The sequence below is a fragment of the Gymnoscopelus braueri genome (assembly GCF_963280865.1).
Source record: "Gymnoscopelus braueri genome assembly, contig: SCAFFOLD_301, whole genome shotgun sequence".
Lineage (NCBI taxonomy): Eukaryota > Metazoa > Chordata > Actinopteri > Myctophiformes > Myctophidae > Gymnoscopelus > Gymnoscopelus braueri.
Genome location: NW_027660762.1, coordinates 1 through 72,089, shown reverse-complemented (window position 1 = coordinate 72,089; position 72,089 = coordinate 1). Strand labels below are relative to the sequence as shown.

Genomic DNA, 72,089 nt, shown 5'->3' with positions numbered 1-72,089 from the left:
CTACTATTACTCAGATGAACAGTACAACCAGTCCATCAAGGCTGATGGAAAATTATCAATAATCCATTTCAATAGCAGAAGCATGTATGCTCACTTAAAAACATTTTTTTAATAAATACTTTTACGCATCCATTCAACATAATTAACATATCTGAGACTTGGATCAACGTTGACAACGGAGTGGATTTCGAGCTGGCTGGATATGAATTTAACTATATAAACAAAAATAATAAGGGTGGCGGAGGAGTAGCTTTGTGGGTGGTATGTGGATAGTAATTTGAACTACAAGGTGGTAGAAACAATTACAACTGTGATTGATAACTTAGCAGAATGTAACAATTGAAATCTGTATGGAAAATTGTAAAAATTTATTAATTAGTATATATAGATCACCAGATACTAGTATAGAGGTTTTTAAGGACTGGATAGAAGAGATGTATACATTAAATAATCAAAAAGTACTTTTTATCTGTGGGGGCACCAAAATTGATCTTTTGAAATCAAACAGTCATAGAATGACTGAGGAATTTATTAATACCATGTATAGTATGAGTTTACATCCAAACATTACCAGACCCAGCAGAATTACATCCCATAGTGCTATTAATAGATAATATATTCACTAATGATATAGATAATAAAACAATGAGCGGATTATTAATTAATGATATCAGTGATCACTGATCACCTACCTGTTTTTACTGTCTATGACTGTAATTGCAAGAGAAATCTGATAGACTGCAAACTACAATTCAGAAGAGTAAGGACAGAGGAAGTCATTAATATACTTAAGCATGATTTATTAACACAGGATTGGGAGTCTTTATATACAGAAAATGATATTGATTGTGCATATGATAAATTCTTAAAGGAGCATTTCACCCCTGGAAGAACTTACAGTCACTCAATGTTAATAATATATATATTAATTATCTATTATAATATAGTAGATAACAGTAGCAAAATTTCAAATTTGCACCCTATGGCCAGAAAAATATAGAAGTCTTGACTTTGACTGGATGACTGGGGTTTGGCTGCATTACTACAATGACCACAATGCTTTGGGGCACTGCCCTTCCTTGTGAGGAGGAGGCTGCGTGGGGGCGTGGTCTACATTGTAACTTTCCCCTCCCAGTTCTCACTACAACAACATCAACAAACACATACAGCACATTGGGCAGTGTTGCCATGTCTGCTTATTATAAGCGGCTGGTTTCTAAAATGTAGTTGATATTTGGGCTCGTTTCCAAATGTTTTGATTATTGTTTAAACCAGTGGTTCTCAAACATGTTCATGTACTTTTCCACGGACCCTCATCTGTGCACTGCGCGCCAACATATTTGCCAGGGAGACCCTACCAAAAATGTGTTGTTAAAATGTTTAAAAAATATTCCACATTTTGCACTTTTTTTCCCTCAAGATTTTTTGGAAAATAGCAGATCTACAAGCTCACACTGCGTCACATCGTTACGCGTTGTGAGCTTGTAGATCGGCAATTTTCAAATAGCCCATGTCTAGGTTTAAAGTGCTCTTGGCACAGGTATTTTCTTTTGGGCTTGTTTTCACATACCTGGTTGCTTATTTCTCTCACAAGATCTGGCAACACTGAATGCTGAACAATGATGAATGTTACGTTCCAACTTTTCCGACTTTTTTGTCTACCTTTGGATCACAAAACACGACATCGAAGCCATGTTCTTTCTTGGACCACGTGAAATCTGCCTCTGTTGAACCAGTACAGTTGACCAGTAGGCCTACCCATTGCAAGTTTGCTATATCTACCAGTATGTCAGTCCCATCATCACCGTGTCTTTGTTGCGCCAGTCTTGGCTGCTGTTGTATTGTGTTCTGTATTGATTTGATCATCTTATAGTAAACTAAATATATCATGTATAAATTAGCATAGTAACACTAAACGTGTGTGTCTGTGTGTGCGCGCGCGCGCGTGCATCAATTTTTTTTCTACATTCCATCCCACCATGTAGACAGTCCGGTGCTGGTGACGTGACGTCCATCTTCTACTTGGGAGTCGGGACATCCATGGAGATGACAATATAATAATAAAACAAAACGTTTCATACTCATGTCATGTGTGTGTGACTCCTTATTTCTGAGAGCATAATGTTTCACTGTCATTTCCAGTTATATTCTTTGGACTAAACTTAGAGAAAACATGAAAACATGGAAAACATGACGTGCATTACTTTAGAATAGATGACATTCTAATGTTCAAATACTCTTGTCATATAGCCGAAGTCATGTAATTATGTACCATTCTGCCAAATGAAAGACCATCTCCTATCATGAAACAGTTCAAAAGAACCCTTATAGAATTGGGGTTCACATTTTGTCATTATGAATGCTTATACAATGTAGAATGTACCGTGATCAATGAGTAGAGCAAGCAGGGTGTAAATGTAATCGTTTTATTTAGAAAAAGAATATGGTTGTATCTCAAAAGGTGAGTCCCAGGGGTCTTCATCAGCCGAACGTTACTCCATTTCCGCAGGCAGGCGAAACAACATTCTGTCCTGTTGAAAAGAACACATTAGATTACACTTGTAGATTAAATAGATATCATCCCACGTGAAGCCTAATCTATACTAATGTTGCATGCAAGCCGCAAATAGCAGACCTACCAGCTCACAAAGTGTCGAGTCTGACGCGTTGTGAGCTTGTAGATCTGCTATTTTCGGGACCCGGCGACGTAGCCCTGAAACATGACTGTCATGGGGGAACTTCAACCTGGTGTTTGCACTTTCTACATGTACAATCCGTACATCTACATAAACGTTCGGATTTCAAATAAAAAGTGCTTATCCCATGACCACGGATGTTACAATTTGAATCGGGTGGGTATAAGTACCAGTATCTTCCGTATTGTTTAATAAAAAAGCATTTTAATCCGATCAGTGGCCATTTATTATGCGACCCTTATGCGATCGGTTGGGAGGTTTATGAGAAAATGGCCACCGATCAGATTAAAATGCTTTTATTTAAACAATACGGAAGATACGGGTACTTGCACCCAGCCGATTCAAATTGTAACATCCGTGGCCATGGCATAAGCACTTTATATTTGAAATCTGACAAGAGACAAAGCATAAATTTGGCTTGTCACACAAGTGGTTTAGCTTTGCATTTGGCTAGCTATGGAACGACAATGTAAACAACACTGCTCTGCGTGCATGCGTCTATCAGAAGTCAACTACACATTGTATACTACTACCCTAACTTTATTAATCTCTAACATTAAAGCAATCAAGTACAATTACACTTGGATTATTATGTCAAGTTGGCATAACGTTTACAGCAATCATTACTTACTCTATAAAGTAATTAATCCAAGCTGTGTCCAGCATGATTTCAGCATACAGCCTGTTGAATTCCTCTGCGGTGGAGCTGCTCTTCTGTGTTTTATGGTTCAAATAAATATCTGTTGTGTTAGTATTCCTCCCACGGAGTGTTTACCGACGCGAGCAGGGAGAAAGAAGGCTGATCCCACTCTTTGGGAGACACCCCTTGGGGTGTGTGTGGGGTTGGTCTCACTGAGACACCATGTTGTGCGGACATAAGGTGAGAACCCGCGGAAAACGTCATTTGACGCTATGAGTAGCAAAATCGGCGAAGTGTCCCTTTAAGGATATTAAAAATATTATTTGATAAACATTGTCCACTAAAACGATATAGTAGAAAACATAATTATACGGACCAACCGTGGATCACTAAAGGATGCATGCAAAAAGAAAAATATTTTGTATAGAGAATTTATTAAATGAACAACTAAAGATGAAACAGAGGACTAGTGCCTCTGCAGTTGCTGGAGTAGAGCTGGTACACTATAGAACGTGATTCCGGTAAAAGATTCACAGGAGAGGAGCTTGGTTCAGTGTCTTTACTTCTGATATTACGTGTGGTCTACAAAACACAAAATACAAATCGATTTTAGCATATATAGTATAACAGTCAAACAATCAAATTATTCTTACATAAAACATCACGGTTCAAATCAATCAACAGTATACTGCACAGCTATCAAACAAACAATTCACAGAATGTACAGTCATGGTATTGGTAGTATATTCAAAACATACACAATATAAAACAGCACATGACAATAACATAAAGAAAAGCACCATATTCTAACAAACAATAAGAGACTTACTTTTACTGTCATGAAGACACACACAGTCAGAGAAAATAACACTGCTCCTCAGGTCAAACAAAGCAGAACTGACTCAGAGAAGCACACAAGCTGAACCTAATCGCTCATTAAGTCTGCATCAAACTGACTGAGTAAAGGACACCAGCTGAAACTAGTCACTAATTAGGTACATCAAAGCATTGCTGGGTCAACGAGGACTTCTATGTAAACGAGGACTGCTGTGTCAACGAGGGCTTTCCTACACAGCCGCCCCCAAATGTCTACTTTAAACATTTGAACATAAACAGGAAAGTCTTTCAGGGGTCCTCCTGGTCAGGAAGACTCGGTAGCTGCACCAGGCGAGAAACAGGGCGCAGGTAAATCTTGTCCTTCACCTGTACAGATGCGGTGCGGACGCGTCCGTCAGCTCCAGGGTATGTCTGAGTGACTCTCCCGACCGGCCAGAGGGCCCGAGGGAGTTGCGGGTCCACAATGAGGACTACCTGACCGACGGACAGCTCTTTGCCGTCCTTCCTCCACTTCTGCCTCTCTTGTAGTCCTGGCAAATAGTAGCGGATGAAGGTGGACCAGAAATGGTCAGCCAACACTTGACTGTGTCTCCAGCAACGCTTCCCAAGGAGGTCACTGGAGTTGTAGACAGCTTGTGGCAGGGACGAATCCCGGCGTCCCATGATGAGGATGTTCGGAGTGATGGGATCTGGATCCGCAACATCCGAGGAGAGGTAGCCCAATGGCTTGGCATTCATGATACCCTCCACTTCAATGAGGACTGTCCGGAGGATGGTCTCGGATACCGTCTGGTCCTTAAGGATGACCTTGAGGGCATTCTTCACTGACTTTACCTCTCTCTCCCACGTTCCGCCAAAGTGAGGTGCACTCGGAGGGTTGAAACAGAACGTGATTTTCTGCATGGCCAGCTGTTCCTTCAGTCTGGGCGCCATCTCAGCAAACGATTCCTGCAGTTCTCTGTCCGCTCCGACAAAATTGGTGCCATTATCGGAAAGAAGCTCGAACGAGGTGCCTCGATGTGAGATGAATCGTCTCAGGGACATCAGGAAAGCATCAGAGTCCATGCTTTCCAGGAGGTCAAGGTGTATGCAACGAGTAGTCATGCATTTGTACACAACCCCCCATCTCTTCTCGTTACGGCGTCCTATCTTCACTTGGAATGGCCCGAAGCAGTCCACTCCAGTGGAATAGAACGTATACTTCTAACATTACTGTGACTCTTACATGACTTTAACTCTAACATTACTGTAACTCTAACATTACTCTAACTCTTACATGACTCTCTCTTACATGACTTTAACTCTAACATTAATGTAACTCTACCAACAAAACTCTAACATATCTCCAACATTATCGTAACTCTGACATTACTGTAGCTCTGACATTACTATAACTCGGCCAATATTGTAACTCTAGCATAACTTCAACTCTGACAAAAACTCTAACAGACTGTGACTCTAACATAACTTTAACTCTAACATTACTGTAACTCTGCCATAACTTTAACTCTGACATTACTGTAACTCTACCATTACTGAACTCTAACAAAACTCTAACATATCTCTAACATTATCGTAACTCTGACATTACTGTAACTCTGACATTACTGTAACTTGGACATTATTTTAACTCTAGCATAACTTCAACTCTACCATTACTTCAACTCTAACATTACTAAACTCTTACAAAACTCTAACATAACTTTAACTCTAATATTACTGTAACTCTGCCAATATTTTAACTCTAACACTACTGTAACTCTAACACTACTCTAACTCTTACATGACTCTAACTCTTACATGACTTTAACTTTAACATTACTGTAATTCTGACATTACTGTAACTCTACCATTACTGAACTCTAACAAAAACTCTAACATTACTGTGACTCTAACATAACTTTAACTCTAACATTACTGTAACTCTGCTGATATTGTAACTCTAACATTACTGACCTCTAACATAACTTTAAAGGGATACTTCACTTTCACATAAAATAAACATAAAAAATAAATATAAAAAAAAAATGAAAGAAGTTATGGCAAAATAAAGGCCCCCTCACACATTAGTAGGACACTCTAATGCGTGAGGGGGCCGTGATTTTTCCATTACTTTTTTCATTTATTTTTTATATATTTTTTAAATTTTTATTTTATGTGAAAGTGAAGTATCCCTTTAACTCTAACATTACTGTAAGTCTGCCGATATTTTAACTCTAACATTAATGACATCTAGCATGACTTGGCCATTATTTTACCTCTAACATAACTTTACCTCTAACATTACTTCAACTCTAACATTACTGAACTCTAACAAAACTCTATCATTACTCTAACTCTTACATGACTTTAACTCTTACATTACTGTAACTCTGACAATATTGTAACTCTAACATTACTGTAACTCTAACATTACTCTAACTCTTATATGACTCTAACTCTTACATGACTTTAACTCTAACATTACTTTAACTCTGACATTACTTTAACTCTACCATTACTGAACTCTGACAAAAACTCTAACAATACTGTAACTCTAACATACTGTACCTCTAACATAACTTTAACTCTAACATTACTGTAACTCTGTCATAACTTTAACTCTAACATCACTGTAACTCTGCCGATATTGTAACTCTTACAATACTGAACTCTGACAAAAACTCTAACAATAGTGTAACTCTAACATACTGTGACTCTAACATAACTTTAACTCTAACATTACTGTAAATCTGCCATAACTTTAACTCTAACATTGCTGTAACTCTGCCGATATTGTAACTCTAACATTACTGACCCCAAGCATAACTTCAATTCTACCATAACTTAACTCTGTAATAACTTTAACTCTAACATTACTGTAACTCTATAGCTCTAACATTACTCTAACTCTGCCATTATTGTAACTCTAACACTACTGTAACTCTGACATTACTTTAACTCTGACATTACTGTAACTCTACCATTACTGAACTCTAACAAAACTCTAACATTACTGTGACTCTAACATAACTTTAACTCTAACATTACTGTAACTCGGCCAATATTGTAACTCTTACATTACTGAACTCTGACAAAAACTCTAACAATACTGTAACTCTAACATATTGTGCCTCTAACATAACTTTAACTCTAACATTACTGTAACTCTGTCATAACTTTAACTCTAACATATTGTGCCTCTAACATAACTTTAACTCTAACATTACTGTAACTCTGTCATAACTTTAACTCTAACATCACTGTAACTCTGCCGATATTGTAACTCTTACAATACTGAACTCTGACAAAAACTCTATCAATACTGTAACTCTAACATACTGTGACTCTAACATAACTTTAACTCTAACATTACCGTAACTCTGGCAATAATGTAACTCTAACATTACTGACCTCTAGCATAACTTCAATTCTAACATAACTTTAACTCTAACATTACTGTAACTCTGACATTATTGTAACTCTAACACTACTGTAACTCTAACATTACTCTAACTCTTGCATGACTTTAACTCTAACATTACTGTAACTCTGACACTACTATAACTCTAACGTTACTTCAACTCTAGCATTACTTTAGCTCTGACATTACTGTAACTCTAACATACTGAACTCTAACATAACTCTAACATTAGTGTAACTCTGACACTCCTGTAACTCTAACATTACTCTAACTCTTACATGACTCTAACTCTTACATGATTTTAACTCTAACATAACTTTAACTCTAACATTACTCTAACTCTTACATGACTCTAACTCTTACATGATTTTAACTCTAACATAACTTTAACTCTAACATTACTGTAACTCTGCCGATATTTTAACTCTAACATTACTGACCTCTAATATAACTTGGCCATTATTTTAACTCTAACATAACTAACTCTAACATTACATCAACTCTAACATTACTGAACTCTAAGAAAACTATAACATTACTCTAACTCTTACATGCCTTTAACTCTAACATTACTGTAACTCTGACACTACTGTAACTCTGACATTACTCTAACTCTCACATGACTTTAACTCTGACATTACTTTAGCTCTGACATTACTGTAACTCTACCATTACTGAACTCTAACAACACTCTAACATTACTGTGACTCTAACATAACTTTAACTCTAACATTACTGTAACTCGGTCAATATTGTAACTCTTACATTACTGAACTCTGACAAAAACTCTAAAAATACTGTAACTCTAACATAACTTTAACTCTAACATCACTGTAACTGTGCCATAACTTTAACTCTAACATTACTGTAACTCTGCCGATATTGTAACTCTAACATTACTGACCTCTAGCATAACTGCAATTCTAATATAACTTTAACTCTAACATTACTGTAACTCTGCCATTATTGTAACTCTAACACTACTTTAACTCTAACATTACTCTAACTCTTACATGACTTTAACTCTAACATTACTGTAACTCTGACACTACTGTAACTCTAACATTACTGTATCTCTGACATTACTGTAACTCTAACATCACTGAACTCTAACATAACTCTAACATTAGTGTAACTCTGACACTACTTTAACTCTAACATTACTCTAACTCTTACAAGACTCTAACTCTTACATGATTTTAACTCTAAAATTACTTTAACTCTGACATTACTGTAACTCTACCATTACTGAACTCTAACAACACTCTAACATTACTTTGACTCTAACATAACTTTAACTCTAACATTACTGTAACTCTGCCGATATTTTAACTCTAACATTACTGACCTCTAGCATAACTGGGCCATTATTTTAACTCTAACATAACTTTAACTCTAACGTTACTTCAACTCTAACATTACTGAACTCTAAGAAAACTCTAACATTACTCTAACTCTTACATGACTTTAACTCTAACATTACTGTAACTCTGCCGATATTGTAACTCTAACATTACTGACCTCTAGCATAACTGCAATTCTAATATAACTTTAACTCTAACATTACTGTAACTCTGCCATTATTGTAACTCTAACACTACTGTAACTCTAACATTACTCTAACTCTTACATGACTTTAACTCTAACATTACTGTAACTCTGACACTACTGTAACTCTAACATTACTGTATCTCTGACATTACTGTAACTCTAACATCACTGAACTCTAACATAACTCTAACATTAGTGTAACTCTGACACTACTTTAACTCTAACATTACTCTAACTCTTACAAGACTCTAACTCTTACATGATTTTAACTCTAAAATTACTTTAACTCTGACATTACTGTAACTCTACCATTACTGAACTCTAACAACACTCTAACATTACTTTGACTCTAACATAACTTTAACTCTAACATTACTGTAACTCTGCCGATATTTTAACTCTAACATTACTGACCTCTAGCATAACTGGGCCATTATTTTAACTCTAACATAACTTTAACTCTAACATAACTTTAACTCTAACATTACTTCAACTCTAACATTACTGAACTCTAAGAAAACTCTAACATTACTCTAACTCTTACATGACTTTAACTCTAACATTACTGTAACTCTGACACTACTGTAACTCTGACATTACTGTAACTCTTACATGACTCTAACTCTTACATGATTTTAACTCTAACATTACTGTAACTCTGACATTACTGTAACTCTGACATTACTATAACTCTGACAGTACTCTAACTCTAACATAAGTCTGACATGACTGCAACTTTGACAGTACTGTAACTCTAACATAACTTCAACTCTAACATTACTGTCACTCTAACATTGCTGTATCTGTAACATGCTTTATCTAACTACTTTAACTACTTTTGTATACATACCTACACATGATCAGGGAGTAACGATACACTCAATGAAAAAAAACTTTTCAAAAACACCAGACATATTATAAGACACAAATTATGACAAGATAAAACCCATCAAAACATTGTGATACACATCACTTGCAGGAAGCTGTCCCCCCTGAGAAGGGGGCGAGACTACACTACTGTAACCTTGTACTAGCATTGTAAAGGAGAGACAGAGAGACAGAGAGAGAGAGAGAGAGAGAGAGAGAGAGAGAGAGAGAGAGAGAGAGAGAGAGAGAGAGAGAGAGAGCATGAGAGATGAAAAGAATAGGGCCTATAGGAGGTGTCCTGACTCATTACACTTTATGACACCTCATTGCACTTTATGACACCTACTCTTCACAGATAAGTAGATCCAAACAGACAGACAGACATGCAGCCATGTGTACACAGGTGGGTAGCCTCCGTGAGACAACTTCTAGCAAATAGGTGTGAAAAACCACTGCAGGGAAATAGAACAATGAGGGGGTACGATAGGTGTGATGTACTATACTGAGGAGGGATGGGGCTAGTGGGAATCCCCCCTCTCATAGTTTTATTACAGTCCCTTGTCTCATCTGAGCTTGTAGATCTATTTTCGTATCATTTTTGAAAGTGTGTCTGTAACACATTTTCATTAGAACCCTTATAACATAGGTTTCAAAGGTTGTCAGAGCTTGTTAGAGGAAGAAAATGTGAGACTGTAATATTACATCACAGATTTTTAAGAGTAACACTGTAAGAGTAACATTAAAACACAATAAAATTAAAGTCACTGGTTCATGGTTAGTTATTTACTGATCCAGTTTAATAAAAACAGCAACATTTTAAACTTAGACCAACTTAAAACACTGTGTTTGGCATATAATACATATTTTAAACTACACATGTGGATTTATAAAACATGTGCAGTCATATTTTATTATTAATGAGAGATAGCTAGATTATTGTATGTATGCGTGCAGTACCAATTATGACCATTGACCCCCCTTTTCCTATTCACCATCCCCTGTGTTCTACGAGGGAGGGGGGTAGTGGGAGACCCCCCTCTAACTATGCTTTAATTATGACACCTATGTTCAGACACTGCTGTGGGCCCAATAAACAAGCTCTAACACCTATGTGCGAAAAAGCCCTTGTGTGAGGAGCAACGGACACTGTATCCCTATGGTTTCCTCCCATTGGCTAGGAAAGTAATCCCCCAGCATGCAATTGTGAACTTTAGCTATGTATGCCGTTTTTTTAAAAACCATGGGTTATAATGCTAGTGACTAGTGTCTAACCCCTTCCTCTCACCCCTTTTAGAGTGAAACCTGAGTCCATGCTTGGACCCCCATGGGGGTGAGCCAAACTCCATCTGTGAAAACTGTGAATTTTCACACCCCAACGCTACGGCCGCTGTCCTAATGTCAATATAGTTCTTAAAAACATATCATATTTAATTAGTGTTAATTCATTTGTAGAAAAACACATGAAAAAGAGATATATAGAGAAAGATCTATAAGGGTCCATTTGGTTACCAATTCTTCATTATCTAACTGGGGGTCACCTGGACCCCCCTCTCAAGGACCATTGATGGTCCCCGGACCCCTGATTAATATGCAGATACAGGGGCTGAGAAATAGACAGTGACAGGTGACAGCTGACAGCTGACAGATGACAGCTGACAGGTGACAGTGACTGAGAAATACACAGAGAGAGAGAGAGATGGAATTAGAATGACAAAATGTTTATAATGAAATTAAGAGTGAATTAATGGCTTAATTAAATAATGAATCTGAAATTATTAATTATGGATTATGAATTATGGAATGCCAAACATGTCAGGAATTTCAGAAATTCCAGGAATGTGCACAACAGCGCCACCATTCCCCCCTAGTGGTAGGTTTTGGTACTGGAAAAGTGACCTGTGACGTCACAAATCCAAAATGGCGGATGCTAATACTATTAGCATGTTAGCATTAGCATTAGCATCTTAGCTTAGCATTTAGCAACAAAGGTGCCTCTTACTACTACTCGTACACAGTGGAGAAACGTCAAAGGAGACGGAGCTGCCCTGGAGCTGATCGACGGTCTGCTGGACTGTTTGTAGATTGAGAGTCTCTGGCTCTCTGGCAAGGTTCATGCTCTGCACAGCACAGCTTGAGGGAGGATGATACTCCGTTCTGAGCCGCCATCCAGCACGGCATACGTCTCGAAGCTTTGGTCCCATTTTCTCAGGATTACCTTGACGACCTTCAGCATCACCTGGTGTGGGCGGTTGGGCCGGTCAAGGTAGATTCTGACGGGTGGTGTAGTCACCATGTGGATGTTAGTTTGGGCTTTCTGGACGTAGTCGTGCAAGATGGTGAGGTGCTGCTCTTTACATGTTTTTCAGGGGCGCTTCAGGGTACATGCTTCAGCTGCGTGGTTCCGGGCCACACTTCCAGCACCGTTTTCCATCTCGGATCCACTTCACAACCTGGTTGGTGGACAACTCCTTGAAGTCATCACAGCTATTCAAGAAGTGCTCTTTATTGTCACAATAAGGACAATACGGTTTGGACTTGAAGGTGGACTTAGAGTGAGCAGACTCTGAAGTACTAGGACGAGCAGACTCTGAAGGGCTGGCAACATCTCCTGCGTTAAGGAGTATGGTCGTGGTCTTCTCCTTATGAGGGACACGTTGCTCCTTCTTGACTGAATGAGGGGCATCGCACTGACAGAGAGCTGCAGCTCGGCTTGATAGACGCTTGGCTTGTGACTTCATCTGAAGCCAGGCTGCCAGGTCGGACAGAGTGTAGGTCTGGTCATACCCTGTCCTTAGGATACCCCGACTCAGGCAATATTCAATGAATCCATCTCTGTAAGATGGGGGCATCTTGGTCAGGAGCCGGTCGACGTGTGATCCGAGCATGCCCACCAGAGCCTGGATGGATAGTGCGAAGGAGTCGAAGGCTTCAGAATCGCCAAATTTAATGGCAGGTGTATTGAGGATAGCACCTAGCTCTGATTGGACGAGCTGCCGGGGTTGACCGTATTTGTCTTGCAGGGCTTGCAATGCGGCAGTATACGGTTGAAAGTCGTACATGTAAGCTTTGGCCAGGTGGAGAGCACTGGGAAGCTTCAAGTGTCCAAGGAGCAGTTGGTACTTATACTGTTCGCTCAGGTGCTCGTGACCGCTTGTCAGGTTATTTATAGTTTAGTTTATAGTTTAGTTTAGTTTATTAGCACATTGTTATAACAAATATAGAAACAATACATATTGAAAGACAAGTTGCTGTGCAAGGAAAGGAAGAAGCCGGATGGCTTATTTGGAATCCTTTCCTTCATGGGAGAGTTCATTAAAACAACAGGATTAAAAGTTCAATAAGAACAATACCAAAAAAAAATACAAGTTTCCAAGGGGAGCAGTAGTGCAAATAAAGAAATAAAAACACAAAAACTGCTCAATAGAAGAAAAAGACAAACAAAACAAAAAAAGAATAAACCATTTTGTAAAGATGACTAAATCAATGGACTATAGTAAGGAAGAAATTAGATATTGTTTTAAATGTTTCTTAAATATTGGGAAGGATAGTGCTCGCTAGATGCTTCACTCAAGTCGAGTGAAGCATCTAGCGAGCTCCACAACTGAGGGCCTCTAAATGTGATGAAATGTTTATGTTTCGAAGTACGACAAAAAGGTAAATTAAAATCATCACTTTGCCTTGTGGGGTAAGAGTGAACATCAGAAGTAACATGAAAAAAATTATGAAAAGAATAAGGAAGGTCTTGTTTACATTTTTTAAATTTGAACATAAATAAGCAGGTTTGAAAAACATGAACCTTATCTATAGGCAATAAAGAATATTTAATAAAGAGAGGTGCAGATGGCTCGTGTCTATTTGAGTGAGGTCAGGAGCCAAAGCCATCTTGAGGAGAGCGAAGTCGCTTTCACGGTCACGCTCAAAGACTGGCAGTACTGATTGGGGAATGCCATAAGGCGGGACGAATGGCATCATTGAACCTGGATGCTGATATTGCCCTGATTCAACCTTCGGCTGGTTAGGAGCCATGTAATGTGCAGCGGAACCCATGGGTCGTGAGATTGAGCTGCAGTAGAGGTGGCCACACCATAGGCAGGAATCTGTACTGATGGTACGGTGGTGTGATACTGCTGAGTCTGAGCGATGTGCGCTACCGCTGAGGCCTGGTGTGACCTCGGAGGAAGCCTACTGTGAGCTGACTGTTTGAATACGTTGTTACAGGGGGTGCAGCAGAGAAAGACATCGGCTGTGATGGCAGGTGCATTGCTGTAATGCCCACAGTGGATTGAGCAGGCAGCAGCTGAGTGTGGGAAGGCGCAACCGGAGCATGGAACGCTGATACGGGGGGTGAACGGGAGAGAGGTATCGCCTGTGCTGGGGGATGCATCACTGCAGTTCCTATGGGGAATTGAGGAGGCAGCTGCTGGGTGAAAGCAGGCACGACCAATGCAGTCAAAGCGGGTAGTGCTGATACAGGGAGTGCAGCAGAGAGGGGCATCGACTGGGCTGATGGCTGCCTCACTGTAGTGCCCATGGTGGAGTGAGCCTGCATAGGCTGGCTGCTCTGCAGGGTGACTGGACGCTGCAATGGTGTCGAGTCCGTAGGTAAGGCACTCGTCATCGGTAGAGGCCTGAAGCTACTCGTGGATGGTACACAGCTACCTGGATCCTCCCTCCCTGGCTCTGAAAGGAGTGAGGTAACTAGCTGAGCCACCTGGAGTTAGTTCTCCTTCTTCTTCAGTCGCATTTGTCTGTCAAGACGTTTGGATATAGCCTCTCGTGCGTCTTGAGCTTCCTGCTGCAGGCGTTGAAGGCGCTGACACTCCTGATCAGCTCCGCTGTCTTCTAAGACCTGTTGCTGTAGTTCCTCAAGCTCCAGGCGCTGGATATTCTCCTGGAGATAAGTGTGGGTGCTAGAGGTCCTTTATCATCACTTCGGGTGGGTTGGTATAAGAACGTACGTCCAGTCGTGAAGGTTACATCATACAAAGGTTTATTATAGAAGAGAAGTTACAGTCTCAGAAGTTAAGTAGGCGGCATAAGCGGCTAGTATGTGATCCCAAATCTCTCTCCTCTCTCCTCTGCGTGGCCCTTATATATCGTTTTAGGGGCTCCTGACTCTATGTCCCCCTCCCTGTCTCCCCAACTTCTCTGAGGGGTTCATGCGTCATCATTACACAGCATTTGCTCCTTTCTGCTGTCTCATTCTGTTGTCTCAGAGGACGACATGAAAGCACACAACATGCTGATGTTCCCCCTTTTCCAATATGTTAAAGAGATTAGCCTGACATCATCCTCACCTCTGTACACACTCTCCGTGTCTCCTAATGGTGACTCTTACCCTAGATTCACTGTCTCCTGGCTAAACCTCTCTTCCCTTCTCCTCACTCTCTCCTCTACCTGTCCTGGGAGAGCAATTAGCATGTTCTCTCTCTACTCTAGGAATGTTGAGCTGTCTTCCAGATGTTTGCTGTCTCTCACTGCTCTCTTTACTTCTCTCTGCAATACTTCTTCAGCCTTCATATCCTTTAAGGCCGGGGAGATTGTCTGCTAACCCTTACTTTCTTCCACATAAGCTTCCTGGATTGATGTCAGAGCACGTCGAGGGTCTGCACTAGCAGAGGATCGATGAGAGCACACTGGGCACAGAGTCCGACTTGGCTTCTTAAGTTTTGTTGTTGCCTGAGAGGCTGTTTTGCATTTATTTTTTATCATATTGCATTTATTTTTATTTTTGTTTTTTAACTTTGTTGCCTAATTTTAACATGTTCAAAATAAATATTTCATGCATTCATTCCATTCTGTGTCACTCAAGGAGACTACAAGCGAAACCCCGCCCAGTGGGGTCTAAGCACGGCCCTTCTGTCCTATTGGTTGGCGGTTAAACCCCACCCTTCTGCTTCTTCTGAAGTTCTGCCCTGCTCCCTGGCTGCTTTACCTACAACGTGTTGCACGGCTCCCTGGCGCTCCCCTCCCCTGCGACAAGTCAGCCGCTTCAAAACCATGTGACCAAGGCCGGTTCTGGGCTGATCTGCGCTCTAGGCGAGATTCCTCTGATGCATCAGCTGGGATTTTTTTTCCCGGGTTTTGGGCGGATTATGATACGTTTTTGGCTACTTTATTTCGGTTTTAGGGTTAGGGTTAGGTTAGGGTTATGTTATTTAATTCTTATTTTTGCCTGTTTTTACCGATTTATTATCATTTTTTTTCCCGACTTTTTTTTCCGCCTCTCCAAACTGCCGCTCTAGGCGGCCGCCTAAGTCGCCTGTATGGACGCGCCGGCCCTGCACGTGAATTCCATAGGAAATGAATTGAAACGGCCTCACCCCCCATAAATGATACCTCATTGGCCTCTGCAGTTCATTGGAGTGACCTGTATCGCGGCCGCCATTTTGGAGAGGGCAAGCTTCCTGACTACTCTCTGCTGGCCAATCACAGCGCGTCTTTTCCGGGACTTCAGAATAGTAGTATAAATATATAAAAATATCCTGTTACATTTTTATATAACTAGATTCTGACAAGTCCCGGAAAAGACCCGCTGTGAATGGCCAGTAGTCTGGAAGCTTGCCTTCTCCAAAATGGTGCCCGAGATACAGACGCCTCAGAGCAAGGAAGGTTTTGAAAGGAAAAGACGTGCAGTCCGTCCGTTCTCTAGATATATTGACATGACAATGGGTGGCAAACCTCGCACAGGAAGTTTGATGAAATACATTGCAGTGGATGGAGCCGGCTGGACCAGCTCATGAACAAACATGATTTCTGAACATTTGCGACCTTTGTCATATAATTGGTTCAGGATTATAAAAGAAGACAGGTTTTTTTCTGCTGTGTTGCTTTTTGATGTGTACCCTGTATCATTTTATAGAGGTGTAATAAATGTGGGTTTTCTATGATTACTACAAACTGTAAGTATAATGTCAGAACCTGAAAGCACCACAGACAATGAATGTAAATAAATAATAGAGCAATCTTTATTAAAGTGAATACTCAGTGAGCTACAGAATAATAATAAAAGGATGAGGCAAAACAGTGTAACACAACAGGTCATTTAATAAATCATAAGGCACTAAACACCATAAAATACACTATACAAATACAGGCCTATATGTGCACACAATATATACAACAGTGGTTATTCAACAGGTACTTAACTCGCCCCTAGTGGCGTGACCCCCTGGGGTCTGAGCTGTGACGTCGTCCAACTCCCCAGGGAATAACTTCGCTGGACGGCGTGCTGTGCTGACAACACTTGACTAGGTCAGCTGTCGGCGGAGCGAGGCGGACGACACTCCGCTAATTCCCCAGCCCTATCTACCTACAGGAGACCTTAAGTGTAGCCTCCCCTCCAGCTAGCTCCCCCTGACTACCTGTCTTCACCGTCGGCAGGACTGTAACATGCGATCGGCCCCTCCCATCCCCAGGGTGCCGTACCGCAAGACGTGGTGCTCCGATCCCATGCCCAAGTCCAACTGACTGTTTTATAGTGTCAGCGTCCTCTCCCCACCTGAAACCAATAGTCAATCACTCAGTCAGTGCTCCTCTCTTGCACCACTGTCAAAGTACTGAATCCACACACATCACAGAGGTATCTAAGGGCACAAAGTATGTTTCTGAACGGCCAAAGTATTGCGAGACTGCCCACCATTTCCTGTCTGGCAGCCAAATCTTGCGATACCGCCGAGACAGAAACGATACCTGCCGCTGTTTAAATACCTCAATAAAATGATGTGCTTTGCACATCGAAAAGCAAGTGAGTAGAAAACAACCTGTCATATGACGTCACTAGCTCAGACCCCAGGGGGTCGCGCCGCCAGGGCGAGTTAAGTACATGTAATATAAACACTGTTGTATATTGCTGTGTGCGCACATAAGCCTGTATTTTATGGTTTTAATAATGGGGAATGATTTCTCTGTGGTTAAATGCCTTTATATGAAAGACCTGTTGTAGTGCTGTTTTGCCTCATCCTTTTATTATTCTGTAGCCGGGTAGTCCACTTATTACTTTAATAAAGATCACTCTATTATATATTTATATTCATTGTCTGTGGTGCCTTCAGCTTCTTACATTATACCACTTTGTAGTAATCATAGAAAACCCACATTTATTACTCTAACAAGTATGTACAATGCTGCACACATTATATAATTATATACTTGTTTAACTATGCAGAAATATGCTGATGTGCTGAGAATGCATTTATCGACCTGTATTAAAATAGTTCCAACTGCCTTTGTTTTTGATCATGTTATAAGTTGGCTAAATGTTTATTTTGATTAACAGCATATAGTGTATAACATACAGTAAAAGAAGACCTTTCATATCATTATTCATCAATGTCAACACACTTTCATTGGCATTTAACTGATTTATTCCTAAGACACATACATTTGCAGAACATTTAAAGATTTAAAGACTTTAACGTATGAATATAGAAACATATTTGTGTGTAGAGTGATTGATGAATGAGCCAGTAGTAGTGTAGCTCCTCTCACAACATTGATGACACAGGTCTGTTCTTTATAAAGGCTATTTATTAAAAAGGTTCTGACATCTTGAATATACAATTACATATGTGACATCAAAGAGAAATCAAACATAATATATTCTTCGTTGGCTGCTTGTTGTGGAAAAGAGGTTATTGAGTCTTTGAAAGTCCGACTGCGTAGCAGTCCGCAGCAACAAAAGAAGCATAAGAAAAGTAAAAAACGGACAAAAAAGACAACCAAACTGAAGAGAAAATAAGAAAGGAGGGGGGGGGGGGTATAAGGGGGAATCAGAAGTAATCAAAGAGAAATATATAAACATGAATAGAACAGAATAAAGTCTCTTTATAAAAATATATATTCCTTACTGTTACGTGTATTGCCATCAGGCATACACTTGTGTCTGTGTTTGCTGTTTTCTTCCCCCTGCCTTTGCCCTCTTGTCTATCATTCATTCCCAGGTCCCATCCTTCAGCATTCAACTCCACCTCTCACCACTGGTTGGTCATCCCATTATCACCCTATATAAATCACCTGTGTGGCAGCCATCTTGACTTTTCCTCCTGCCATGCTGCCACTAGTCAATTGTTTGTTCTCCTCGTAACCAGTTCAGTTTTGTAACATGCCAACATTTCAGGGAAGGGTAGTTTAGTTCTGGGGTACCCTGTACATTTCTGCACGTAGGTAACCTTCTGTTATTCACACTAGTGTAGAGGTGAGTGCCACCCATTGTAATTTGTTTGTTGTTAGAGTAGGAAGTAATATTTTTGTCTCTTTGAATAGGTAAGATTTTACTTGATTTAGATAGTGAGTTTTATTGCTTTCTTTCCTTTGGCACCATCAGACCTTCCCTGTATTGTTACTTGGCTTATTTTTGTTAACCCTTAGTTTGTTAATAAACAACCTTTCAGTTCACCTCAACCTCTGTCCGTCTCAAGTTATGTCATTTGGGTATATGTTACTGTCCTTTCATCCTAGACCACCAACTGGGACGTAACAGAATAAAAAAAAATTGTCAACTAGTCACAGAATATTTTTCTCCAGTATGATCGATCCCCGCAAAAAAAAGAAAAAAAATGTCATTACAACAGCGCCATCTAATGGAAAACCACTGAAAACACACAATTCATCATTTGGCAGTGTGAGCCTCAAACTTGAACTTGACTTAAAATGAAGTTGTAGTGCTCTGATCGACCACCCAGTATCACCATAAAAACAACTTAAAACCTTAACTCATAGAGCACTGAAGTCCTGACGTCACTGCCAGTAGAGGGCGCTGTTCCGTGGGTTCGAGGCTTTATTTTTTGTGTTGAAATCCCCATTGGAGAATCTTAGATCACGTCATATAATTAAGAACTGTGTTCCAAACATAAACACACCACCCCGGCGATTCTGTCAGGTGGGTGGCTCTGCATCGTGTATGATATTCATTCATATTTGATACAGCCTGTTTCTAGAGAGAATTGAATGAATTATGCCTAAAAAGTCCGGAACTACACTTCCGGGGTCTGAAATCACTGTCCCTTCTAATATACGTCACGCATGACACGTCACGAATGACGCATCACGCTCCGTCAGCGAATCTCATAAATATCAAAATATCAAAAGTTAACGTTAATAAACATGGCAGTTACTTTTTATAACATGTCTTTTTTTTAAAGGAGAAGAGAAAAGCGTGAACAGAGGGGAGAATCATTTCAAATCTGGCCACATAGAGCAATGCATTTATACAAAGGGTCAGATAAATGGTGTTGTCAGGGCCAGCATGCGCGATCGAGTACTCAAGTAAATGTTGATTACCAGACTTTTACTGTTTCTACATTGCAGTGTTGATACTTTTACTTAAGTCAAGAAATGTAATTACCTTTTCCACCACTGGGCAGTGGATTGTCATTAGTTGAAGGAAATAAAGATAAAATGATAAAATGTATCTGGGGGTGACATACAGTCTATCAATGAATATAAGTAGGGCTATATGTATATCACCATATGAGTGAATATTGGCTACATCTATTGCCAATTAATGGTTGATACTGTAACTTACACATCAGCCTCATAGCCTATCTGTTGATATTTTATATACTAATACACAACTTTATTTATTAACAATTGATACTGTACATGTTACTCAGTCCAAGTGCAGATGGCTGTCACATTTTAAGGCTACTGATTTGTTTATTTTTTTATCTTTATTGTAGGCTATTTTCACTTCCATTTATTTTTATTATCTTAGTCATATTTCTTTCCTCTACCTGTAGGCCTACCTATATCCTGACCTATGTTTCACACACTTTAACTGTTGCTGCTGGTATAACTGCATACTGCACTAATTAAATAAGGAAAAAAGGAAACAACAGCCTTTGGAATGATGTACTGAATATCTTGTCACTTGCCAGGTCTCCATTGGGGATGCAGGGATTGCATTCACAAATTGTGAATGGGGGAATTTTAAGTGCAGCCATGCAGCAGCACTGGCCATCTTTGCCACACACAACATTAGTCCCACTGACATGGAATGTAAGTGGAAAAAGCCAACTCGTAATAAAGAAGTCAACTCTGCCCCTAAGATGTACCATCGACCCAATGAGTACAAATCTGTGCACTCCGGGTCAGTTACAGAGGACAAGCGCCAGCAGTTGCGTGACCGATGGAGGGGAAGATGTGTACCTTTTGGATTTGCCTTGTACCCAGAGACAGAAAAGCACTCTTCCCCAATCACCTGCTTAACCGTACTAGAAATTGTGTCTCAGTGTGGCCATCTAGGACAGGCCGCCATCCTCTCCAGAATGGAATTGACAGAGGAACAACAGAAGATCATCCTGTCCATGACTGTTGGCAAGCAGGACTGGCATGATCACCGCAAAGGACGACTTACAGCCAGCAATTTTGGCTGTGTCCTCAAAGCCAAGCGCATCACCCCAAGCCTCCTGAAAAGGCTACGTGGGGAATACAAACTTGATGGAGTAAAAGCAGTGCAGCACGGTGTCTCCAATGAGCGTGAGGGGGTCAAAGCCTTTGAGAAGGAGAAAGGTATAAAGGTTGAGCAGTCTGGGCTCTTCCTTTCCAGAAGCGGTATCCTCGGTGCCTCTCCTGATGGCCTTGTAGGCACATGTAGCCTCCTTGAAGTCAAATGTCCTTATCGGGAGAGTAACCTCAACCTCGAAGAGGCAGTTCTGAACAAAGATTTCTGTCTCCAGAGGGAAGGTGGGATATATAGAATTAAGCGAGACCATGTATACTGGCACCAGGTCCAAGGCCAGCTCCACATATCTGGACGAACCACCTGTTACTTTCTTGTGTGGACAACCAAGGATGTGGTCATCATCCCTATCCCCTACGATGGTTCTTGGAAGGATAACATCCAAGCTTTGGAGACCTTCTACCAAGTCCACATGCTCCCAAACCATGTCGGCAAGTGAATAGGCTGGCCACAGATTTGACAAAGTGAGACAATTTCTGAGCATAAAGGATTTTTCAAAGCCATTACCATCAGACAGGAGGCATAGGGTCATAAACGTAAAAGAAGGGTTACAAGAATTAATGTGTGCCATCTGCTGTTGATATTTTTAAGAAAGTTTTAACATAACCCTCCCACCCAACTGTTGCCTTTACAGGAATTACTTTTTTTTCATTTGTTTTTTTAAGAATCAGTTGAGTTTGTACTGTTTGTATGCATGCCAAAGGCAAATTTCCACTTTGTCCAATTTAAATGGAAAATAGGTTCTTTATGTCAATTATTTACAATTGAGGAAAGCAGCAATAAGAAAAAAAAATCACACTCTTTGACCTGCAAAGGCTAGGAGGTCAAACAAAATTTTCTAATGAAGTCTATGATTTTATTTTCTATTCTGTAGTAGCCTACTACTCCAGAACTACAGCATGACCTTGCATACAATTACAAGTCCATGCACACCGAGGTCCAGATGTGCCTAGAGTTTTCTGACAACCACACATTATCCAATATAATACAACTATGCAAAGTAAAAATCTTTTGTTAAGTGTTAGTACCCTATGTATAGCGAAAATGGCAGATCTACAAGCTCACAATACAAGTGCTACATGTGCGCTTGTAGATCAGCTATTTTAGCTATGAATACAGTTTTGTCTTGAGATTTCGACTTACCCACTGTTGTGCCTTGGGCACCAAAGTTTGAAAACCACTACCATAGCAAATGTGAAATGTGTAACAGAAGATAAGTTTGATGACTTTGTGTTAAATCAATTTATTAAAAAAGCACAACAGTTTCCAATTTAGCTCTCAAATTACTGCATTTGAAGAATTACATAAAACATTCAACATGGCACAGTGACTTAAAATATTCCCAGGCTTCTTTAACTGACAATATAGCCTACTCTCAGATTTACAAATTACAAATTTACAAATCATTTACCACACCAGAGAAGCCCTGATCTCACTTCCTGCAGGATCCTGCAGGTTCACCAAGACGGCGCAGACCTGAAGCACCACATCAGCATAGCAACGAAGATAGGGTGGAATGAAGCTGAGGATCTGAAAATCTTTTAAACGTGCGTTAGCTCGCTCAACGTGGATCCTATTTCTAGCAATGTTCTGTGTAAGAAGGACCTCACTTTCTGTGAACTTTCCGTTGTTTAGGAATGGTGGGATGTTGACTGAAACTCCCTCTGGTAGGATGTCAGAAATTAAAAAGCCTTTGTCTGCTAGAATTAAATCTCCAGGTTTAAAATGACTAAGGATGCCAGACTCTTGCACTGTGGCTTTATCAGAAACTGAACCTGGAAACAGATCGCTACAGTAGGTAATGACCAGTGTTGGGACTAACGCGTTACAAGAAACGTGTTACTGTAACGCCGTTATTTTTGGCAGTAACTAGTACTCTAACGCATAATGTTTTTAATTCAGTAACTCAGTTACCGTTACTACATGGTGCGTTACTCCGTTATTTTTTATATAGTATTTATATATACAGCGAGGCAAACAGAGACTGAGAATTGTACTTAAGTACAGTACTTGAGTAAATGTACTTATTTACTTTACACCACTGTGTCTATGTTTATGTTTATGTTTATGTTTATTAAAGGATCCCCATTAGAGTCACATGACTGAGCCTCTAGTCTTCCTGGGGTCCTGAACAAAGCAAATACAATACAAATGTACAACTAAAAATACAAATAATAGTAAAAATAAAAAATAAAAATAAACAATACAAATAAAAATGAATACAAAAAGACAAATTAACATTTTAAAATCAAATCCAACAATCCAGTCAAATTAAACAAATAACAGTTATATACTTGACAAGTTACTTGCAAGGTATCTCTTAATTAGTTTTTTGAATATAATTTTGTTATGGATTGTACATAAGATGTTTTTGGGCAGAGCATTCCAGAGTTCTATTGACCTGTATATACCAGTGAGTTTTAGAAAATTCGTTTTGGGTGTTTTTGTTCTTAAATTACCAGAAGCTGCTCCCCTGGTGTTGTACCCATGTTCTGAAGTCATGTGTAACTGTTTTGCCAAGCTAGGCGGCTTATTGGTGCTAATAATGTTCCGCAGTAGCATTAGAAGACTCACCGATAATTTATGTTGAACCATCAGCCATGCCAGATGTTCATGCATATAGCTTATACTTGTCCTGTATGAACATCCTAGTGCCAGACGAGCCGCTTTATTCTGAGCAACCTGTAATTTTTTCAAATCAGTTTGTGTAGCTGACGACCAGATTACAGGGCAATATTCTAAATTGGACAGAACTAAAGAATGAATAACTGATTTCATTATAGAGGGAGTGATGAAACCAGAACACTTCCTAGTCATCCCTATTCCTCTTCCCATTTTGATGACAATATTGTTTATATGTTTAGACCAAGATAAAGAGCTGTCAATAGTTACTCCCAGAAGTTTTATTGTATTCACTTGTTCAATTTGTGTGGTACCAATTGACAGTTTTAACAGAGGATTCTTGCCCAACATGTGTCTTGATCCAAGCACAATGGCCTTTGTCTTAGAAATATTTAACACCAACTTGTTGCATTCAATCCATTTATAGATGTCTATTAAGGCACTTCTTAAAGAGTCAGTTACAACTTGCTCAGATGTTGCAGCACTGTATAATGTTGTGTCATCAGCATACATAATAGTTTTAACATTCTTTACACACAACGGTAAATCATTAGTGAAAATGGAGTATAACAAAGGCCCTAGGCAGCTACCTTGCGGAACCCCACAGTTAATAGTGTTCCAGTTTGAATAGCTGCCATTAAAGAAGACTCTCTGTTGTCTCCCTGAGAGATAATGAACAAACCATGCCAATGCATTGGAGGTAAACCATAACACTGTAACTTATCTACAAGCAAGGTATGATCAATTACATCAAATGCTGCACTGAAGTCCAACATAACAGCGCCTACTAATTTTTTATTATCCATGCATGATAACCAGTCGTCACTCATTTGCTGAAGGGCAGTGCTTGTGGAATGGCCTTCCCTGTATGCATGCTGAAAGTCAGACAGTAGATTGTTATTGGAAAAGTAGTCCATAACCTGTTTAAATACTATTTTTTCTATTATTTTGCTTAGCAAAGGTAAAATACTGATGGGACGGCTATTTGGACCATTAAATGTTTTATTTTTGTCTTTCGGAAGTGGGATGATTTTAGCGTCCTTCCATACTGTTGGATGAACCCCACTGATTAAACACTGATTGAATATATGACATATGGGAGTAGCTACAGAGTTAACCACAAGTTTGAGTATTCTACTGTCTAAGTTGTCTATACCAGAGGAAGAGGAATCTGCTTGTGACATAATTAATTTCTGAACTGTTTCTTTGTCAATCTGATTAAAGTTAAAGAGACAATTATTGTCTTTCATTATCTCTTTCTTTATTAGTGCGTGTGATAGTGAACCATCACTACTTTGTTGACCTCTTAATTTATCAACTTTATTTTTTTTTTAAATCATTGAAGTAGTTTGCAATATCGTAAGGTTTTGTTATGAAGATCCCTTCAGACTGTATGAATGAAATAGATGTATTAGATTTCCTGCCCATTATTTCGTTCAGTGTTGACCATAGTTTTTTCCCATCGTTTTTTATTTCACTAATCCTATGTTTATAATACTCTTTTTTTTTCTTATTATTTAGCCTTGTTACTTTATTCCTTAATTGACAGTAGATTTGTCTATCTATCTTCAAACCTAGTTTATTTGCTGTTTTCTTTGCATTATCCCTCGCAGTCATTAAGTCGAGGATTTCTTTATCTAGCCATGGAGCACCTTTGGACCTAACAGTAAATTTTCTAAATGGTGCATGTCTATTTACTATTTCCATGAGCAGATTCATAAACACATTAAGTGCTATTTCAGGGTTGTTCTCTTTGCTCACTATTGACCAGTCCACTTGTTCTACCTCACCAACAAATACTTCCTTATTGAAGTGCTTGTAGGATCTCTTGTTAATAACTCTGCTACCTCCTTTAGGGATTTTAGCACTCCTAGATAATGCAACCAAATTATGATCACTAAATCCTACTGCTATAGAAACTGCTTTAGAACAGCGTTCTGGAAAGTTGGTAAATACAAGGTCCAAACATGTAGAAGAAGTACTACCATTCTTATTAGTAAAATTTCGTGTCGGATGAGATACCATTTGTGTCATATTGCATGCTTGAGCCATAGATAATAACTTGCATTTCATATTACACTTATCAGAAAGCCAATCAATGTTCATGTCACCCAAAAAGTATACTTCTCTATTTCCATCTGAGGCTTTATCAACCATACTGCACATGTCTGACAGATAGCTCATATCAGCACTGGGGGGTCTATAACAGCATCCTATAAGAAATGGTTTAGTATGTGGTAAATGTACCAGGACCCATAATGCCTCTATACCATCTTTAGTTAGATCATTCATAGGTTCAGCAGGGATATGACTTTGAATATATATTGCCACACCACCACCAAATCTATTTCTGTCTTTTCTGAATATATTGTAACCCTGTATTGACACCGCTGCATTACCAAATGCGGGTTCAAGGTGGGTTTCTGAAACAGTAAAAATATGGATATTTTGCTGAGAAGCCAGGCGCTGTACCTCATGAACTTTATTTCTAAGACTACATACATTTAGATGTGCCATTATTAGGCCTTTTGTTGGAAATTTAGACATAACAATGTGAAATGATACAGCCTCCCTTAACACAGGTATTTAAATTATTTAAATTACTGCCATACATTACCAAGTACCTGCCAAAAATATGGCCACATTGAATACATTTGAAACATGTCACATGCGGAGACGTGCTGTGGGCGGGACATCCTGACCGGTTGACAATGACACGGCAGGTCATTCATTATCACCGCAATTCAGGCACATTTCAAATGCTTTGCAAGCTCTCTCTCTCGCTCTTTCTTTCTCTCTCTCTTAACAGCGTGCGTGTGTTTCTGGGAGAGAGAGAGCGAGAGAGAGAAAGAAAGAGTGTGTCAGGTCACACGCTGTTAAGTTACACCTATTTCCTGTTAATAATAACCAGTGTAAAATGTGCTGCATTGGGAGATAAATGGGAGACACTTTATTGTGAAGGTATGACCGGAAGAAGAGAGTTGTTGCTGCTGCGTAGTTGTTGCAATATATTATAACTCTGTTGTCTGCACGACAGTCAGACAGAGACTGCGGTCTGGTTATATTATGTAAAGTTGTGTATTTAACAGTCAAACACAACTACACAAGTTGTATCATTTCGAGTTAGAATATGTCTCAGACACTAGGCTACTATAAGGGCACTTGTGAGTAAAGTTGGCAAGTTGCCCTACAGTTTAACAACAATGCAAGTTGAAATATCCAACACAGATGCGTAAATACTCTTAACAGCTATAGGCTACTGCAACTGTGGCATCCAGGTGAAACGACGTTAATCATAAAGGTGGACCTATTTTTAACTCTATGAGATGGACACGTTAAAACGTTACCACTTTGAACTGAATAGCTCTATGATGAGACGACAATATTCTCACAACTCATCAACTTTCCCAGCCTCCCAACCAGACGCACAGACGGCATCTGGTTGGCAACCTATACAGTATAACCTTCTGTGAGTGAGTAGTGGTCTATCATTTATTACCCTCAGCTGAGCCACGTTATGAAGGATTAATCTGAAATGCCCTTTTTTTTGCAGTGCCCTTTGATTAGAAAATGTGTTCAAACATAATTTGTTATTGAGAAACCATTATGCACGCAGCATGCGCAAATAGTAATGTAGGTAATTAATGTATTTGTGCAAGATGACCCTGCTATATAAAATGTGTATATAACTCGTTCATCATGGTTCATGTTTAAATAGCTCAATCCAAAATATAATGCTGTAGGCCTAAGTGTTAGGCTGTATTTACGCACCTGCTTGTAATTAATGCATGAACATAATTATGACCGGTATTTTTATCAGATGTCGGATACATTTGAATCATTCCGGACATTGGGACAGGCAGATTAAAATCCTAGCGCAACCCCTGGTATAGACCACATTGCTTAGCAGAGTTCAGTGATGCAAGTTCAAGTTGATCAACAGATTGTATTATTCTCCAATGCAATAACAGTACTGAAATGAAGGCTATAAGGGCATTAATGTTTTTTTCAAGTAACTAAAAAGTTACTTTTCACAGTAACGCATTACCTTTTGGTGTAAGTAACTAGTAAAGTAACTGAGTTACTTTTAAATTAAGTAACTAGTAATGGTAACTAGTTGGTGCAACTCCCAACAACAACTTGAAAGAGTGCATCCCTCTGTATGCAGAATAAGTCTGCTTCTGTTCATCCATTTGATGAGGAGCAGCTATTTTAATGTCAGTGCAGTCTATTACCATCCTGCAATTTGAACGTCTGGAACGAGGCAGGGAGGCTTAACTGATTCTTCTCTCTACTTGGCACTACACTCATAATGTCTTTAAAGAAAATCTCATGTAACACATGGATATATGTGATTATCACATTGCTGACTGTAGCAGTGCTGCAGTGGAACAACTGGGCAAGATGCAAATTAGTGTAGTTCTTTCGCAATTTCATAAGGGTCATGAAAACTTGGTCCTCGAGTGAGAGAACATCCACTTTCAAGCCACTGATGTATACTATTGAGTCCTTGAACAGCCCACATAAAAACAACATCGAGGAATATTGCTGCACTCTTCATGTTGAGCATCATCAATGATTTTCTGCAATCTTGACCAATCCACAGACGTGCATGCAACAGGAGGTGGCGTTTCGGCAGAGGTGCATTGACTTGCTGGTGGTTGCATGAGAGAGAGAAGGACATAGACAGAAAGAGACAGAGAGAGATGGAGTTATTCATGAAAAGATTGAGGTGGAGGTATATTTACAGACAGATGATGTATAAGTGGATGATGGTAAACATTAAAAACATAACGTACATAAGCTGAATGGAACTGGAGGTGACATTTCAGCAGAAGTGTATGTAACTTCAGGCGACGCTTCAGAGAGGCATGGAACTGGAGCTGTTGTTTCAGCAGCGGTGCATGGATTTGCTGGAGGTTGCATGAGCAATAAATACAGAGAGAGAGAGAGAGAGAGAGAGAGAGAGAGAGAGAGAGAGAGAGAGAGAGAGAGAGACACACACACACACACACAGAGACAGAGATATAAATAGAGACAGCGTTAGTTATGAAAAGATCGAGGTGGAGGTATATTTACAGTCAGATGATGCATAAGTGGATGATTGTAAACATTCAAAACATAACGTACATAAGATGCATGTAACTGGAGGTGACATTTCAGTAGAAGTGCATGTAACTTCAGGCGGCGCTTCAGAGAGGCATGGAACTGGAGCTGTTATTTCAGCAGCGGTGCATGGATTTGCTGGAGATTGCATGAGAGATAAATACAAAGAGAGAGAGAGAGATAGAAATAGAGAGACAGAGGGGGAGACAGTGTTAGTCATGAAAAGATTGAGGTGGAGGTATATTTACAGTCAGATGATGCATAAGTGGATGATGGTAAACATTAAAAACATAACGTACATAAGATGCATGGAACTGGAGGTGACATTTCAGCAGAAGTGCATGTAACTTCAGGCGGCACTTCAGAGATGATTGGAACTGGAGCTGTTGTTTCAGCAGCGGTGCATGGATTTGTTGGAGGTTGCATGAGAGAGTGACACACACACACACACACACACACACACACACACACACACACACACACACAGAGGGAGAGACAGTGTTACATTCATATACATAAGAGGTATGGAAATGGAGGTGACTTGCTGGAGGTTGTGTACCTGCAGCACAGGGCCTAAGCCTAACCCTAGGGCCTTTTCGATTAAACCATATAGGCCCATTGGAGATGCCAGCAGTGAAATGGCAACTGCACACATGCGACTCCTTGCTGGTCCTCCGGTCTTTTCTTCTAAATAAAATCAAAAACAAAGATGATAAGGCAAGATGTTAGACATTCTTTCTTAGAGAGACTAGTAGGGCAGTCACAAGCATGACATTTTACTTGACAATTAGTCACACATATAATTACAATTAACAATTTAATTGTAGTTTTAGCAATGAACATTGGAACATATAAATACAAATACCATTTGTTTGGCTTTGTACACAAATATTGCACATGACAGATATGACAAATAACATATTATACAAAGAAATGACGGCCCCAATAATCAATATGTACAATACAAGGTACAACTGCTTGAAAGCATTATTAACTATAACATCTTATGTGAAAATAAGATCAATTAGCCTGTGATCATTCCCTGATCAGGAACTCATGGATTGATTGATTGAATAATTTATTTAGAAATTTGCAGAAAAAAGCACAAGAAAGTACAGTTTACATACAAGGTCAACTAAATAGGATTGAAAAGCCCATGAAAGGGGGCACGGTGGCACAGTCGGTAGTGCTGTCGCCTCACAGCTAGAAGGTCCTGGGTTCGATTCCCGCAGGGGACGCTGTGGGCGCTGGGGGTGTGTTTTCTCCTCCGCGTCATCAGTGCCCATACCCTAGGTGGGGTTGGCGAAAGGGCCTTTCTGTGTGGAGTTTGCATGTTCTCCCCGTGTCTCCTAGGGTAGGTACCCTCACAAAAACATCGATGGCCAAAACGCAAAACCTCCTATCTGAAAAATTAATATTGTTGGGAAAATGAAAAAGAAAACTACAAAATGTTGTGCTACAATGCGCTACAATGTTGTGCTACAATGCAATTTTTTTATGATACCCATCACATAATACACTGTTTCTGGATTTCTGGACTATATTACAATATTATACGTTAATTACACTGATCTCATATTGCAAATGCAGATATGAGGTTTTTCCCCACTTTTCCTGGATAATTCTGCAGATAGGAGCTTTTGCATTTCAATGTTAAGTGATTGCATAACTAAATAATGACAAATAATACTGGCTGTAAATACATACATTTACAGCTGCAAACAGTTGCATCAGTGGTGTGGTCTAGGTTTTTTTCCGGAGGTATACAATAATCATTCCCTGCACGAGATGCGCGTGGTCGTGGGTATACGCTAGCGCATTTTCAATGGATGAAATGGTTAGTATTTGCATTGAATGCTTTTTTATTTTATTCAAAAACAAAACAAAGTTTGCAGGGCAATGCTCACAAAAAAAATTGCTAAGAACAGTCCACAGCAAGAATCTAAAATAAAAGTGCTAACAAATAAAATTTACAAAAAGGACAACAGGAATACAATTAGGTGGACTACAAAACAACAGGCCCAGGCACCCCTCGACATAATCCTCCCTACCCCCGGGGGGGGGGGGGGGGGGGGGGGGTTATTTCAGGTGGTGGAGTTGGGGGGTCCCAACTCCACCACCTGAAATAACCCCCCCACCCACAACCCCCATTCCCCCAAACCCCACCCACCCAAACCCTCATGCCCTCCAACTCCCCTAACTCATACAACTGGATCACCAACCTTGTGTTCAGTGGATAGTGGAATAGTATGTAAGATCATTGAATGTCTTAAAGAGTCTATAAGCAAGGAGGAAAGACGGATGCCATGACCCTAGAATCACCAAAGCCAGGGAGGAGATGAGAGCAGCACACAGGGACTTTTTTGCTGACCAAAAAGGAGAGGGTCTGAGGGAGGAATATAAGCAGAGAAAGGAGGAGCTATACCACGTGTATGCAACTGGAACAACAGGAGCTGACCCAAAAAATCAGGGACATTAAAGGTTTCATGACGTTCAGTTTTACCACACATTAAAAGTCTTTGTCATGGTCCTTCAAACGTGTATAAAAAGTTTTAACAAAAAATTCCACTCCATTGATCCATGGCAGGTGTTTTTCTCTCACATTTCTAAAGCCTTTTCAACTGCAAAGAAAAAAGATATCTTTGTCTGCGGGTGTCGCTGTTGAGGGATTTTGCCTGTCAATCATCGCCTCTGCTCCGCCCCCCCAAAGGAAAGGATAGGGGAGGGGAGGGGCGAGGAGGAGAGTGGGCGGGATTAATGGCCTGTGACTTCACTGCCCAAGGGCCAAGCTCAGATTACTTTTCAGCCTAATTATTCAGAAAACCCCAGACCACAGAAAATCCACTGAATGTTCAAAGTTCAGATTTATGGGGTGTAATTGAGGTCATAAACCCCCCCAAAAAAACATTAAAAAAAAAATAGATGTAATAGAACCTTTAAAGAGGTGCATGTTAACCAGAAGCATGGCAAGAGCTGGAAGCTCATCAATGACATTTCTGGCAGAAGCTCTTCTCAGACTTCTGGGGAGAAAGCGCAGAGGACCGAGAAACATGGTACCAGCACTTCAAAACACTCCTAGGAAATCCTCCTTCAATCGAAGAAGAGGATGATCTGATGCTCCTGTCTTCCATGACCTTCCCATACCAGACGGCTCATTCACCATGGATGACTACCAGAGGGCCAAGGCTACTATTAGTAGGGGGTACTAAGCACAAAAAATGGCCAAATCGTTACGCGGCGGATAAAAGCATGAAATTTGATACAGATGTCCCTTGGGTCATCCTAAAACATCCTAGAAGGGGTGCCCAAAAAAATCTCAAACAGGAAGTGAGTTATGGACAAAATTCAAAATGGCCACCTAAACTGTTGACCGTTGACTCAAAAGACACCAAAGGAATCTCCAAAAAGCATAAAATTTGGCGCATATGTCCCTTGGGTCATCCTAAGACATCCTAGAAGGGGTGCCCAAAGGAATCTGAAACAGGAAGTGAGTTATGGACTAAATTGAAAATGGCCGCCTAGTGTTGTCGATTGACTCAAAAGACAACTAAAGAATCTCATAAAAGCATACAATTTGGCACACATGTCCTTTTGGTCATCCTAAGACATCCTAGAAGGGGTGCCCAAAAAAATCTTAAGCAGGAACTGAGTTATTGACAAAATTGAAAATGGCCGCCTACAGTGTTATCCATTGACTCAAAAGACAACTAAAGAATCTCATAAAAGCATACAATTTGGCATACATGTCCCTTGGGTCATCCCAAGACATCCCAGAAGGGGTGCCCAGATAAATCTTAAACAGGAAGTGAGTCATTGACAAAATTTAAAATGACCGTCTACAGTGTTGTCGATTGACTCAAAAGACAACTAAAGAATCTCATAAAAGCATACAATTTGGCATACATGTCCCTTGGGTCATCCTAAGACATCCTAGAAGGGGTGCCTGAAATTATCTGAAACAGGAAGTGAGTTATTGACTAAATTGAAAATGGCCGTGTACAGCGTTGACAGACGATGCAAAAGACACTCATAAAAAATAATCTCATATAAAAGCATGAAATTTGGTACAAATGTCCCTTGGGTGATCTGAATGCATCCTAAGGGGTGCCAAAAAAAGTTTTAATAGTCTCTCAATGGAAAACACTCCTCCCACACGGGCTGCACTGCTACAATATTCAAATCGAGCAGCCAATCTGGCATTTGGTCCAGAAGCCTGAAAGCTATGCAATCTCTACCATCTCCTGACAAATATGGATGGATTAAAGTCGCTGATTCGTGGACACCTTTATGGACACTCTTGCCAGAGGCTGCTTAAGTTTGTAGAGAACTCAAGTGTGGCGGCAAAGCTGAGCCCTTCTGTTCAAGAAAGTGTAGATGCCGGGATGCTGGGTTACCTTGCAGAGCATTATGCCAATGTGCTGGTAATTGCGAAATGGCACACATGAATACATGTACTAGTTACTAAACACTAATCACAAAAAACAGTAATGATCAAGAAGAAAATACATGAGAAGATAGAGCGTAAAACAAGCAAGAAGATGTAGAGTGCAAAATAAATAAGATGCAGAGAGTAAAATAAGAATATGCAGAGTAAGATAAGATGCAGAGTAAAATAAATAAGAATATGCAGAGAGTTAGATAAATAAAGAAGATTCAAAGAGTACAATAAAAAAAAGAATGCAGAAAGTAAAATGAATAAGTGATGTAGAAATGAAAACAGAAGGTAGACTACAAAATACGGCAGGTTATGCACTGCATAACCTGTCGTATTGAGTCTGCATAATATGCAGACTGCCATGGTCAACTGTTTAAACAGCCATTTAGAATTTCTTCAACATGGTCCCTTCCTAAAAAGTTTAATAAACAAGCAAATAAATAACCTCTTCTAGGATATATTAAGAAGCACTCAATGTACGTACCAAATTATACACTTTTATGACGTCCCTTTATGTTTTCTTTTGTGTCAACTGCTTTAGGCGGTCACTTCCTGTTTAAAACCTTTTTGGGCACCCCTTGTAGGATGCGTTCAGATCACCCAAGGGACATTTGTACCACATTTCATGCTTTTATGAGATTCTTTAGGAATCTTGCATCATCTTTCAACACTGTAGGCGGCCATTTTCAATTTAGTCAATAACTCACTTCCTGTTTCAGATTATTTTGGGCACCCCTTCTAGGATGTGTTAGGATGACCCAAGGGACATATGTGCCAAATTGTATGCTTTTTGGAGATTCTATAGGCTTTTTTAGTCAATCGCCAGCACTGTAGGCGGCCATTTTCAATTTAGTCAATAACTCACTTCCTGTTGAAGACTTTTTTGGGCACCCCTTCTAGGATGTCTTAGGATGACCCAAGGGACATGTGTGACACATTTTATACTTTTTGGAGATTCTTTAGTTGTCTTTTGAGTCAATCGACAACACTAGGCGGCCATTTTCAATTTGGTCAATAACTCACTTCCTGTTTCAGATTTTTTTGGGCACCCCTTCTAGGATGTCTTAGGATGACCCAAGGGACATGTGTGCCACATTTTATGCTTTTTGGAGATTCCTTTGGTGTCTTTTGAGTCAACGGTCAACAGTTTAGGTGGCCATTTTGAATTTTGTCCATAACTCACTTCCTGTTTGAGATTTTTTTGGGCACCCCTTCTAGGATGTTTTAGGATGACCCAAGGGACATCTGTATCAAATTTCATGCTTTTATCCGCCGCGTAACGATTTTTCACTTAGTACCCCCTACTATATCAAGTGAGGCAAAAGGAGGAGGATGGAGTGACACCAGAGGTTCTGATGTATGTGCCCATAGACGAGGTGGTGTTGGATTTTATCAAGCACACACGTTTAGCGAGCTGCCGAAGCTGTGGAGCAAAATGATCATCGATCCAGTACCAAAGTCAGGCGACCTCACCAAGACAGACACCTCCAAGGCATTAGCCTGAGCTCACAAGTCGCCAAGACGGCTAACAGGATGATCCTCAACCGTCTTAGACCCATCTTAGACCCTGTTCTGAGAAACTTGCAGAACGGCTTCCGCCCGGAGTGAACAGCAGGCGGGCAGATACTGGTGCTGAGGAGGATACTGGAAGGAGTAAGGGAGTGGAATCTTTCAGTGGTGATCACCTTCATGACTTCCAAAAGGCTTTTGGCACCATCCACTGGGGTAAACTGAGGAACATTCTCCGGGCCTACGGAGTTCCTGAGAAGATGGTTCAGATGATGGAGACAAGCTACTCGAGGCAGTCCAGGACTTCAAATAACCTGCTGGCCTGGACTGCTTCAATGGAACAGGACCTGAAGGTCGGGGGGGCACTTGACTGGAATGCCTTGCATGGGATGAGGAGAGTGCGGAAATCAGACATGGGAGAAGACCTCAAGAGGCGGCTGTTCGTATAGCTACAGTGGAGTCAGTACTGCTGTATGGAGCTGAGACATGGACCATCATAGCACAACAGGAAAGGGCCCTGGATGGAGTCTACACAAGAATGCTACGAATGGCACTAGGAGTCAAATGGACGGACCACATCAGAAATGTGGTCCTCTACGGGAACCTACCATGGGTCACAGACAAAGTCAGAGAAAGAAGGATGAGACAGGGCACTGCGTCAGGCACCCATAACTAGTGGCAAGCAAACTGACACTATGGGAGCCAACCCAGGGCAAAGCCAGGAAAGACAAGAAGTGCACCATCTACGTAGAGGGACTTCGGCGTAACAGCTTAGCTAACAACACAGTAGAGCTCAAGACCCTGATGCTAGATAGGAGAGTGTGGAGGGCAGCGATTCAGGAGTCCCGAGTTGGTGTTGGCTAGACCACACTCGCATCGCAAAGACCCTATCCTATATGATCCGGCCTAACTGGCCCATGCCCCCTCAACATAATCCCCCCCATACCCTCTACCCCTAACTCCACGACCTGCAATACTCTCTCACTCCCACAAACCCCATCCCCCCCAACTGCCAGCCCACACATCTCCACCTCCATAACTCAAAACCCCATCCCACCCCATACCCTCATACCCCTAAATCCCACCCAACCCATTACCCCTAGCCTGGTAAACCCTCCCTCCAGAAATCTCATTTGTATTTTATTTCAGGAGTGAGTCTGGCCTGCAGACCTATATGGGCAATTTGGCTGTGGGCTGGAGCTGGGCGGGAGTAATGTAGCTTTGATGTCCAAGTGGCCCTTTTGATTTCCAATTAAGCCACTTTAGGCTGCAGTGATTATCACCAGGAGTAATTGGTTTGTCTTTGATGTTAATGAGCAGCTTGTATGGAAGGTGTATTGATTAATGACGTGTGAACCACTCGGGTTCCACCTGATTGGCCTACCCCCGCTGTCAATCACAAAACAATGAGCGAGGACGCTGATTGGCTCGGTTATTTGGTAATGCACTAGAAACGCCCATACAAGCCTTCATGCCAGACTCACTCCTGGAATCAAATGGAAATGAGATTTCCGGAGGGAGGGTTTACCAGGCTACATTACCCCCACTCCCAGAACCCCCGGTCCCCATGCCCCCAACCAGCACACCACAACCCCCAAACTCCACCCACCCAAGCCCTCATGCACCCCCACCCCATAACCCCCCAAACGCCACCCCACACCTCCCACACCCCATAACTCCAAACCCCATCCCACACCCTCATACCCCCAACCGACACAACACAATATTCTCACAGGTCTCACTGGTTGTTGGCTGCCACGGTGTTCACGTGTGATTTTGATCTGCATTTAATAAAAGATCTCGACATGGACGTTCACATCTAAGCAGCAATGACAACCTCTAACCACAAGTTCAAAATGTTCAACGCCAAAACCTCCTATCTATACTTAGAGTTCTCTCAAGTTCAATCTAGTCTATTTCTATGGCAATGGCTATTTCTATATGCATATTGCATTCCCCATATTGCTGCTTGCAGCTATATTTTATATTATTATTATCTTGTTTATCCTACTTTATTGGCATTCTATTTATCTACAGTTAATGTTTTGGTTTGTTTAAATACTCACAAGTTATACTAGTAGTACTACTAGTAAACTAGTAGTTCTGTGATTAACACAGGCCTAAAGAGTTGAAGTGTGCACTTCTTTATCCCCTTGAGTAAGAGTCTGTTTACTGGCAAGAGTAGCTGTGTCAGTGAAGAAAGAGGAACTTACTGAGAAGGCAGTTGATAACAGGAAACCACAGACAGGATGGGAGCCACACAAGCAAGCTCAAGGCACAGATACATGCAAGTCAAATGACACTTTTCAATATCAGATAGATGCTTGTGAAGAAATGACAAGTTTAATGATAATCAATATATAGAGTCTTTATGGTAGGGAGTTTCTAGATGAAACGTAATACAATAGAGAAATAATGAAGATGATTGTGATTGAATGTCTTTATTTTGTAATGTTTAATTTGAATGATCATTTATTTAATGTGTAAAGTGTCATTTCAATCAAGAAAGTAAAAGATTGAATTGAAAAGGGAAGAAATAGAAGTATGGTGTGTATGAGGAAGTAAGGAGGCCGTAGGCATACTAACGCTAGCCTGTGAAATTCTGCTAGCACCAGAAATCTGCATCTGTGTCATCTTACATTTGAGCTATGTATCGTCTCTGTCGGGTGGAAACCAAAACTGTCCAAAACTGTTACTTTTCAGGATTCAAATTGAAAAATAGCAAAAGTAGCAGATTTACAAGCTCAAAACGTGTCGCTTCGCGTCGCGTTTCGAGCTTGTAGATCTACTACTTTTGATACTTTTGTGTGACGCTGTAGTATAATCAGGCTTGTGTAGAATTGGCCTCAGGTCTTAATGGGTTAAAGCAATGAAAACTATACACATATCTTATTATAGCCCATAACGCTTCAAGGGTTTCTGGAGAAATTACACTTTTCAGTTATTCTGTGTGTGTGCGACTATTAGTAATCATAATGCTCAATACACTTAACCACTTGTGTGCAACACCTTGTGTGCTTGTAGAAGAAGTGATTGAAGAAAAGTAATATTGTGGACCAACCATTGTACCCCCCTAACCCTGCACCGTGATTGGCCAATCACAGTCTATTCAGGACTGTGATTGGCTAGTGAAACATGACACATGTGCATAGCCCTATAAATAGGACTATGCACTTAAAAAAAACACACGTTTTGAGCTTGTAAATCTGCTACTTTTGCTATTTTTCTATTTGAATCCTGAAAAGTAACAGTTTTGGACAGTTTTGGTTTCCACCCGACAGAGACGATACATAGCTCAAATGTAAGATGACACAGATGCAGATTTCTGGTGCTAGCAGAATTTCACAGGCTAGCGTTAGTATGCCTACGGCCTCATACACACCATACTTCTATTTCTTCAGTTCCTTCCCTTTTCAATTCAATCTTTTACTTTCTTGATTGAAATGACACTTTACACATTAAATAAATGATCATTCAAATTAAACATTACAAAATAAAGACATTCAATCATAATCATCTTCATTATTTCTCTATTGTATTACGTTTCATCTAGAAACTCCCTACCATAAAGACTCTATATTGATTATCATTAAACTTGTCATTTCTTCACAAGCATCTATCTGATATTGAAAAGTGTCATTTGACTTGCATGTATCTGTGACTTGAGCTTGCTTGTGTGGCTCCCATCCTGTCTGTGGTTTCCTGTTATCAACTGCCTTCTCAGTAAGTTCCTCTTTCTTCGCTGACACAGCTACTCTTGCCAGTAAACAGACTCTTACTCAAGGGGATAAAGAAGTGCACACTTCAACTCTTTAGGCCTGTGTTAATCACAGAACTACTAGTATAACTTGTGAGTACTTAAAAAAAAACACAATGTGTTTTTTTTAAGTTAGGGGTGTACAATGGTTGGTCCACAATATTACTTTTCTTCCATCACTTCTTCCATCACTGTGATGACCACTGTGACCACACCGCCCACTTCACACTGGGTGTGATTTTATTATGCTCATTTTGAGATCAAGACATTCTACAGTACTGTAACAAGTATTACCATTCACATTTTCTATCAACTCACACTCTTGGTGTGATAAAAGTGTCACCACCTGACACTAATCATTAGCAATCAACAAGGCAATGCAATTAACTTGACAGTTACTAACAAATACTTAAATAGTAAGGGTGGAAGACCCTATTTTGAAAATAATTGATAACTACAAACTGAAAGACATTTAGACGGTCTACATAACATAGAATTCCCAAGTTTCAGCTCTGTCTGCTGCTCAACTAGTTCTGGTGCAGATAAGAGGTTTTGCACTAATTGGCACTGAACAAGATAGGAGGTTTTAGTCAAATTACTTTTCTGACAAAATGAGGGGCGGGACTATCTTGCAGACATATTGAGCATGTGCAGCATAGCCTAAAGTCCTCATCCACAGTGAAATCCGAAAATCATGAAATTTGCACATAGGAGGTTTTGCATTTTGGCCATCGACATGCAGTAATCCTGGTCACTATACTGCCTCCCCCTGGCCAGCCGGGGCGCCTGATGGAGGGGAAGGGAACTGGTTGGAATAACGTGTTCCTTCCACGAGCTACGTCCAACCAGGGAAACTCTCCCCTGTCAGGTGACAAGAAGGTCAGTTGGCTCTCATGCATTGAAGGAGGCATGAGCTCGGCCCTGGCCTCCCTAGTTTGGCAGAGGGAAGGTAGTGCCCAGGATTACATAGACAATTGGCACTGGGTGTAAAAAATAGGGTTACAAAATCGTGGGATAAAAATTTAGAAGTAAAAAAAAAAAAAAAGCCCATGAAAGCCCAATGGCTTGTTTCAAATGGGGTCCTTATGTACTCAATTCAAAGTGACATTAAATGACAGACAGATATACACTACTATGCAGGAAAGGATTTGCAAACAATCACTAAACAACTATTTTGTTTTACATTAGAGTAATGTCTGGCAGTAATAATGTACTGTATGTAGGTGGTTTGAATTGGGGGGAGGGGGATATGTATGTTGTGCCCATTTGCAATTTCTAAATTAAATTAAATCCAAAATGTATAGAACCAGGGCCGGGAGCCAGGGACAGAGTCAAATACTTCTATTTTGTTGGTCTGGCACATGATTTTCAAAGTATAAAAGCTTGTGGACTATCGACAATGTTTTTTTGTGTACAAGGACGACCATCAAGCTGTGTTTTATGTCGTTTGTGTGGCGATAGCGTCCATACGGGGCTACAGATGCAAATTAGCTAATATCTATAGCTATGCCTATATCGGGTGCGACACACATGTTGTGCATTATCCCTTGGCAAGAAAACAAAACCATTTACCAGTAACTTTTTGCAGGCATGCGAAACGAAGTTGCAATGATCCTTACCTTATCCTCTCAATCCAACAACGTATTGTCCTCTAATTTTTTGGGAAACGGTGGAAAGAACAGCCGTGGCCGTTAACGAAGCACCGTGCCATTTGTGCAGTTTTTGTACAGTTTTCTCTTTTAGTTTGATGAAATAACGTCCAAACGGGACGAAGATGCAACAAGCTGCCTTTTTCAACAAGAAATGTTATGTGCGCGGGGCAACAGCCGCGTTCATGGGAAATGTAGTCCGTGGCTCGTTTGACTCGTTTCTAGCGTTCAGTCGATGCTTCATATCCAAATGAGTAAAATCGCCGGGGTGGTGTGTTTATGTTTGGAACACAGTTCTTATATGACGTGATCTAAGATTCTCCAATGGGGATTTCAACACAAAAAATAAAGCCACGAACCCGTGGAACAGCGCCCTCTAGTGGTAGTGACGTCAGACTTCGGTGCTCTATTCAGTGCCATTGACGTGTACACGAGCAAGGAGATCACGTGATCACAAGATTTAATGCTCCATCTACTTCCTTGTTAGCGTCTACGGGGAATCAGCTGTAACTTGAGTTCCTTTTTTTCCCCTGCATTTTTGGTGAGACATGCTGTTTTCAATGGCCTATAGTAGAGATGCGCGTATCACGGTTTTACCCACGGGTGCCGCGGGTAACCGCAGTTTGGGTGGATTTGGGTCTATCAAATATAATTATTAATTAATATTGGATAAACCGCGGGTGAAATAATGCAGGATTTAAATGAATGGTATCTATCTATAGTCCTATTATAGCTTTTAAAAAGTACCAAATATCACCGTGTGTGCGTTTGTAGTATTTTAATATTACGTAATTTTACATCAGGCACAAATTTGCCGCCTACTGCACGTTACTTTGCAGGCAGCCAGTGTTGCCAGATTTTGCGAGAGAAATAAGCAGCCGATCTAGAGTAACACCCTGGATCAACGAGCATATGCACTCACTCAAGAAAGAATGTCGTAGAGCTGAGCGAGTTTGGAGAAAAAAACTCACTATCCACCTAGAGATTTTTAAGAAGTCAACAGCTGCCTATAACAAAGCATTGCGTTTGGCAAGGCAGGAATATTTTTCAGGCATTATTAATGACAACAAGCAAAATGCCAGAGTCTTATTCTCTACCATTGAACGTCTTTTAACCCCCCCAGGCCTACAAGGAGTCGCTCCCTGCTTCTAAAGCTAAGTGTGATGAGTTTGCATCCTTTTTTGATAACATTTTTAACATTCAAGCTGGTATTATGAATGCTGCTGCTAGCACTGCAAATGCGGCAAATGGTGCCTGGTGTAAAAGTGTAGATCACTCCAGGGGAAGCCTAATATCATTCTGTGCAATTAATGAAGAGGAACTCCGCAAAACCATATCACAGATGACATCATCCTCCTGCTCACTGGACGCTATCCCCACCCCTTTTTTTCAAAGGAGGTTTTATACAGTGTGATTGAAGATATCCTAAAAATTGTAAACAGCTCTCTACAATCAGGCGTCTTTCCAGACTCACTGAAAACGACTGTAGTCAGGCCCTTACTCAAGAAACACAACCTTGATCCCTCTGTGCTGGGTAATTATAGACCAATTTCTGAACTGCCTTTTCTGCCTTATCTTCCATCAATTGGATGTGTTTTTACAGAACAATAAGGTTCATAACAAATTCCAATCTGGCTTCAGGGAAGGTCACAGCACAGAAACAGCACTTGTAAAAGTAATTAATGATCTTAGAGTGTCCGCTGACAACAAAAATGTATCCGTTCTCCTACTCCTTGATTTAACGGCTGCTTTTGACACAATTGATCACACAATTCTAATACAACGCCTGGAGTACTGGATTGGTTTGTCAGGCACGGCCTTGTCTTGGTTTTACTCCTACCTAACAGGCAGAAGCTATTTTGTCAGTCTAGCTGACTTTGATTCAGACAAACACGACATCTGTTCTGGTATTCCACAGGGCTAAATTCTTGGTCCTTTATTGTTCTCCCTGTATATACTGCTGCTGGGAGAACTCCTCACCGATCACGGAGTGAATTTCCATTTCTATGCTGATGATACCCAGCTATATCTTTCTGTAGCTCCAGACGACCCCTGCGCTCCAGACCCGTTGTTGACCTGTGTCCAGTATAAAATGCTGGATGAGCGAGAACTTTCTTAAGCTAAATGAGGATAAAACAGAAGTTCTCATAATTGGTTCAGTTAGCAGAGAGAATCAATAATAAGTAGACTTGGTAACCTGACTGTAGAAAGTAACACTACAGTAAAGAACCTGGGGGTTATTATTGATTCTGAATTTAATTTTAATACACACATTAATCATGTTACCAAGATTGCTTTCTTTCATCTTAGAAATATTGCGCGAATTAGAGCCTATCTATCGTTGGACGATGCAAAAACGTTGATCCACGCTTTTGTTTTCTCTCTGCTTGATTACTGCAATGCACTTTACTCTGGCCTGCCAAAGAAAACAACTGACAGATTACAACTTGTTAAAAATGCGGCAGCCAGAGTTTTAACTACAACTAAGATGAGAGAACATATTACTCTAGTTCTAGCTTCACTACACTGGCTCCCGGTTGTTTTTAAGATTGATTTAAAAATTATTTTACTAGTTTATAAAGCTCTAAATGGTCTGGCATCTTCCTACCTCTATGACCGCCTAGAGAGATATGTTCCATATATCCAAAAGTCGCTTATAAAAAGCCCACATGGCAACAAAGTGGTTGAAAGCTAAAGTAACTGAATGAAGACGTGCGCTTGTAGTTACCATGGTTATGGATTGTATACAGTCACTACATCGCGACATTGGTGAGTTAACATTGTTTATAAGAAAACTGACGTCAGGAAAATAATAATTTGGTGCGGTTGGTGCGGATCTATAAATAGGATGATATAATCACCAAATATTCTGTGACTACTTCAAAAGGTAAGACAAATGAAAAATCGCTGGCACTATTGGTAATAATTTTTTTATTTACTTGGCACTGAATGAGTTACAGACAAATAGCACCCGTCTAATAAACAAGAAAAATAAAGGAATGACTTTACTACACCAATCCCTTGGGGAATTGACTGATCAAAATACTTTTTTTTTGAGAAACACATACAGAGCAATTACCTTTAAACACTTTTGAAAAACAGCTGCCATTTAAGACCATTGATGTCTTTTTTAACATAGTGATGAGTCCTTTCCCATACAGCTGTGACAAATGCACATTATATTTATTATAATTATCTGCTTGATACATGGATGTTATTATATCTGATTGATATTGTAACATCTGATTCATTTATGCATGTTATTATATACGTGGGATATGTGACATGTTGGACATGGAGATATATGGACATTTCCTATTCACTTGAGAGGTAATGGGGTTGAGTGCTGCGGGTGATTGGAACATTGGAGCCACCCGACTTTACAAATAGAGGGTGTGCCATGGGGGGAGGGGAGATCAAACCGACAACCTGTGTACTAGTGTGAACGGGTGGGAAAGAGAGAAGCTCCGAGGCGCCAGTGTTATATGGTTAATTTATAGAAGTAACCCGAGTGTAAACTGCAGCCAAAAGTTACGTGCTGTCGAGCCCAGCGGAGGACGGATGGAACGGCCGTGTTGCGACGCTGTGGACAGCCAGGATTTATGAATGAACCGCCGGTCGGCGAGAGGATTCCGACGGAGCCGCGGGTGAGATAAATCCATAGCTTCTTTTCCGGTGGATTACAAACTTAAGGGGTACCCCGAACATTGCTTTATTATTTGGAACGCGATTGCGGAAGACCGTTTGTGGATCGTTTGGATCAAAAGACTTAATGGACTTTCTCGAGGCCGCGGAGTGAAGGAGCGTTCGAGCCGTAACGTGGGACTGTTTATTGTTGTTATGTTGAAGCGAGTAAACATCTGACTGCAGTTGCGTTTCTACCTTATTATGTAACCTTGTTTATAGTAACGTGTGAACTTGCATTTGAGGGTTGCAAGGGACTTGGGAATTGTTTGGGAGGGGCGTGAGAAATAAGTGTTGATTGTTGATTTGTTTGTTTATTTCTTTTATTTGTTAGGGAAAGAGACAGGGGCAGTAGTTACAAACCCAAGAGGGTGTGTTATTATTTACCATTTTGAGGACGATTATTATTTGTGTGGTTTAAATGGTTTAATAATAAAGTAACCACAACTAGCAACCTGCCGATCCCGTTGTTTTTCCTTTCAGTTAATAGTTATCCTTTTAGTGAAAAAGGCCGATTGTTACACAGCTTTAGAATGTCTAGTAGTCCAGGCAAACTAGCTAATTTTGGACCTTAAAATCAAAGTAATTGTAACAGAATCTTTTTCTTCCCCATCATTTTATATGGCTTATTGACAATAATTGGCGGCCATCTTGGATTGATGCCAATTAAACATATTTCCGCAACTAGGATTTCTTAGGACTTTTAGTATGGTCTTCTGGACACCTCATAGAAATTATGTATGGTGAAAAGAATTCTGTTACAATTACTTTGTCGTGAAACGCTAGTTAGCCTGGACTATAGGTACAAGCCCTTTGAGAGCACCTTGCAGTCCAAAGGCAAATGCTCTACAAACTGAGTTCCCCAGATAATTTTTTGAATGATCTACATGAAGTTAAAATTAGGTCAAAGAAAGGACAAAAAGATTGTACATTGTTCGTCTATGGACAGGCATTTTCTTTATACCTAATGGCAATGATTGTCGATAGGGAAGGAATGGTGAATTTATGCTGCAGGGTCCCATGGATCATTTGGAATGCAACAACACATTGTCAGAAGCTGTATTAACGGTAAAATACATAAATAAATACATTTCCGGTACCTATGTCAATTTGGCCTAGATGCTCTAATCTTCTTGATTTTTACTTCTTGTGTGCATAGCGTAATTTAATGACAGATGACAAATGACAAATGTCCCGATTTTCACCACAATTACAGTAAAATAAGTGCTTACATAGACGTTTATCTTGTTCTGTTCTTAAAGGTGGAGTCACTAGGTGTCCTAAAATAATTGCACAGGCTGTGGAAGAGCGTCCTCTATCGTAAAACCACTGAAAACACAAATCTCATCATTATCGTCATTGGTGGTGTGAGTCATTGCAAAATATGACAAGAAATCTCGTCATTGGCAGTCGAAAAGTTAAAAGGCACTTTGAGTCATTGGGTCTGATAATTAAATTGCACTGTTAGACAGGAAATGTGTCTTTCAAGGGTTTTGGTGATCAGGGCCGGATCACCCATAGGCCGTAGGGGGCAAGTGCCTTTGGGCACCAGCCAATGGGGGCACAAAGAAAATAATGGTATACAATTCACCACTGGTACAATGTGTGTATATATATATATATATATATATATATATATATATATATATATATATATATATATTTTTTTTAATGTATGTGTGTGCATGTATAATTTAAATTAGAGTTTTTACTGCAGCTAATGTCATGTAAACCATGGTGTTTAACTTTTACTTTTTACATGTAAAGTGGGAGCAGGCAGGCGCAGAGATCCCGGGGGGGGGGACGGGGGGCGGGGGGGTTTGTCCCCCCCTAGCTTCAGATTGGACCCCCCTAAGTCATTTATAATAATAAAAATAAATGTTAAAATAATGTTTGATAATAAATCAGTAAAATCAGGCAAAAATAAGAATTAAATAACATAACCCTAACATAACCCTAACCCTAAAACCGAAATAAAGTAACCAAAAACCGGAAAGAAACGAGCAAAATCCACCAAAAAAACGCACAATTTCGGGAAAAAAACGTGTGATTTCGGCGCCCGGCCGACCCCCCCCAGCCTCAAGCCATATCTCCGCCCCAGAGGGCAGGGGGGGGCACTTCAACTTGAGGTTGCCCTGGGGCACCACATAGTACTTAATCCGGCCCTGTTGGTGATACAGCCAACATTTTCACTAGAGCAGTCCGCTCTGTGTTCCAGCAGTTTTTTTGGGCAATCGTGTAAACATGCCCAAACAGATCAGGGAACATCTCCATCACGTCGAAATCAGCTGTGGCCTCTTCGTTAGGACTGTAAACAGAAAGCAGTGTTCACTCAAGTCACAACTACAGTGATACCACAACCATATCACTATGGCTGCCGTATGGTAAACTTTCTCCTTTTATAAGTAGTAAAACATATTATCATTTAATGCAGCTTCATGGCTCCTAATAGCCAAAATTCAGCAGAAGAGAATGTATATATCAAAATATAAAATAAAATATGTACTCTTTGTCATGTAGATGTGGACACACTGGCAGTTCTCATCATATGAAGTAATGTTGAAGTAATGAATTTGTTCATGAAATGTATATTATGGATGCCTTATTTGTAGGAATTTCAAACGGTTACAAGTTTCAATGACAAAGAAAACAAACACTATCCGTAGGACTAAATAGTAGTAACTCTAAGGACCATTAGGGGTCCCAGACACCCTGTTGAAGACCCATGCCCTAAAGTTCAAGGGTAGCAATGATGAACATAAATTAAGAAAAAAATATCAAAATATTTTGTTAATCACTCAGGGAGTGACTATTCTTTGTGCTGTTTTTAAATCTATTTCAACTTACCGGTGGCCTTGGATATTGCGCATGAAACGCAGAAGTCCAAATACGTTGTTATCGTAGAAGTAAAGTACGAATGGGTCGTCTTTTCTGTGCAGCTTGTAGACCAACGTCTCGAACTGGAAAAACACAGTACAACTTAAAGATCAACCAGACTTAAGAACATAAAGCCTGAAATTATTCTTTAGTTACTAGCGGTGTAAAGATTAACCAATACAAATCTGAAATCGACTACATCGATGTGTCTAAAGCAGTGGCGTATGGTGAATTCTAACGTTGACCGGGCCAGAATCTTAACCCTGGGGGGGGGGGGGGGGGGGGGTTCGCGCAACAACGGCTGATAAGTCTATTGAGAATTACCGAGCCATTCCGGGTGGAAAACGGAACGCTCGTCCCAAAACACACTGCCCCATTTTTAGACTGCCGCCGGTTTAGACCCAGGGCAGGGTGTTTTAGGACGACGGTTCTTCTATTACATTTCTGAATGGAGAGGGGTGCCCGTCTCTGCGCAATGGAGAACCGGTTTGACGGTGTAACTGGTTTTCTAATGGCCACTCATTAACAATTCGGCCGAATACAAATGAGCCCCATTTGAAAACAAAGGCAACTTATAGGGTGAGGGGCTGCTAATGTTATGTTGATTTTTTGTTTTTTCCCCCTGGCGGATCTTGCCCCTAAGCAGGGTTTACACAGACCGGGATCTGGTCTAAAGGTGTGACAAGGCCATCCAGGCAATACGAACGAAGCGCATGGGCACTTCTGTGTCTTTACTTTTGTGTTTTTGAGTGTACAAAAACCACAAATGTAACCAAATGGACCGTTATGGGATCATTTTGTTAAAACAGATCGACCACATCATTTTTGCTAAAACAGAAAACCAGATCTACCACATCAGTTTCCTGCAAGTGGAGAAGAAGTCTGATGGATGTCAAGGTGAGACGTGGAGCAGACATAGCATCAGACCACCAACGACTAGTGGCAACAATGAAAGTCAAGATGAGATCATTCCATGACACAACAGGCAGACCACACCATAAGTTAGTCCCCCCAGGAAAGCGCGGAGAAAAAGTCTAGATTCCACGGAGAGCAAGTCTTGATTCCGCGGAGAGCAATTCTTGATTCCGCGGCTTATCGTTAATATTCCGCGGGAATTAAAAAACAACCTGAAATTACCAGTTATCAAGCAAAAATAAATAAAGTTTTAATAATCAACTAAATTCCATAATGAAATAGATACAATTAATTGTTATACCATTCTAAAACACTAAAATACCGTGGAACATAGTAATTGAGTCAATGTTACTGGTTATAAATAGAGGTGGTCCGATCAGGCCAATAGCAATCACCGATCCAATTTTTTATTTTTCATTATTTTTGTATTTATGCATGTAGCATGCATTTTTACCATTTTGTAGAAATACAAGACAATATGTCTCAAAACACTGGCTTACAGTTGAATTAGTGGCGACTAAAGAAATATGAATTAAAGAAATTAAGACAAATACTGACAATGCCTCTGAACATTGGCTTGCAGTTATTGCACATAGCCAAATGCAATAATAATATTAGGCTTGTCATTCAGGATGGGAAATAATAAAGTTGTCCTTTTGAGGAGAAGTAGAACTTAGAAGTGACACTTGAAGTTGAACATGAGGGAGAGGGTCCCTCTACAGGGAATTACTTGATATCTAGGCTGCACGGACAGACACAAGAATCACAGCTGCCATTAATTAGTGCTGTTCAGTGTTGATTGCCTAGTGGTCAAATTGGGGTCAACGAGCCATTGTTAACTTGCTCTGAAGTTTAGCTGTAGTTCTGCGCAGCACTCTCACTCTCTCGTGCCTGTGTGTGTGAGAGGAGGGGGAGGAGGGGGGGAGTTTACCAGCAGCTCACACTGCCCTGAGACAGAGAGAGAATACTTCTCCATACGGCGGTGTTTTACTGCTTCTGCACTATGCCTTGTAATCCGCGGACGGCTTTGAAATCCACAGATGGCCTTCAAATCTGCGGTAATTTCCGCGATCGCGGAATCGTGTTTTCCTGGGGGGGCCTGGGAAGTTCAATGTCCAGATTCAAAGGAACATGAAGAAAATATAAGAGTTCAACTACAAAGTCAAGGATAGTAAAAGGACTGAACAAAACATCAATTGAAGACCACTGGATATAACTTAAAAACACGTGGAAGACCTGTTGCACAGACGTTTTAGGCAAGAAGGGGCGAGAACACAAAGTGTGGAAGACACCAGAGACATGGGACAAGATAGAAAAGAGCTGAAACAGAAGATAAAGTAAGGAGAATGGATCTGTTAACATTTCCTGCCAATAACGCATATATGCGTTCTATTGAATCCATCACTTGCCTGCCAATAACGCATAAATGCGTTTTATGAAAAAAATAATAATAATAATTTGACCCAAAGACCAAGGAGATATGATTTTTCGAAGATCTAGACTCCTATCCACTTCCTTGTTAACTTAAAACTTAAAAATTCGGTATCTCGGCTCCTGAGTACTTTTGTTTTTTCAATGAAAAATCTCTGGCAGAAAACAGCAAAAAATCTGAAATAATTCTGGCAGAGTAAGAGCGACCAACATCACCAACAACAAACATTTTACACTTTTTATGTTGTTTCATAAATTAATTCCCTACTTAGTCATACTACAGTGTCACAAAAAAGGAGCAAAAATGGCAGATCCACTAGCTCAAAACGGGTCGCAATGAGACGCCTTTTTGAGCTTTGAACTTTTTTCTTTAGATTGATGCTAGTGATTGACCAAGAAAATGCCAGTATGTAGACATATTTTGGTCACTTGTGTCTTTTTGAGTTTTTCTAGATTACTAAGAATGTGGTTTAGATGGATTTTTTTTGAATGATATTTAGAGAGATGCTAGGTTCATTGTTTACCTGGTATCCTATAGTCGATGTAATATACAGTATAATCGATGCTGGTTACTTTGGAGAGTTAAAGGAGAGATCCGGACATTTTAAGTGTTATCTTTGATGTGTCGCTAATCACTCACCAACATTGAAAGGGACGTTGAGTTATTCCAGAGAGTCCCCTGTTGTCCAGTCTGACGACCCTCTCCGTTCGCATAATGGGAGCCCGTGTAAGAGTGAAAATCGTCTATTATAACCGATGCAAAGTTAGTTTTTTCTCTACTCCTGCTCATCGTGGAGTCTCATGATACTCAAACATGCACTGAATGTCGCGAGCGAGCTTCCGTTCGTGCAGAACTTGATGACGCTGGTTGCTTGTTTCTTCCACAGACGCCAGGTTCTGTGAGAGACGCCAGGTTCTGTTATGCCAACGGAGGGGGTCGTCAGACTGGACGACAGGGGACTCTCTGGAATAACTCAACGTCCCTTTCAATGTTGGTGAGTGATTAGCGACACATCAAAGATAACACTTAAAATGTCCGGATCTCTCCTTTAAGATGATCTTTGAGCGTCGCTGAGGACACTGGATTAACCAGGCCATCCCGGGTCCTTTATACTGCTGGTTGTGCCCCCTGATGTCACTACGGTGATGTCAGGTGGTGTCAGGCATATCCATATATGGATTGGGCTGTGTCAATTATGCCCAAATCTGGGACTATGATGTCAGTCCTGGATGTTTCGGTTATCTCCACATATGGAGTTTCCAAGAGGGATTTTCTGATGTCAGAGCTAGGTATGTTAGGAATCTCCCTTTCTAGAGATTCTATGCTGTCAAACTTTGTAGGTCGATCGTCTCCATTTATGGGGATCTCCATATATAGGCCAGTGCTGGCAAGTATGCCCTGAACATTCGCAACAGATATCTTGGATAAACCAGAGGATTTGAAGCTGACTGGGAATGTCGACAGCAATTGGCGTTCCTTCTAACAACAATTCCATTGGCTATGGGATTGGAAGAGAAGTCGGGTGCAAGGAAGGTAGCGTTACTGCTGACAATGGCAGGCCCACAAGCTATTGAAGTGTACAATACGTTCGTCTATGACAATGCAGCTGATAACAATACATTGGATAAAGTGCACGAAAAGTTTGACGCCCATTGCTTTCCAAAGAACGAGATATACGAGAGATATGTATTTTGTTCTCGAGTGCAGCAACAACGTGAGCCTTTTGACAGTTTCCTCACTGATCTGAAGCTAAAAGCACAGACGTGTAACTTTGACACTCTGAGGGACTCCATGATCCAGGACCAGATCGTCTTTGGAGTGGAGGATAAAAAGCTCAGGGAAAGGCTACTGAGGGAAACGGAGCTGACAATAGACGGAGCCATAAAGATCTTCCATGCAAGTGAGCTGTCCCAAATGCATGTAAAAACATTCAGCGAAATGGGGACATACGGTGCTGCTAACATGAGTGACAGCTCTGTGTGCGTAATACAAACAGGTGGAAAAGACGCGCACAGATACGCCCTGCACAGCAGCAAAGGAGCGACGCCACATTCCACTGCAAGCGGTGTGGTTCACAGCACGGACCCAGACAGTGTCCAGCCTTTGGTAAGAAATGCTCTAACTGCCAGGGCAAGAACCACTTTGCTAAACAATGTTTCTCAAAAGGAAAAGAGAGAAAGAAATCTGTGAATATAGTGGATGACAGTGATCTGAGTGATCTGAGTGATACATTTTTCATTGATGGTTGACTGTGAAGATGAGCCTGTAAAAGAGGTTAATGCCATTAAGCAAGATAAATGGACTGCACCACTGCAGATAAATGGGACTTTGGTCACTATGAAGCTAGACACTGGTGCAAAGGCAAATTTGATCAGCTAGACACTGGTGCAAAGGCTAATTAGATCAGCATGTCAGATATCAGAGAAATGAAGGAAAAGCCAAAAATACAGAGAAAGACACTTGCACTGAAAGACTATAATGGAAAAGGAATTGACAGTCTTGGAACATGTAAACTGAAAGTTACTGTCAAAGGCAAAGTGCACCACCTACTATTCTCTGTTGTTGCTGAGGAAGGTGATTCAATGCTAGGTGATAAATCCTGTGAACATTTGGGGCTAGTGAAAAGAGTGTATTGCATCAATACAGCTGTAAATGCACCAAGTGACTCTGTGGACTGCATTGTACAGAACTTTGCAGAAGTCTTCAGGGGTTTTGGTTTATTGCCATTTACATACAAAATACAGCTGAAGGAAAATGCACAGCCAGTTGTGCATGGATGACAGCATTGGGAGTAAAGCAAACAGATTGAGGAACCAACAGACTCCATGGTGTGTGTAAAGAAAAAAATCACACCCTGTGTGAAGTGGGCGGTGTCTTGCTAGCTAATCACAATACTGAATGGAGTCAACCAATCATGTACAAAAGATAAATACATTTATTGAAACACTCTTTATGATGGACGAAACCATAACTCGAAAAAAACAAAGTTTTGGTTTTTTTCGAGTTATGGTTGCTTATATAGGACTATGCACATGTGTCATGTGACACTGGCCAATCACAGTCCTGAATAGATTGTGATTGGCCAATCACAGCGCAGGATAATTCTACTAATTTCCAAACTTCACTTTCAGGGCCGGTTTCACTGGCCAAAGTATTTAGTACATTTTTCCAAATCTCACTTATAGGGGCGGTTTCACCGCCCCAAAAAATGGAGACCTGAGATTATGTATTGACCCAAAAGATCTCAATGAGAACATTAAGTGTGAATACTATCAAATTCCAAAACGTGAGGAGATCACCAGGGAAATGGCGGGCGCCAGATACTTTACAAAGCTTGACTCGTCACAAGGTTTCTGGCAGCTGAAACTAGATGAGTGCAGCACCAAATACTGTACCTTTAATACGCCTTTCGGGAGGTATTGTTTCCTAGGACTGTTGTCCCATTTGGAATAATCTCAGCTTCTGAAATCTTTCACAGAGCAGTGGAGCACATTATTGAGGGACTGGAAGGTGCGAGATGCTATGTGGACGACATCATCGTCTGGGGCTCCACAATCCAGGAGCGTAATGAGCGGCTGATAAAAGTGATGGAACGGGTGCAAAAGTATGGGCTAAAACTCAACCAAAAGAAGTGTCAGTTTGGAGCTCAAGAAATTGTCTTCCTGGGAGACTCTCTGCACATGGTGTTGAGCCTGATCAAGAAGAAATAAGTCCCATACAGAGCATGCCAAGGCCCACGGACAAGACCGGTGTGTTTTGCATAATGGGGATGCTAAATTTCATTGGCAAATTCATTCCCAATCTGTCAGTAAAAACATCCTGCATCCGTGAGCTCTTGCATAAAGGAAATCAGTTTGACTGGACAGCCAAACATGAGAATGAGTGGGAAATCTCAAACAGACACTGACCACTGCACCTGTATTGACTTTCTTTGACCCAACAAAAAAGATAAAGGTGTCAACAGATTCGTTTCGAAAGATGGAATCGGTGGATTAGGCGGATAGTAGCGATCATAAAACAGAACCTAAATGACATGTGCTGATATATACACCAGGAAAGTACCTGATACTCGCCGACACTCTCTCAAAATGTTCAGTGTCATGTGAACATGGATTCTGCTGCGCTTCCTGTGTCAGACAAAAAGTCTGGACAAATAGCTGTTGAAACAGAAAAAGACAGAGTTGCAGCATGTCATGGAGAACATGCAGAATGGATGGCCTGTAGGTTCCTGCCCACTGTTCTACCACAGTAGAGGTGAGCTGAGTGTTATTAATGAACTGTTGCTGAAGCAAAACAGAATAGTCATTCCACACAAATTAAGACAAGACAAATGTAAAAGAAGGGCAAGAGACACAGTGTACTGGCCTGGAAGCAAACCAAAGAGCCTATGGTGATAGCTGATGTGCCAACAGCACCATGGCATAAAGCAGGAATGGACTTTCATCTGAAGGGAAAGATTATCTCGTGGTCATAGACTACTACTCCAACTTCCCTGAAATGGCACTACTCTCAAATACATCATCAAGCTGTATCATAACTAGGGGTGGGACGATATATCGATATCGCGATACTTTCTCCCACGATAACTAATCGATATACTGCCGAAAAATATCGATATTAAAAATAAAAATAAAAAATGTTTGTGATACGTTGTTTTTCCTACTCTGTATTTGTGTAATGATGATTTTGAACTGTTTGGTGCTATTTTATGTGTTTATGAATTGAATACAAGGACTATCGTGATATATCGTTGGTGAAATGTCATGCAATATATCGTGATATCGCAATATATCGATATTTTCAGACATCGTGATATATCGTTGGTGAGATTTCTTGCAATATATATTGAATATCGTGATATCGCAATATATCGAATATTGTCGAATATCGTGATATATATTGTTATCGTGGGCCTAATATCGTGATATATATCGTATCGTGAGGTACCCATATCGTCCCACCCCTAATCATAACGCATACAAAATCCATCTTTGCCAGGAACGGCATAGCCAATACTGTCCAGAGTGACAAGGGCCCATGTTTCAATAGCAAAGAATGGCAGAGATTTGCAGAACAGTATGACTTCAAGCATGTGACGTCTAGTCCTATGTATCCACAGGCAAATGGGAAAGCTGAAAAGGGAGTCCACATTCTAAAGCAACTGCTGAAGAAAGCTGCTGACGGTGACACTGACCCTTATCTAGCTTTACTCAGCTACAGAGCAACACCACTGGAATGTGGACTGTAACCTGCTGATGAACAGAAAGCTGCGTACTACACTGCCATGCATCTCAAAGCAAAATAAACATCTGAAACTGGAACAGAAGCTACTACAGCAGAAAACAAAGCAAAAGTCATTCTATGACAGAACAGCAAAGCAACTTCCACCACTGTCAAGCAATGACACTGTCAGAATTGAAGAGCCTAGTGGATGGAAAACAAAAGCCACCGTTCTCCAAGTAGTAGCTCCACGATCGTTCACTGTGAGGACAGAGGAAGGACAGATCTTCAGACACAATCGCCGCAGTCTTCTTAAAACACCAGAGACTGTTGAAGAGCTCAGTGAGGCCCAGAGTGAGTCCATCCCTTCCCCCTACCACAGATTCACAAGCAACACATACACCACACACACACACACACACACGCACACCTTCTACACCTGTGCTCAGGAGATCCACAAGAGAGAGCAAAAAGCCTGAGAGACTGGGTTTGTAAAAAAGGAAAAGTAACTGTAAAAATCACACCCAGTGTGAAGTGGGCGGTGTGGTCACAGTGATGGAAGAAGTGATGGAAGAAGTGATGGAAGAAACCATAACTTAAAGTTATGGTTTCTTATATAGGGCTATGCACATGTGTCATGTGACACTGGCCAATCACAGTCCTGAATAGACTGTGATTGGCCAATCACGGTGCAGGGTTAGGCGGGGTACATTTTTGGCCAATCACAGCGCAGGATTTGGTGTACAAATATCCAAACCTCACATATAGGGGCGGTTTTCAAAAAAAAAAAAAAAAACACATTGTAGGAAAAAAAAACACAAGATTGTAAAATGTATATGTGATTGATGTGTGATGTTTAGATTTTTTGCAGGATAGGAAAGTCAGATTATGTTTTAAAAAAACGTTTATGCTGGCTACCTATGCTAAGTGTATTAATGTTGCACTCTGATATTGTTCTTTGTGATGTGCTTAGATAGATTACAACTGCATTATTAGTTGCTTCACAGAAAGGGGGATGTGATGATTATCTATAATAGTTTGTATTGTCTGTAGCCACAAGTAGTGTCAGAAGTGTGTCAGTACCTATATAATGAATGCACAGAGACAGGAAGTGAGTTCATATAGAGTTCATGCATCTGACAAACATTGTACACATGTGATTGATATAAATAAAGAAGCCTCAACAAACAGAACATATACATGATTAGAACATGCTTAAACATTCGACAATTAAGGTCTAATATTGCTACAAATTGCTACAAAACCTGCATATCCAGTCGTTTTGGGGCACAAACGAGAAGTTGAATGATAAAATTAAGTCTGATGATGATGTACCGTGCATGTTCACATCATGTATACTTTACATTACTTAAGACCATTTTTCAAATATATATATTTTTTAACCTTTTGGACAAAATAGCCAATTTTACATCGAGGTGCCCCGATGTCCCTAGTGCCCACCTATCCTGTATCCATCCGATGTAGTTATGGTTTAGTCACAAGCTTGTTGGTTCAATATTTATAAAACCCACAGACACACTCTACAAGCTCATACCGCTTTGCATCCCAACGCTTTGTGAGCTTGCAGATCGGCATTTTTTTCTACTTCAGTGTGACACTGTAGTATGAAGAAGTAGGACATTAATTTACGGAAAAATAAATTCCCATCAGGGTCACCACAGCACATCATCTGTTTCCATCTGGTTCTGAAGTGAACCGGAAGTTGTCAGACGTCAGCGTGAGTTAATTCTATTGAGACAGCACACCCACTCCGGGTAAGGGAGAACGGTGTACTGCAGGCCAACCCATAGAAGCCATTCTAATTAAACTGTAGTTAGCCTTCTTTTAAAATAATCCTACATGAACTGGAGACGATATAGATTTGAATAAAAATCTTTTACAAATGTATGGAGTGTCTTTGTCAACATATCTTCTTGTTTTCTCAATAGTTGATTTGTTTCACATTTAATTTGCCACTTGAATGGGTTACCCATAATGTTAACACAGCAGAGGGGAGACGGCAGACAGACACGTAGTCGCATTGAGCAAAAATTGCTATGTTTTCAAATCTTGCTTCTTGCTTTTAACCTTAAAAGGTAGGGTAAGTGATGTATTCTGTTGTTATTACCTATGCTGCTGCATTGTCTGAAGGAAGCCAAACCAAAATAAGTTTTACTCTTATGTACCTGTACACAAGATGTAACAATAAAGTACAACCTTGACCCTGATTTTATGGTTAAAAAGGTTAAAGCACTATATTCTGATAGTAATCCTTGCTATATAGTGTTTGTTCAGTCACAGGGGTCTCCCCGTCTCTCCAGCTCTTTAACTCATTCACTGCCTGAACTATTTCTGGCCGCGTTTGCCCACTGCCAGAGATTTTTCATTGAAAAAAAATAAAGTACTCAGGAGCCGAGATACAGAATTTTTAAGTTTTACGTTAACAAGGAAGTGGATGGGAGTCTAGATCTTCGGAAAATCATATATCCTTGGTCTTTGGGTCAAATTTGAAAAATAAAAAATAAAAATACGTTTTTTACGTTTTTGTCAGAATTGGTAATTGGATATAATTACGTTTTTTACGTTTTAGGCAGGGAATGAGTTAATAAACAGAAAATATATTTTCAGATAGGTGACAACATTTCAGCCAATCAGGAGAGAGTACCCATTTATCATCTTCATTTTTATAGTGTTCCAGTTCCAATTTGTTCAGCTCATTTCTTTGTGTCACCACTTCCAATTTCACTTGCTTAATCTGTATCCTGACTGAGTTCTCTATCCTGATTGGATACAATTGGTATCCTGACCTGAAAATGCATTTTCTATTTAATAAAGAGCTGGAGAGGCATGGAGACTCCTGTTACTGAACAAACTCTCTATAGCAATGAATATAGAGCTATTTAACACTTATTTTGACCAAAGAAAACCCTTACCCTACCTTTAAGCATAGCACCTCAATCCTTTTATGGGTTGAAGTTAGTTGTTTTTGTTTTAAGACTTTTCCATTTGATTTTAAATTAGCTTAACTTAGTAATGTTTTTTTTTACCATTTCAACTTTGTATATTGACACTACAAAGCTTTGTTTTAAAGGTTACATTTTTTTAAGGGTTTCTCCTGAATTGGGCAGCTTTTAAATAAGTTATTTGCCTAGCCATTTGTATCCAGTTTTATCTAACAAAGCTGCAGTTCTATTCCATTGAGTTACTCTCTTAATAATTCCAAGTGAGACCATTTGGTTCACAAGTTAAAGGGATATTTCACTTTAAAAAAAACTCAGGCCTTTGTGAGCCCCCCAGACCGTTTTTGAGTTGCTCGATTCAGTATTTAGATATTTGATATTCATTTTATCAGACTATACAAACCCATTGTAACTTCAAACTCCATTTTAACCATGTTAGATTCATCAAAAACACCCGTCCTTGGTTCTGGTGACTCACCCTGCCCTCCTAATACGCGAGGGGGCCGTGTTTTTTCAATTACTTTTTCCATTTATTTTAAATATTTTTTTTTGAAAATTGAAAAAAAATAAATACAATAAAAAAATAAAAAAATAATAAATGAAATAAATAATCGGAAAAACACGGCCCCCTCACGTATTAGGAGGGCAGGGTGAGTCACCAGAACCAAGGACGGGTGTTTTCGACGAATCTAACATGGTTAAAATGGAGTTTGAAGTTACAATGGGTTTGTAGAGGAAGGGGGCGTGTCTGATAAAATGAATATCAAATATATAAATACTGAATCGAGCAACTTAAAAACGGTCTGGGGGGCTCACAAAGGCCTGAGTAGATGATAAAATGACCAAAAGTTTTTTTGAAAGTGAAATATCCCTTTAAGAAATGAATTGTTCATTCAAATCCGATTTTACTGTGTATCATTTTAGATTTGAGTTTTAATCCCAGAAATTCTCTTCCCAGAGTTCTAATTTTTTTTGGTTAAAGGGCCATTTCACCCCTGGAAGAAGTTTTCGGTCTTTTAATGAAGTTTAGGAGTCAAGAAACAAGATCCTGGGTTTTTTTGGTGAATAATCTGTGTTTTTAGATATCTAGTAATCTTCGCAAACGTCGTGACGTTATTTGCGTCATGAGAGATAGGTCTCATTCCTTTCCGCACTACATGTCTCGGCGTGTCTCAGTCAGACCAGCTCAAAAGACAGCCCCAATGGTGTGTCCGTAACACTTTGTTTCAACCTTCTTTCCCCACTCGGCCACTCCCATTAGCTGTGGCCAGCGGGCAACCCCCCTTGCAGAGTGTGGCATTACTTTACCTGAGTTATCTTCTGATAGTTGTACTTGAATGTTGACATGAAATAATAATCCTGTGTAGTGTTTCATAAGCGCAAGCTTGAAAAAAAAAATACAGCGTGGAGTAGCAGCGCTGGTAAACAAACACCGTCACGAAAGGCTAGGATCATAATACCAAGGATGTGACAGTGATGTCAATACTATGCGACACGGAAGTGAAACTGCATGAAGATACTAAGGATGTGTCAGTGATATGACATCACTAACGAATCCTTGGACATATATGTAACTAGATGAACGTGTGCGAGGACAGCCAGTGTTGCCAGATATTGTGAGAGAAATAAGCAGCCAGGTCTATGAAAACAAGCCCAAAAGAAAAATAACTATGCCAAGAGCACTTTACCTAGACATGGGATATTATATATTTGAAAATTGCTGATCTACAAGCTCACAACGCTTCGCAACCCATTGTGAGCTTGTAGATCTGCTATTTACAAAAAAATCTTGAGGGGGAAAAAGTCCAAAATGTGGATTTTTTTTTTTTTTTGCAAAATATTTTTATTTGCTTTTCAAAATGTGGAATATTTTTGACACATATTTGTTAGGGGCTCCCTGCCACAAATTATAATTTCAGATGGGGGTCTGTGGAAAAATACATGAACATGTTTGAGAACCACTGGTTTAAACAGCAATCAAAACATTTGGAAACAAGCCCAAATATCAACTACATTTTAGAAAGAAGCCGCTTATAATAAGCAGACATGGCAACACTGGCATGCTGTTTGGATGTTATTGTTGGAGATCACACCCACATGCGACCTCCCCTGCCACAAGGAGGTGCAGTGCACCAAAGCATTATGGTCATTGTAGTAATGCAGCAGTCCAGTCAAACCCTAGTCAAACACACAGATTTCATAATTTTTCTGGCCATAGGTTGCAAATTTTAAACTGCGCTACTGTTATCTACTACAAATACTATTACCATTGAGTGATTGCAGTTTCTTCCAGGGGTGAAATGCTCCTTTAAGTTTCCCGGCCTGAGCTTTCACACAGCAAAAGCTGATCTCCAGAGGGGGTCTCAAACAGGCGTGAGAACAGGCAGGACATAGTCTCCTGCCTCTCCCTCAACCCTCCAGTATCAGCCAGGGACAGTGCATAGCCTCCACCAGTGGAGAGCTAATGCTACTGCTATCATTGCCATAATGCCATCCGGCGGTTAGTGGTGGGAAAAAAACGTTCATTTCAGTGAACGAACGATTTAGTTCACGTTCATGGCAATGATCTGTTCAAATTATTCGTTCACGTTCTCGTTCAGTAGCGCTTCCGGTCCCGGCGGAGCGCATGGGCTACTATATGCATGCAACTGTGTGCATCTGATCCCACTGACATGACTGCACAGTCTGCACAGAGGGGCATGAACAAAATATAGTGAATGTAACAGTTTTAAGAAGTGAACGGGTTCATTCACGTTCACGGCAAATAACTACTTCTTATGAACGAATCGATCATGACCGGCCCATCACTACCGGCGGTGTGTCCAATACTGTCAGAGGCCCAGGACCATAAGACGTGTCGCTCCTAAACAGGTAGCCATCAGTCTGGTACTGACATGGTTTCTAGTGGCAATAGGTGGGTCAATTATCTTTCTACTGCACTGCCACCAAAGTGTGGAATGCCCTGACACCATCCCTAAAACATTTGGATCACTGGCTTCCTTCAAAACAGGCCTGAAAATCCATCTTTCAGGAGACCAAAAGGGGAGGTAAACTCACTCTTCCCATAGAAAGGAGATGGCATTAGCTGCAAACAGTTATTTTTTCCCTTTTTCTACTTTGTACATATAGTAGTGCTGCACGATTCTTGCTCAAATGTGAATCACGATTTTCCATCTATAAGAATTGAGATTGATATATTTATTAATTTAATATTACATTTAAAAAATATATTTTTGCTTTACATCGTTTAGGTATGATTGACATTGCAAAGTTGGTATTATTCAGAAGCAAAACAAATAAAATAATATAATTGGATGCATAATAATTAATAATAATTAAAAAAATCACACCCTGTGTGAAGTGGGCGGTGTCTTGCTAGCTAATCACAATACTGAATGGAGTCAACCAATCATGTACAAATAATAAATACATTTATTGAAACACTCTTTATGATGGACGAAACCATAACTTGAAAAAAACAATTTTATGTTTTTTTTTTTCAAGTTATGGTTTCTTATATAGGGCTATGCACATGTGTCATGTGACACTGGCCAATCACAGTCCTGAATAGACTGTGATTGGCCAATCACAGCGCAGGATAATTGTACAAATTTCCAAACCTCACTTATAGGGGCGGTTTCACAGCGCAGGATAATTGTACAAATTTCCAAACCTCACTTATAGGGGCGGTTTCACCGCCCAAAAATAAAAATACATAATTTAGAAATGAGATTGCATAGGTGTCTGAATCGAGATCGCGATCTTTTTTCGATTAATCGTGCAGCACTATATTTGTTTTCTGGTGTTATTTTTATGCTATGTTGATGAATTGAATACATAGCACCACAATGGAAAGTCCCCAGGACTTTTTTGTGTTATCCTTTTAGCTCAAATGTCTGACTGTACCTTGTGCTGTTTACATTTCTGACTAATAAAGTATTAAAACAATCAATCAATCAATAGGTAAAACAATCTGTCCCAGTTTCTCTTCACCCCAAAACTCAGAGATGAATTCCTTGGATCTTTTTACGCCTTTTTCCTTCCTTCACTATTCACTCTTCTGTATTTCCGAATTGACTGACCTTCACATTAGTCTCATTTACATTTTGGGAGTGTAACTCAGATTAGAATATAATCTCTATAAATTATTGATGTACAATCGTGCGCAATCGCAGTGCGAAACTTACTTGAAAATCTGTTTTATTAGTCTCATAATCTGAAGGCTATGAGCTCGAGCCGCATGGTTCTACGTTGCTTCTATTGAATTATTGTATATACTTCAATTCTATGCATTTTTGTTAATAAATATATATTCAATCTTAACTTGTTTGCATTCTGTGTATTAAGAGTGGACATGACAGAGTAAATTGCAGAACTCATACAATTAGGTCAACATAGTAAAGATGTATTCATATTTGACATTTTAATATTTCATATCTCAAATTGATATCAGTGTGTCTAAGACTTGCATACTGTATCATTTACGATTTTACGTTTTCTATCTGTCAGGTATGTTGTGGGTTTGTCAGGTGCAGCCAATTACAATTGTGCTAAGTGTATGATCTAATGTGCCTTGGGCGCTGTTATCAAATGTGAGTCATCTCATGAAATTATGAAAAAAGAACTCACCTTTGCTTTCCACTCATATTGTTTTCCGTGGATATTGCGGAAGCATATCAACTCTTTGAGTTTTTGATATTCTTCAGATTCCTTCGCTAGCTTGCTGTTTATTTTATCTCTATAGTAAAAAACTTCTTCTTGGTTCGCAAATGCGATCAAGTATTGCTTTCTCCTGTGGAACAAATACATTGGGCTACTCTTAAAAAATATTGGTAATATAGTAATATAGTACAATACTGTCTGATGAAACTGATCAAGATTAGCTGAAAATGTTTACATACAGTATCAGTGATTGAAATTTCTGACCATTTCTATCGTACCTGTCAACTGACCAAAACAAGGGATGAGCCAAGCATTTCTCAACTGCAGGTCTATTCCTTGGTCTTCTATCGATCATGTTCTCAATGAGGTCCTTAGCAACCACATCAACATCAGCATGATTCAGTTCGTAATTTCCTTTGGAAATATTCCGTTGCCACAAATTACCAGGGCCAAATGGATCCTTTCCTCCAGAAAGGATGTAATATATCAACTTCCCAGCCACCTTAAGAATGAGCATGAAAATGTTTAAGAACATTTTTATGTTTTATGCCATTCAACAAGAAAAAAGACCCCTTTGGGTGTTTGGCCCCTTCCTACCTTAAAGGACAGCTTTGTTTTTTTTTACAACAAGGGTTATTTTATTAGTTTGTAATGATAATAATTAAACGATGAGTGCTTTCTATCGTTATAGAGATTTTTAACTGGGGGGCATTCGGGTAATTGGTAAAAATAAATTTTCTTTACACAATAAGTCACCTATTTTCGTCTCCACAAGGCCGAAGGCACGGAGGCCAGGGCAGAACCTCTGCCACAAATCTTTCACATCTGTCTGTTATAGCGCCACAAGGAGGCAGATTTTTGCAACATTTTTTTTTATATTACTCCTACAGATTGTCCACACACATGCAAATTTGGTACACATTATCTCTATAGTCATGTGATCAAGACAGATCTGTCGGATTTTTCATCCGATTGCTGTGAACATTTGTACACACATCCCCACTAGGCCAAGGAGGAAATGCCACCCTACATTTTTCAAAGCAGCCTCATGGTGGTGCTATAACAGGCAGATTCACGTTTTGGCCAATAACTGTTGAACTGTAGGTCATAAAATATTTTTTTTCCCCCCTGGATTCCGTGGCATTTCTTCCTTGGCTTAGTGGGGATGTGCGAGTTTCACTGCAATCGGACGCTGCGTTATGATTTGAGGCATTTTGTACCAAACGGGCCACTCTTGCAAACTTTGGAAGCCAATCTTAACCATGGCCATTATCTCTGGAACGGAAGGTCCAATCTGCTCAGTTCAAAGCTTGTTGGATGCGTGACTTTGAGGACATTTAGCAATGGCATGATAAAATGATTTTCGGGTTATTCAGGTTTTCTAGGGGAGGCGAGATCTTAGTTGGGCAGGCGACCGCCTGCCCTGCCTCTACAGTGGCTACGCCTCTGGAAGCAATACATGAACAATTTCCAACACTCATCTTTTAATCATTATAATTACAAACTAATAAAAGAACCCTTGTTGTAAAAGAACAAAGTTGTCCTTTAAGATTCGATTAAGATTCACCTATTAACGATTTGATTCTATGATGCTAACAATGCATCTAAATAAACAAATAAAGTAAACTACAACATTTAAAAATTAAACGGTATGTAAATCCACTTGTTATGACTGGCGTCAACATAACAATCTCCTTCACGGTAATGTCTGCTGGCTTACAATCTATCGTCAATATATTATAATAAATCATATATATATATATATATATAATTTGTTTTGCTTTATATAGGTAAGGTTTAAATAATTATAGACTCTATTTGCCATTTGCCCAAAGCATAGGAAATATTGGAGCTCAGCTCCCAGGGTCAGCATTTAAAAAAAGACAGAAAATACAGACAAGACAGAAAGAACATATATCCTACAATACAACATATATCCTACAATACTCTTTAAATAGACAAATAAAATTATCCGAGTACTTCATATACTAACTAAAACCATTGCAATAATAGTGCAATTAATCTATTATGATAGTCATTCAGCTCATCTGTCATGATTCAGTTCACCTATTTCCTATAATGCGATTATGTGCAATATGTGATGTGTAATATTGGCTACCATCCTTAATGTTTTTGGCTACTAATTACACTACGAAAAAACTGATAATCAGATATAGTAATATCTGATTGTTGTTATGTTATAAATATGGGTATGTTATGCGGCACAGCACATCGCTTGATCAAAAAGTGTGCCCCCCCACCCCTAATCAAAGTTAGGCGCCCCTTAAGTTACTTGGAGAAGCAGCTGGCACCGCAAAAAAAATTACCTGGACTTCAAAGGCAGGTCCGGTTGTGTGTGCTTTGGGCAATGTTTGGCTTCTTCCAAGATTTGTTAATATAAGTTGGTATTCAAATATATCTGCAGGGCAAATGTAGTAGATCAGTATAACAATGAGTCTTATATCGAGCAACATTTATTCAGAATGTTTCTTATATTTGTTATTACCTGCTTTCTTACCAACCAAGATACTCCCACGGTTGAGATCCCAGTGGACTCTATCGTGATGAAGACTTTCTAAGGCTTTGAGAAAGTCTTTGGCAAACTGTATCCTTTCCAGTTTGCCAGGACGGTATTCTTTAAGGAAGTCTTCCAGATTGTATTCACATAACCCAAGAAGAAGGTAAGCAAAGTTCTCATCTTTATGAATAGTGTGATATCGTATTAATACATGAGAAGATCTATAACGTAAAATATCGGCCTCCTTCTTCAGCACATCGAGGGAGGATAGACTCTTTCTCTTAACTGCGACTTCCGTGCCATCGTCTAATACCGCCAGGAACACCTCAGCTCCATTCGTTCCACGTCCAATGCGAAAGTCTTCATGATCAACATATTTAAATATTCCTTCAAACACCTTTACTTTAGTGTCACGGGATCCACTCTCTATCCTCTTCTTCATCTTATCATAACATTCTTTCCATCTTGTACTGTTTTCATCCCAGTGTGTTGATGAATCAGCTTTCCTCTCTGTTGATTGTAATAGATATTTTATCGTTCAGAACCCAAGATATCATCATTTGAAGATTTGCTGCTCCATTCACTCCTTGTTTAACTTATTACTGAAAAGGCTGTATCTCGGCTCCTGAGCACCTTTTTTTTACTATGTATTTTTCAATGTTATTTTCAAAAGGCAGACAATTAATGTCAACAAGGTCCAATGACCTCGTTGACATTTGTGAAACCACACAGTGCAACCCTCAGTGATTAGCCCCCATCAGGGGATCGATTATACTGGAGATAAATATTCTGTGACTACTTGAAAAAGGTATAAGAAAATTGAAAAATTGCTGGCACAGTTCGCAATTATTTTAGAGAAGTACAAGAATGTTTATTACATTTTTCAGCCATGTTTACATGTTTATACAACAATAGCTTATTGTTTATTTTCATAAAGTACAATAATGTCAGTGATGTTGCTAGGTTTTCAATGTAATGGGTCCTGGGAACCAAGGGTGGTCTTTTAGATGGGTCCCAGGGACATTTTATGAGTCCCACAAAAATTCACACCCTACGTGGTGCCCGGTGCTTGGACCCGGTTCGGTGCCCCCCGGGACGGTTTTGTCAACGGGGGGGGGGGGGTTCAGCGCGGACCCGTTCGGTGTCCCCGGGACGTTTTTTTTTTTGTGTTGCCCACAGCATCTTTTTGGGTGCCATTTTACACCACTAACATTAATCTTTTATTTTTAATTATTGTATATCTGCTATTTTTGAATAGCCAACGTATACAATATGGATAAAGGGGTGAAAATGTATTAACACCTTTTGCTGGGGACCCCCTGGAACCCCCTCAAGGACCACTGGTTGAGAACCACTGATTTAAAGGAAATGCTGTAATGACAGGGGCAGTTCTATAACTTATCCATTAATTTAGATTAAATAGAGTAGAGCAAGGGTCTTCAACAGGGGGTCCTCAGAGTTACTACAGGGGGTCCGCCAAATCATTGTGTGATATGATTTTTTATTTTTTTTACATTAACCACTTGAACCCTGGCAGCCGAAAATAGCAGATCAACTGCGCGGACGGTGTCACACGCAAACGCGTTACCTAAAGATAATTTTGTACCCCTTTTTCTCCCCAGTTTAGTCGTTATGCCAATTAATTCCTCCCCACACACATTTCTGTGTTGTCACTACTGTTGTATCCTACTGACTCACCTGCCAGTGAGGAGCCCCCACCAGGAGGACGTAGGGCCTTCGTCCTACACCTCCCGCCCAACACTCCCTGCTGACAGTTGCCGCCCCAGCCCGTAGGAGTACGTGCAATGACCGATACCACCCTCCCCGCCCGGCTTCCCTCCCCCGAACAAGGGGCAATTGTGTTCGTGTAGACAGACGCTCGAAAAAGCCGGTTGCTCCACGGTGGATTCGAACCCACAATCTCCGTGGTGGTGGAAAGTGACTTTACCACTGCGCCACCCGAGCGCGTTTATTTTATTTGCAAGAGCCATGTTCTGTCTCAGGTGTCATTGTTTGTTAGCCTGATTATCAGACTGAAGCTGCGTGGAGCTTCAGTCTGACATTGGCTGCAGTGTCGGCGATTACACGGGGGAGGGGATTCGAATTTCCCTAAACCAATCACAAGAGAGCCACGGATCCGCCTACATCTGACGTCATCGCACAGCTTGTTTTAGCAGATATCCACTGATTGGCTTGTCGTTAGGCCCACCCCCACCCCCGACTCTCATTGGACGGTATCGAAAATATCCTAGGCTCACATTTGAACACCAGACCAAGGGGCAGTCCACTCAGAGAGTGGGCGAGGTCTATGGTTTGGAACCAGGCTAGTTGTTTGTTACAATAAATATTGACATTTTCTATATCACTGCTTCTATCGCATTTATAAATGCTTTATAAGCAGTGGTGGAAAAAGTATTCAATTTTTTTACTTAAAGGTAGGGTAAGTGATTTGCAATTATTCAAATGATTGCAAAATGGGTCTATCTTCTGATAGTGCTCGTTACTATAGAGTGTCCTGTCCATATAAGGAGTCTCCATGTCTCTCCAGCTCTTTATAAAACAGAAAATGCATTTTTGTTTCAGTTTCAGTTTCATTTCCAATTTTATCCAATCAGGATAGAGAACTCAATCAGGATATAGATTAAACAAGTGAAATTGGAAGTGATGACACTAAGAAATGAGCAGGCAAAATTGAACAGGAACACTATAAAAAATGAAGGTTAAAAATGGGTACTTTCTCCTGATTGGCTGAGATTTTGACACCTACCAGAAAATGTATTTTCTGTTTATTAAAGAGCTGGAGAGACGGGGAGACTCCTGTTACTGAACAAACACTCTATAGCAATGATTACTATAATCAGAATATAGTGCTTTAACCTTTTAACAAAATACTTTTTGTTTTAACCCAAAAATATCACTTACCCTACCTTTAAGTAAAAGTATCAATACTGCAAATGTAGAAATACTTTGTTACAAGTAAAAGTCCGGAATTAAAAATGTACTTGAGTAAAAGTACAAAAGTATTGGTATCAAAATGTACTTAAAGTACCAAAAGTAGAAAGTACTCGTTATGCAGAATGGCCCGTTTCACAAGTTCTCAAATGTATACAAAATCTTTTGAAAATAGCAGATCTACAAGCTCACAATGCAACGCACCGCGACGCATTGTGAGCTTGTAGATCTGCCATTTTCAAATGGCCGAAATGTATATAGAAGTGGTTAACCCTTTCATCGTGTTAGAAACCTGCATCCACTTGTGGTGTTAGCGGGTCAAATTTGACCCGTGATTTAACTCAGCCCAAAATACTCAAAGAATAATTATTTTCATTTTATTTTTCTCCCACCTCATAGCTGACTTGTAATGCATTCATATCCATGTAAACACTTTTTAAAATATTATGTTGGGTTAGGGTTAGGGTTTTTTCATCTTTCAATATATGTCGTTTTCAATTGTAAAAAGGTAAAAATTACATTTCCTATGATGAAGACAATGGATAATGATGTTATCTAGCTATAATATAATAATTAAGAATAATAATTAGAACACACTTCCAAAAAAAATGTTTTCGTTTTTTTAACTTTAAAAAATGTTATTATTCAAAATAGTGACACTAGTGGTGTTAGCGGGTCAAAATTGACCCGTATACCATAGAAGGTAAAAAGTCATTTATTTTTCATAAACCAAAACTTTATTTTACTCCTGATAGCAAATGCTAGTCTCTCTCATATATTAGGGCTTTTACCAACTAGTCGACTAGTATAACCACTAGTCGACCGTGTTGGTACTAGTCGAATAGTTGGGGAAAAAAGGAACGTTTTTTTTTTTTCATTGTTTTCATTGAGTGCCAGATTTTATTTGATTTTTTAAACGTTTGGCAATTCTGGCACTCAATTGTACTAGCTATGAGTATGTAAAAGAACAAAAACGAATAAACAAAAAATATTTCTATATTATGTTGTCCCAGTGCCAGTTTTTTTCAAAGTAAAAAAAAAGTGCTTAGGAAGCGAGATACAGCCTTTTTCAGTTATACGTTAAACAAGGAGTGGATGGAGCTGCAAATCTTCAGATAATGATATCTTGGGTTCTGAACATGTTTTTCAAAAAAAAAAAAAAAAAAACCTTTTTTTTCTTTCTATTTTTTCAAAAACACGTCAAACACGTCATTGGCACGTTGCGCCATAGCGGTAAAAACACGTGAAACACGTTAATGGCACTCAATGAGTTAATACCATAGTAATGGCCCATTACTATTATTATCCTCCTCCTGCCTTTATTTTTTATCAAAATGGGGTCAAAAGTATGCCGAATAATATCCTATTATTGGGCAATAACCCCCTTTTGAGGATCCTTGAAGACACTGTTGTGCTGCTGTGCTAGAAGTGTATGTATGTATGTATGTATGCATGTATGTATGTATGTATGTACGATACATACATACATACATACATACATACATACATACATATCTCTCAGATCAGGTATTTATTCTTCAATTATTGAAGCATTTGATGTTAAATATCTGGATGGATTCCATCAGTCAGTACTCACCCACGAAGGAGAACCTGCCCGGTACATTCTTGTTGACAGCGGCCGCTCTCAACTCATAGCTTATGAAGCCCTTCGTCGGGCCGCTGTGTTTGAAAGTCGCCTCCAGCTGGGCGCTGCCCACCTCCAGGACGTAGCCGGTCACCTCGCACCCGCCGGGTGGTCTCCAGGCCACCGTGATGAATTCCTCGGTGATGGCCGTCACCTTCAGTTCCTCAGGGCACTTGGGGACAGCTGGGACGAGGAAGAGGAGAGAGAGAAAGGAAGTGAGGAAGAGTTCTGTTCTTTTCTTTACGTAAAAAGCATCCCAGAGACAAGAATGTGGCGTTATTATGTAACGTAATATGTGAAGTAAACAAAATCTTACAATAAATATATATTTTTCAAATGTCTGTTTGCTTTTACTAGGCAGAAATTCAACTATATAGATTCATGAAACTTCTGTGAATGTCTTCTCTTCTGTATTCCTGTAAACCTTGACACTGTGGAACTCTTGGTAATGGATTTTCAATTTTAATGTCGTTATCTTACACAGGATCTCTACGATGATGACCTTCTACCTTCAATACTGCAATGTAGAAATACTCTGTTACAAGTGAAAGTCCGGAATTACAAATTTACTTGAGTAAAAGTACAAAAGTATTGGTATCAAAATACCAAAGTAAAAGTACTCTTTGTGCATAATGTTCAAATGTATAACAAATCTTGTAGATCTGCTATTTTCAAATGGCCGAAATACGTACAGGGCTGAAGTAGTTGGTGTGTTTTAATTTAAGATAGTAAAAAAAAAGTCTAAAAAGTAACTAGTAACAAAGGTTTTCAAAGAACTGCAGTGGAGTAAAAGTACAATATTTGCCTCTGAGATGTAGTGGAGTAGAAGTACTGAAAACTGGAAATACTCCAGTAAAGTAAAAAATATACCTCAAAATTGTACTAAGGTAGGGTAAGTGATTTGCTTTGGTTAAAATAAGTGTTAAATAGCTCTATATTCTGATAGTACTCATAGCTATAGAGTGTTTGTTCAGTAACAGGAGTCTCCTTGTCTCTCCACCTCTTTATTAAACAGAAAATGCATTTTTGTTTCAGTTTCAGTTTCATTTCCAATTTTATCCAACCAGGACAGAGAACTCAATCAGGATACATATTAAACGTGTGAAATTGGAAGTGATGACACTAAGAAATGAGCAGGCAAAATTGGAACTGGAACACTATACAAATTAAGCTTACAAATTAAGCTTAAAAATGGGTACTTTCTCCTGATTGGCAGAGATTTTGACACCTACCGGAAAGTGTATTTTCTGTTTATTAAAGAGCTGGAGAGACAGGGAGACATCTGTTACTGAAAAAACACTATAGCAATGATTACTATCAGAATATAGTGTTTTAACCTTTTAACAAAATACTTTTTGTTTTAACCAAAGAATATCACTTACCCTACCTTTAAGTACAGTACTTGAGTAAATGTACTTACTTTACACCACTGTTTATAAGGCATAGATAGTCCTCACTTTAGATGGGCTCACGCAAAATACTTAACTAATGAGTAGTAACTATCTTAATAAATCATTCATTGAGTATGAATAAGTGTTTATAAAACATGTATTAACACACTCACTAACCATGTACAAATGTACGCATAAATATTCATACAAATGGTTTGTATAAAATGTACTTAAGACTTGCTGAATGATCTTATGAACCATTAACAACTCCTAAATAATAATACTTATTTGTAAATGGTGAATCTATCATTTACAAAGTATGATAATACAATCATTAAGCACATAAAAGATTAGGTTTTTAAATCGGCAATAAAACACTTATAACTGTGCTTACTATTCTGGGTCCCTTATTGTTCTCCCTGTATATACTACCGCTGGGAGAACTCATCGCCGATCACGGAGTGAACTTCCATTTCTATGCTGATGATACCCAGCTGTATCTTTCGGTAGCTCCAGACGACCCCTGTGCTCTAGACCCATTGTTGACCTGTCTGTCCAGTATAAAATGCTGGATGAGTGAGAACTTTCTTAAGCTAAATGAGGATAAAACAGAAGTTCTCATAATTGGCTCCAGTGAGCAGAGAGAATCAATAATAAGTAGACTTGGTAACCTGGCTGTAGAAAGTAACACCACAGTAAAGAACCTGGGGGTTATTATCGATTCTGAATTGAATTTTAATACACACATTAATCATGTCACCAAGATTGCTTTCTTTCATCTTAGAAGTATTGCGCGAATTAGAGACTATCTGTCGTTAGACGATGCAAAAACGTCCACGCTTTTGTTTTCTCTCGGCTTGACTACTGCAACGCACTCTACTCTGGCCTGCCAAAGAAAACAACTGACAGATTACAACTTGTTAAAAATGCGGCAGCCAGAATTTTAACTAAAACTAGGATGAGAGAACATATCACTCCAGTTCTAGCTTCACTACACTGGCTCCCGGTTGTTTTTAGGATTGATTTTAAAATTCTTTAGTTTATAAAGCTCTAAATGGTCTGGCACCTTCCTACCTCTATGACTGCCTAGAGAGATATGTTCCAAACCGGCCCCTCAGGTCTTCAAGTGCTGACCTGCTCGAGGTGCCTACAATGACATATAAAAAATACGGTGAAGCAGCATTCTGCTTTTACGGACCGACAGTGTGGAATAAACTCCCATTACACCTAAGACAGGCAGCCTCTGTCGATAGCTTTAAACCACAGCTCAAGACCTATTTCTTCACTCTTGATTTTAGCT

At 39.9% G+C, this 72,089-nt stretch overlaps 1 protein-coding gene and 1 long non-coding RNA gene across 3 annotated transcripts; both read right to left on the bottom strand.

The window, feature by feature from the left end:
• Nucleotides 1-22,740: 22,740 nt before the first annotated feature.
• LOC308081203 lies at nt 22,741-31,207 on the bottom strand. 2 transcript variants are annotated; one of them, XR_013932808.1, is made up of 6 exons: nt 30,311-31,207; nt 29,743-29,870; nt 29,483-29,566; nt 29,208-29,321; nt 28,877-28,990; nt 22,741-28,731 (listed from the first exon to the last, which is right to left on the bottom strand). It is a non-coding gene; the product is annotated as an uncharacterized lncRNA (long non-coding RNA). The 2 variants fall into 2 exon arrangements; XR_013932807.1 differs by having other exon boundaries at nt 29,743-31,207.
• Nucleotides 31,208-45,905: 14,698 nt separating this feature from the next.
• Nucleotides 45,906-69,581, bottom strand: LOC308081202 (serine/threonine-protein kinase/endoribonuclease ire-1-like; the record flags this gene model as incomplete). The annotated part of the gene is made up of 7 exons (XM_080457593.1): nt 45,906-46,525; nt 47,065-47,177; nt 62,251-62,413; nt 62,562-62,785; nt 64,611-64,702; nt 64,790-65,311; nt 69,351-69,581. Coding segments are annotated over 7 exons (1,499 nt in total), but the record flags the coding sequence as incomplete, so codon positions are not given.
• Between the last annotated feature and the right edge of the window lie 2,508 nt (nt 69,582-72,089).